The sequence below is a fragment of the Acomys russatus genome, chromosome 10 (assembly GCF_903995435.1).
Source record: "Acomys russatus chromosome 10, mAcoRus1.1, whole genome shotgun sequence".
Lineage (NCBI taxonomy): Eukaryota > Metazoa > Chordata > Mammalia > Rodentia > Muridae > Acomys > Acomys russatus.
The window spans coordinates 74994670-75066758 of record NC_067146.1 but is presented as its reverse complement, the minus strand read 5'-3'; the positions used below and the strand labels follow the sequence as shown (position 1 = coordinate 75066758).

Genomic DNA, 72089 nt, shown 5'->3' with positions numbered 1-72089 from the left:
CCTAGGGGAAAGGAATAGGGTGAAAGAGGGAGAGAGGGAGGAATAGGAGGATACAAGTAATGGGATAACAATTTAGATGTAATCTGAATAAATTAATTTTTAAAAACCCATCTGGAGGCCACGTTGGCGTCCAATGGATGGCTCTTCCATCTCTCCCCAGCTCCAAAATACTAGAACTCTAGTGTCACCTGGACGCCTCAGAATGAATTTGCCATCTCAACATTACTTTTTCCATTTATGCAAACTAGGACTCTTGTTTTTAGAGTCAGTTTTATATATTCCCATCCTCTATTATTTTTACGGATTCTTTTACAATAGGACCTTGGTACGTTTTTATTTGACTGTAATGTATCATACTGTAAGCCTCTGGGCTCTTGGGCATGCTGTCACCCACACTTCAGAAAGCGACTCCAGCATTGCCTGCTCCAGGAAGCAATCCCTGAGGACACAGCTGGGAGAATTACACCTCATCAAGATAGAAACACAGAGCCCCAGTGTGAGCATGGATATGCTGCAGGCATTGCTCCCCACGGACTGCCATTAACAGTGCTGAAGACCTCAGATGGGGACTCAAGACACTGCCTGCCATTTCTTCCTTCCCTTCTTCCTCCACTTGAAAACTGATAGAGGTACATGTGTATACAAACATTTATGCACATGTAGCTTAAATACCACATAGACTAACATACATTTTAAATCATAATGAAACAAACATCTATGACTACTGCCTAGCTTAGCCGGTGGTCCATCAGCAGTGATGGACACCACCTTCTTGTCCATCTCTATGACTCCCTCGACTCTCTCTTCCACCACAGATAGTGTTATCAAGCAGAGCTCTCTAGGAGGAACAGAACTGATAACATATGTATGTATGTATGTATGTATGTATGTATGTATACATGCATGCATATATGTATAAGTGCTTATCCTCTCTCACAATACACATTATAAAAGAGAATTTGCTAGGATGGTTTGTACAACAGAGGCTTGGTGGTCCAACAATAGTCATCTATATATTAGAGAGATTTAAAAACCAGCAGCTTCTCCGTCCATAAAGCTGGATGCCCCAGCAGTCCCAATCTGCACTCATGGCTTAGAAGGTCCCTGGAGAGTCTCCAGCCTTCAGTGCACCACTGGAAGCCTGAGGAAGTTGAAGTCTGACAGCAATGGCGGCAACAGACACAGTTATCAGCGAGAAGCATTGCTTTTTCCTCAGACCCTTTTATATCTGGAACATGCTGGCATGTCCCATCACTCTGGGGAAGGGTCTCCTTAATTAGTCCTCCTGGGAGATACCCTCGTAAGCCTGTCCAGATCCTGTCACATCGACAATTCATCACCACAGGTAACTACTATCCTAATTTTCATGTTATTTAACTTCTTATTCAATCCTATATCTCTTAAGCTGTTGATGATGTTTACCTGCTGTTCAGTTTTGTGTGACTAAAATCCCAGCAAATGCATTCTTCTATACTGTGCTTGCTTCATGAAGATCCACCAATACTGACCTATGGCGCTGCACCCTCTCCATTTTCAGTGCATATATTCTGTTTTAGGAGTATGTTGAAAGGTATTTAGCCAACCCCCTGCTGATGACTATCCTGGGTGAGCCTGCGTTCTTACTATTGTAAGTAACGATGTTAATATGCACTTCCTTATACTCCTTCTAGCATAAGTACTGAGCTTCAGGACTGTTCCACTTTGCTAAAGGACGCTAATTGGTCTCTGAGGCACTTGGGCCAGTTTCTTGTACTTACAACATTGTATGAGAGTTCTCTCTACTTCGTAGCCTCAGCCACACTATGGGGTGTTTACTTCTGCCAATTAAGTATGTATAAACTGATATCCACTTGAGGTTTTTTCAGTTTCTATTTCCCTGTTTGCTAATGAAGATAAGTATTTTTCCTAAGTTTATTGGTCACTTATCTTTCTATGAAGTGTTCATGCTGGTCCTTTTTTCCATTTTTCTTATGCTTTTTTTTTTCTTAAGTGATTTTCTCACTCTCACCCATCAGTAGGAATCATCTTTATATATTTTGGATACTGATTTAAGTGTTACAAAGTGTTTGGATCCATTAAGTGTTACAAAGAAATTCTCTGGAACTCCTAAAAGATCCCTATGCTTTAAGAGCTTTAAGCCCTGCCACCAACTCTCCTGTCTTGATTCAGAGTATTGGGTTCTCAGAATCTGGGAATGGACAGACAGGACCTGTTGGGCCAGTACAGGAGCCCAGATGGCCTGTGACTACTCCATCCATGATACTGATCATTTGAACTAGAATTCTGGGCCTCCAGGCAGAGCCCAGACAATCTGGTATAAAAACAACATCCTCAGAACCACGTGCCAGCAGTACCATTGTCCTTCATAGCTGTCCTCAAGCGTCATGCCAGCAGGTCCCCACTCTACAAGCCAGATTCCTCCACGCTCTTGCTTTAGGACTAGTTACTTCAAGGAAGCTGAAGATCCTGATGACTCACTTCTCGGCAAATAGCTTTCAGCTATTTATACATGGCTTCCCCTGACCAGGTCTGGCCGATCCCTTAGCAGCTGCTTCGGCTCTTTCAAGCTCACACCAACATCAAATAATAATAATAATAATAATAGCAGCAGCTTGGAGTCCACTTGCTTGCCTAGGGAAGGCCAAGCAGTGTACAAGGCTTTATGACATCACACTCAACAGCTCCCTCTAAGTTCTTATCCAATGGGCAGCAAGCCAGGACACTGTTAGCTCTTGGAATACAGAAAGCAGCAAAAAGAACCTACCAACACCTTCTTTAGTGTGTGAGGAGCATGGCCTTGCCAGCCATAGCCTTGTGTTTCCCTCTGCAAACAGAAACATGAAAATCAAGCTCCAAGAGCAAGATGTAAAATGTGTAAAGTTACTTTATTTCAACTTGAAGGAGTGTGTGCTCCTTGCTTCTGTGTTCACGTATACTAACAGAGCAATAGAGAGATTAGCACAGCCCCAGTGCAAAGATGACATACCAGTTTGTGAAGCATTCTATATACTTTAGGCAAATAAATCAATTTTTTTTTTCTTACATACAGAGTATATTGGGGCGGTGGCACAGGGTTCTTAGGCTAGTGAACTCGGAGAGCAGAAGAGAAACTGTTTAGGGAGTAAGGTGGCCAGTAAGAAAGAGAAAAGGGGGTTGGGATGAGGAGGGTCACATATGAGCAAGATACAATAAAACATATGTATAAAAATATCATAATGATGGCTGGAGAGATGGCTCAAAGGTTAAGAGCACTGACTGCTCTTGCAGACATCCTGAGTTCAATTCCCAGCAACCACATGGTGGCTCACAACCATCTATAATGAGGTCTGGTGCCCTTTTCTGGCCTGTAGGCAGAATACTATACAAATAATAAATAAATAAACACTTAAAAATATTATAATGAAATCTAATATTTTGGCTTCTTATTAAAAATATTCACTAAAAATAAAATAAAGGGAGTGGAAAAGAAATAGTTTGTAGATCTAAGAAAGCTCAAGTTACAAATCCAAAGTTAATTCTACAGTCATATTTGAAAACCTGCTTAGTGTCTGTCCACTGCAATTTTAAAAGTCTAGAGGCAGGAAAAACAAAAACAAAAACAAAAAGCCCTTGGCCTCTTGCTTTTGTTAGTGACCTAATAACAAGCTCCTTTCCTAGAGACACATTCACTGTGTCTGCACCAAATCTGTTCTACTGCCCACACTGACTCCCAATGCCCGGGCGAGCACTTTGAGACCTAGGCAAGACCGCCAGAGGCCTGGGTGAGCTCTCTAGGAAGCACAGAAGCTGATTCGGTTGCTGGTTTATGCTTACTTTCCTGGGGAAAGTAGAAAAAGAACGCCAGACTCAATGGCATTTTTTTAAATTACCAATATGGAGACATGCTTGAGTAATAAAGTAACACAGAGGAAGAAAGGACAGTGCCCAGAATCCGCGTAGCCCACCCTCCACAGAGCTGAAAAAGCACCTTTTGGGAAGACACACTGCAGAAGACAGGAGCAAATCAAGCCTGGGTCAAACGCAGGAACATGTCTGCATCATGCCCACTGCCTGCTTAGATGTAAAGCACACGGTGCTTCAGACACAACAGAAGAGCCATCAGAACAGGAAATCCCAAAACTACCCGTGTGACGTCATCAGGGGGAGGCTGCCAGTTGCTCGTTGTGTCTTGTGTTGGAGAACACAAAATTAGCAGCCCTTCAGGCTGAGCATAGAGAAACGGTTCTGTCAGGAAAGGTTGTTAAAGATACCATCTGAGGGACATACGAACAATGGAAGAAGACAACTAAAGGAAAGAAGGAAGGAAAACAGATTGGAAAGGGAACTAAGTGTGAGCTAGAACCACTCCGTGCTAGATAACAGAGAAATGTGGGAACAGAATCACTAAACCCTACTGGTCTCCTACACACTGTTCTGCTCTACATCTCCCCTCTACCAGTGGGACCCAGGCTCGTAGCATCTCCCCAGCAAAGACATAACAATCCTAAACAGACTGGCTGACGCCATGGCTCACTCACCAAATCAACTCCCACCCCTCTCCCAAGTAGTTTCACTAAGCTGCAATCACAGCAGAACAGCCCCTTCCCTCCCCCCTGCCCCACCCCCCACAGCACAAGGAAAAAGGGCCTAGCATGCATTCCACCCCTTAGGATGGGTTCTTGCCTGGTTCTTGCCTTGTTCTCCAGGCAAGTGTCCTTGTATTCTAACTAACACTATAGCATGTTAACAAGCACAGCCGGACAAAAATGGTTCAATGCGTTGAGGAAATGCTACATCAAACTAAACGAAGACAGGACTTGGATGTGGCTCTAATGAATATTCTAGTGATCCAGCAAAACCTTCTCAGCAGGGTAGTCAAACATTCCCACTAGCTGCAGGGAAAACCCACTGTTGTCTATGCATATCTGACTATGCGTTGGGAATTGTCCTCAGCCACAGAGCACTGTCTCTAAACTTTTAAGAGTGTGCCAGCGTAGTGGCAGTGGTGCACAGCTTTAATCCCAGAGCTCAGGAGGCAGGAGCAGGGGGACCTTTGTGAGTTCAAGGCCAGCCTGGTCTCATAGAGCTATTCCCAGAGTGCCAGAGCTATACAGAGAAACCTGTCTCCAAAAAACAAAAAACAACAACAAAAAAAGGTATACCTCAGCTCTGCATACTACAGCAGAAATGGTCATACAAAAACACAGAATCTTACCTCAATTTAGGAGCCATCTGAAGTGCCACCCTCATCCACAGAAATCCATAAGGCAGGCTCACCTCAGTTCCAATCTCCGTTTTGCTGTGCAGTCCTTGGAAAGTCTTGAGGAAATCTTAGTTCAAGGACGATGAGTGTGAGTGGCATCTGTATCACACTCTTCCCAAGCCAAGATTCAGGGATCGTTGTGTACGAGGAGGCAGAGAGATTGCAAGAGCCAGAGGCAGTTGATGATGACAATGAAACAGCATTTACCAGACACAACAGGGAGGCTTCACACATGAAGTCACTGCAGTTGTGACAGCATGCGCAAGACCCATGCAAGCTCAAGCCGGACAAAATGCCCCCACAGAGGGAGAAGGTAGGTGTAAAGTCCCACCCTTAGGTGAGGAGCTATTGGTAATTGATATCTGCTAAGAGAGGGAGAGTTTGGTTTTCTTCAAAAATATGGCCTCCAGTAAGTTGAACATGCTCCAAGGGTGGCCACACACCTGCAAATATATAGCTAGCACTAGTTGGAATTGATGGGCTTACAAAGGAAACAAAATATGAGCACACAAAGTTGAATAGGTATGGATGGGGAATGGATCTGGGAAAGGGGAGCGCATATAATCAAAATACCCTATTTTTCAGACCATAAGACGCACTCCCTCCTCCCCCCCCCAAAAAAGTGGGGGGAGATTAGGGTGCGCCTTATGGTCCGATTGCTGTTTTTACTGTTTTTCTTGTTTTAATACTCTAAAAACTGTGTGCGTCTTATGGTCAGGTGTGTCTTATAGTCCAAAAAAATACAGTACAGCCTATGAAATTCTCAAGGGCCAGAGAGTTGGCTCAGTGGTTACGAGCACTTACTGCCCTTGAAAAGGACCAAAAAACAAAAACAAAAAACAAAAACAAAATAAATAAATACATAAAAGGACCCAAGTTCAGTTCCCAGCACCCACATGTGGCTGCAACTGCCTGCAGCTCCAGGTCCAGAGGATCTGACACCCTCTTCTGACCTTTGCAGGTGCCAGACATGCACGTGATGCCCATATATATAGGCAAAACCCTCATACACATAACACAATAAGATAATTAAATCCTTATAAAAGAAATTCTCAAATAATAATAACATATGTGTAAGGAGCATGATCAACCAAGAGCTGCCACTTGAAAGGTATTCTGTGTTCTGAGGCCATGTTTCCCACAGGCTCCTGCCATGACTGAGTGTGGAATTGTACTACACCATGCCCTTTCCTTGGAGACACAAAGCTCCTTCATTAGTGGATTCTGACTCCACCATGGGCCGATGGCAGCCTCAGAGATGTGTTAGCAGCCTACCATGCCAACGCAAAGGGTGTGTGCACAGTGTTCAGTGTGTGCAGCGCAGGTCTACACAGCTGGGACATCACAGTGTTCTGGTTGATTTTCACCGTATTCTTCCTCTACACTCAGCCTATAGTCATAGGGGACAACTGGGTGCAGCTTCGATGTGAATTCTTGGTGACAACAGAGTTTTTGTAAGTGAGCAAGGCAAAAATTGAAACAGAACAAAAGTGTACCAGAACTTGAGCTGCTGGATAGTGACATGAGTGAATTCTTGGCTCAACCAGTAAGGATTTTCAAACACCGGAAGAATAGTCCTGGGTAGATTTTTGCATTTATTTTAAGGGAGGAGTAGTTTGTTTTGTTTTGTTATTCAAATGTATATAGCCCTTTAAGGTATGAAACGCATGCCAGCAGGAGTATGAGGCAGCTGGTTACAGTGTTGCAAAGAAGAGTGGACAGGAAGTTGAGGCCAAGCTAGTAAACTTGAAGGCCAGGACACCAACACCCGACCCCAACATACAGTGATTCATTTCCCTCTGCTTGGCAATCAACAAAACAATAAATCAGGCCCTGGTCAGAAGAGCTTGCTGTTCTTTATGGTGTAGATGGCCAGATATTCATTGATTTCAAGCTACCAGCACTTAGTAAAAGAAGACACCAAGAAGCATAGGTCCTTTCCCCCGAGACCATAAAGTATTCCTACCAAACAGTGGCAGTGCATCCAGGTGACCATCCCAAGAGCACATGTAGCAATAAGGTTTGTAAAATAATTCGAAAATGTCTTTTAATTTGAATCTGTTTTGTTGCAGGTTAATATAATATAGTTCTTTAACAACGTCTATGCTTAGTAACAGTTTACAGAACTTCTGAAATTTTAATTGTCAGCTTCCATGGACTGATGTAAGCCAGATCTAGCACACCAGGGTTTCTGTCCTCTTGTTCTTGTGACCAGATTCAGACTTTGGATTAATAGCTCACCCTGGCCTCAGTTATCTCCTTCCCACACAGGCATCTCTAATAAAAGCTTGACACGTTTAGGCTCATCCTGACGTCTGCTCCAACTAGCACAAATAAGAGGGGACCGGTCCAAGAAGGCCAGCTGAGGATTTGAGCTGCCTCAGAAACTGCCAGCAGGTAAAGGAGATGCCAGCCTAACTTGCAAGAAGGATATACCCAGCAGCTGGCACAGGGGCGGGAGACTGCTGCAAAAGGACAGTGATGCCACCACTTGCAAGCCACAAGAGGACACGGGCAGGGGAGCTGTGCTGACACTGCACAAACACCACAGACGCAGCGAGGCAACATGCCACTGACAGCAAGGTCTGTGTACAAAACTAGGACAGGACCACAGAGCTAAGGCAACCCAATTCCAGGGCTACCTTGACATGGAGAAAGCACACGTGTGCGTGTGCGTGTGTGTGTGTGTGTGTGTGTGTGTGTGCGTGTGTGTTCTGTCTCGAACTTGTGACTTGTGATCCTGACATCTCAGTCTGCTAAGTGCTAGGAACACAGGTCAGTTCCACCACACCAACCTTTGACCTGTGCTTTTAAAGGAGGATTCAAGACTCCCCCAGAGGAATCCCAGAAATGAGATGATAAGAGGAGGAATTCCAGGCAGAAAGAACAGCACGTGCAGAAGTGCTGTGGCCTGGAAGGACGGGGTGTTTGTACTGGTTTTCTGACTCTTCCTTGGTTTTCGTGATTCTTTTGTCTGTCTTATTGCCTGATATAGCAGGACTCCAACAGTTACTCATTCAAGTCCTGGCTGGTTTTTTAGAAGGTCAGGAATACCCTGAAACAAGGGTGCTGTGAAGCCCCACTAATAAAGAAATTAAGATAAATAAAGAAAAAAGTTAAGGTCATGGGTGGACCTGACTATTTGAATTATGTGTGCAGTCTCAAAGGAATTTGTTAACTGCTGCTGCCAAAGGCGTGTACTCTGAACTAGTCAGTGGAGGTACCTTTCCTCACTTTGAAGCTTTCTCCATGTAAGAACATAAACTAGGGTTCTCTCCCTCCCTCCCTCCCTCCTCGCCCCCGCTCCTCCTACACTCTGGTTTGGTTTTTAGAGACAGGGTTTCTCTCTGTAGCTCTGGCTGTCCTGGGCTCACTTTCTAGACCAGGCTGGCCTCACACTCACAGAGAGATCCTCCTGCCTCTGCTTCCCCGAGTGCTGGGATTACAGGCATGTGCCACCACGCCCAGCTGAAGGTTCTCTAAAGGAACAGAATTTATGGGGTTTATCGGACTGGCGATGGCTCACTAGTTAAGAGCACGCACACACTGCCAGAGGACCTGAGTTAAACTCCTGGCATCCACATCAGGTGGCTCACAACTGTCTATAACGCCAGCTCCAAGAATATCTGAAACCTCTGGTCTCTTCAAGGTATCTACATACAGAGAGACAAATATACAATTAAAAATAATAACTAAAATAGTAAAATAATTAAAAATAAAATAATAAAATATTTTTTAAAAATTTAACAGTGCTCTAGGTAGGCCAACAATGGCTGTTTTCCTATAGAAAACCAACAATCCAGCAGTTGTTTGGTAACTAGATGTCTCAGTCTAGGACTGAAGCCCACGAGGATTCCTAGACAGGTGCTCATCTTCAACAACAGCAGAACCCAAAGAAGCAGGCTCCGACACCAGTGAAGGAGTGCCTCAGCAGGAGGGTAGATGGATTTACTAGGGAAAAGAAGGGCAAAGCAAGCAAAAACCAAAGTTTCCTTCCTCTGTATCCCTATATGGAGGCTGCCACCAGAAGGGCAGCAGATTTAAGGTGGCTCTACCCATGTCAAATGATCCAGTCAAGAAAATCCCTCACACGTGTGCCCAACTGCTTGGGCTCTAGTTGATTCCAGGTATAGTCAAGTTGACAACCAAGTTTAGCCTTCGCAAACATTTCATCAAAATAATAAGTGAAAGGGTTAATAAAAATTCATTTAAGCCAGAAGAGCAACAACAAATAGGAGTCTCAGAAACCAAATAAATAGAAAAATGTGGAAGGAAAGAAAGCATTGGAAACTAAGTTTGCAGAGCTGGGGAGACAGCTCAATAGTTATGAACATGTAATGCTCATGCAAAGGACCTGAGTTCAGATCCCAGCACCCATGTCAGGGTAGCTCCAACTCCAAGAGATCCAGTCCCTTCTGGCCTCTGTGGGCACCTGCCCCACATGCAGAATGCCCATACTCACACACAGGCAACACAGACACATACATACACATAAAAACAAATATTTAAAAACAGAAGGCTAAATTTACCAGAAAGGCATTGCTGACTGAAAACCTACATTCTCAGAACGACAAATAAGAATAAGCAAAATGAACAATTAAGGCACTATATGCCATGTCTTCAAAAAGGAAAAGAATCGAGCCTTTAAAGTTTACCAACAAAGTTAAAAAAAAAAAAAGGTTCCGCTACACAGGCCTGGAGATATACATGAAAACGGGACTCCTGTGTGAAAACAGGAATACTGAGAAAGAACAAAAAAATGGCTTCAAGCTGGGTGAAAAGGATTTTCAAACAAATTCCATATCCTCCCATACATACCATCAGTGAGATGTAAAGTCTTACTTAAGACATACGTGGTCTTTAGATTGTACCTTTAACTAGATCTCATTGGAAGCTCCTGGAGCACGCACAGAGAGAGAAGATAAAACACAGAAGGATGTCGCCAGAAAAGTAGTAAAGAGAGGAACATTCTCACCCGGGAGAACCATACATAGTGTGTTTCAGGGCAGGACATGGGAAGGGTTGGGAGAAAACCTCTCCACTGTGCATGGAAATAACTTCTGACAAACTAGAGTTTGGGGAAGAGAATGGTAACGGGATTTTTATAGATTTGATGAAGCAGTCAAAGAAAATTAGCCAAATTTTGAAAGTTAACCTAGTATGAACCCCAAGAAAAATGGACATCCAAAAAAGAAAAACCACGAGCTAGCAATGATGAAGGGCTGACAGCAGCAGGCAGCTGTTATCCTCAGCAGGTAGCAGTGGCTACTGGTATAAACTAGAGGGGGGTGGGGGAGGCGGGAGCACCCCCACTAGAAGCCATCAGCAGTTCCCCCCCCCCCCCGCCACGCTTGCCACCATCAACCCCCCAAACCTTCCCCTTTCCCCCACCCCTTGCTGCTTGGCACCATCACTGGAAGCTGTTGCCAGTAACTATCAGTTCCGGATTGGAAGGTTGCCCTCAGAGAAAGTCCACAAGGTCACCCATCAGCCAGACACAGGATTCACGCCCCACCTCCATTTTCCCCGGTTGATGTCGAAGCTGGACTTTGATATTCTGGCACCGAAACAGTAGAACATGGATGTCCTGGCACCTTGAAACAGAGGTCTGAGGCAAGGTAAGCTCTCTTTTCAGCGCAGATCCTCTGGCTGGCAAGTGTCCTATCAGGACAGGTGAGAGTATTCTAAGTTGAAGTCTGTGTGTGTGTCTCTAAGGATGGGACAAGGTGAATCTAAAGAGAGAAGATTCTTTATTTATGTTATTAAGGAATTAAGATTAGCACTGGTCAGCTGACTGACTTTCGTCATTTCAAACAGCCAGCTAGCCCCTGGTTTCCAGAATGGAACTTTAGATATAGAAACATGGGAAAAGGTAGGGACAGATATTAAGAACTGCTTTGTTAGCTGTGCGTGGTGGCGCACACCTTTAATCCCAGCAGTCGGGAGGCAGAGGCAGGTGGATCGCTGTGAGTTTGAGGCCAGACTGGTCTACAAAGCGAGTCCAGAACAGCTAAAGCGTCACAGGGAAATCCTGTCTTGAAAAACAAAACAAAAGCCGGGCGTGGTGGCGCATGCCTTTAGTCCCAGCACTTGGGAGGCAGAGGCAGGCGGATCGCTGTGAGTTCAAGGCCAGCTTGGTCTACAAAGTGAGTCCAGGATGGCCAAAGCTACACAGAGAAACCCTGTCTCGAAAAACCAAAAAAAAAATAAAAATTAAAAAAAAAAACAAAACAAAAAAACTGCTTTACGGAGTTAACAGGTTATATCACCAATGAATAAAACAAGCAGCAGCAATCACAGGTGAGTAGCTGTGAAGATTCACGGAGCAGCTATTTGTGGATAAAGGCTGTTTATAGATCAGTCTTGCTGTACTTTCAACTATCTACATTTATACGGTTTCAATAAAACATGTTAGCTAGGCCAAGTATGGTAGTTAGAAACAAACAAGGAATAGTCTTGTCAACTCACAAAGAAATCAGGGACCAAAGCTGCCGCTGCCCAGTGTGGTGATTTGAGCAAGAATGGTCCCCACGGGTCCCCGTGGCTCATATATTTGAATGCTTAGTCATCAGGGAGTGGCACTATTTGGGAGAGATTAACAGGTGTGGCCTCATTGAGGGGAAGGGTGTCACTGGGGGTGAGTTTTGAAGCTTCAAAAGTTTAAACCAGGTCCAGAACTGTTGTCGTCCCCCCCCCCGTCCCGTCCCCCCCCCCCCATTGCCTGTTGATCCTGATGTTTCTGATCTCAGCTCCTTCTCCAGCACCATGTCTGCCTGCAGGCTGCCATGCTTCTCACCATGATGATAAGGGACTAAATCTCTAAACTGTAAGCCACTCCCAATAAACGCTTTTTTATAAGATTTGTCATGACCGTCATGTCTCTTCACAACAAAAGAGCACTGATTAAGATACCCAGCAAGGCAATCTTTTTTGAAATAAAGGGTATAGCAGTACCCAAACCCAGCTAGGAAAGCCAAGCCCAGCTGGCAAGCATATTGGTCAAAAGAGCTTCTGTTTTCTCTTGCCGATATAAATGGCAACTGTGCCTCATCCCATTGGTAGGAGTTCAGCTTCCCAACATGATGCAATTGACTAAACAGTGTAAAGGCAAAGGAGGTGGCTCAGAAAATATGGGCCCTGGCTGACTACCTTTCATAGGAGAAAAGAAAAAATAAAAAAACAAAGCAAAACAAGACAAAAAAAAAAAAACATTTTTCACATGGCCACGTAGGCTGAAGCAGGAAGATTGCTGTGCGACCAGCCTGGGCTATATAAGTAAGTTCTAGGCCAGCTTGAGCTGCAGTGTGAGCTACTCTCAAACAAACAAGCACAGTTTAAATATAGCTATCAGCATGCACATTCAAGAACCCCAGCCACAGCACCAAGCCCTGAGTCATGAAGGCTCCTAAAGACTCCAACCTAAAGCTGCCTCCACACAGAGTCAATCGTTCACTTAATATGTAACCGTACTGCAGCCTAACTTGAAAATATATTACCAGTAACAAATAATCCACTGTGAGGCGACTGTAGCAGCTAAACTTTCAGACAGTCCCGGGCTGGGAAGCTACCCAAGGGAGGCCAAATCAGGCCAGTGGTGATGTAGCTCACAGGGCCCTGTAAGCACTACGCTCCATGCTGCTGGGCGGAGTTTTCAGAACCTCCACCAGCTGCTTGACTCACGGATGTTGGATTTGTGCGAGTAAATGCTGCTAGATTTAATTCATTCAAGGTTTTAGCAGCCCATCAACGTGTAATTTGTGAGTATTCAGTCTATGTACTCACTAGGAGGTTTGACTTTGAAAATGGGTAGAAGAGTTAGTCTCTCTCTCCAGGAGATGGTGCCCGACCACTGTTTCTTACATATACAGATACAATCAGGCTCTGGGTCTAGCAAAAGCTTTTCTACACAGGAGAGAATGTTTTTTTAAAATCATAAATTATTGAGATTAAAAAAGTATTAAATATATTTCTCCCGCCAATGTTGGAGGATATTTTGTGAACTACGTATACACATGCTGATTTCTTGGGGTTTTTTTGTTTTGCTTTGTTTTGTTTTGTCGAGACAGGGTTTCTCTGTGTAGCCTTGGCTGTCCTGGACTCACATTGTAGACCAGGCCGGCCTCAAACTCACAGAGGTCCACCTGCCTCTGCCTCCCAAGTGCTGCCATTCAAAGCGTGTGTCACCACCGCCCAGCATAAATGCTGATTTCTATACCCAGAGATCTGGTTACAGTCTGGGTGTTGCCATTGTCATTTTTATGAAGTGTCCCTTGACTCAATATTCTGTAAAGACTGTTCTCCATCACCTACTGATTGGTCAAATAAGGAGCTGGACAGCCAATAACTGGGCAGGAGAGGATAAGGCGGGACTTTTGATCCCAGTGAGAGGATTTCAAGTGAGGCCTCATGGGGACACAGGTGAAGGAGCAGCCAGGGCAAGACTAAAATGACAGGTAACAGCCACATGGCTGGGAAGTAGGCCAGGCCAGCATAGTCAGGTTAGAATAGCTCAGGATCTGGCCAGCTATAGTGCCCGAAGCTAATAGCAAATATAACAGATCTCACATCTTTATTCAGGAGCTAGGGCAGGCCTAGAAAAAAACCCATATTTTTATACTCTGATCTTGCCAAAAATCCTCCAGGAAAGCATCAACTCTCTTCAATATATTCCTCAGTGTAGATGCTCAGTTGTTGTTTTTTTTTTTTTTAAAGTCCACACTCTTACCACAAGTTGGAAAAGAAGTCAGAACTCTGCACCCAGGGCAGGAAGAGTCTAAAGTGAAGATGCACCTAAGTTTACTCTCCAGCTCGGCATGACCTTGGTGAGGTCGCTCTGCTTCCCAGCAGTTTGGTTCCCTTCTCGTTTGCATCGTATAGAATTCAGGGCTGTTGCTGCTGCTGAGAGTAGTTACAAATGCAACCTAACACAAAACCCTACTCTCACTTAAATGCATTGTAAGGTTGGGAGGCGGTGCTGCTTCTAACGTGATCGCAGCATGAAACTGTTGGACCTGCATAGATGGTAAGGCATGCTAAGAGTTTCTGTAGCATCCACAAAATGCCTGAGCAGCATACTCTATCTCTGCTGGATATTGTTATTATTAAACTCTTCAGATGGCTTGGTAGGTAAAGCGCCTCCCACATAAGCACAAGGACCTGAGTTCAATCCCCAGAACCTATGTAAAAGAGCCAGATACAGTGGTACCTGGTTCTGGAGAAGCAGAAACAGGTAGACCACCCCCTTGCCCCAGAGCTTGCTGGCCAGCCAGCCTAGCTTAATCACATAAGCCCCAGGCCAGGAGAGACTCCATTTCAAAAAGACAAGGTAGGTGGCACCAGAGGAGGAATACTCACGGTGTCCTCTGTCCCCTCTATATGCACGGGCACACCTATGCACACCCAAATGTACCTGACCACTGATAACCCATGGGGGGAGGGGGAGGATGTCCATGGAAAAAAACTTGATCCTTCCTCTCAGCGGCAGTTAATTGCCTGTAGTTCCTCATCTAGGGCTGTGGTGCTGGGAGATTTCTGCCATCCGTGTTAGCATGTCAACTTAGACCAGATCCGTTGAGTCCCACGTTATACTAATGATTATCAACAACTTATAAAGGACCCCAAGCTCAGCTGGTACAACAATGACATTTTCTGTGACCGTGGAAACAAAAGTACAATGTGCTTTTAGGCTTGTACCTGCTGAGACACTTTGAGAAGATTACTCACATTTCTTACATAATGATAACTGTTTCTACCCCGTTTCCTTTCATAATAATCAAAACCAGCTAGAAGTACAGCTGTAAAATATTTCTGAGTGCCACACCATTTTGATGGACATTGACAGATTAAAATTCATAACAAATACACCCGCCAAGGATTGCAAAAGTACACTTCCAGACAATTTTTCAGAGCGATGAATTCAACCCATTCTTGCCACCATAGCAACCACAGGACTCACCCTTATTATTTTCATCATAGCATTTCCAAATATTTTTTCCTCACAGTATAAGCCACAGACAAAACTGAAGTGCTGTTTACCACAGAGCGGAGGAAATAAACTAGCAATTTCAAGGTTGCTCCTGGGTAGCAAAGGCACCTGAGGCATTATGAGTCATATACTAAAGTCTTCATAACATTGAAAGAAAGATTTACCTAAAAACTTGGGGTCTTGAGAAATGGCTGGATGGTTAAGAATATTTATTGTTCTTTCAGAGAACCTAAGTTTATAGTTCCCAGCATGGATGTATATGGATGTATAACCCTAGCCCCATGGGATCTCTTCTGGCCTCCATGGGCACTTGCACACATGTGGCACACACATACACATGTATATATACATTTAAAAAATTATTATTTTTTGGTTCTTTGGAACAGGGCTTCTCTATGTAGCCTTGTCTGTCCTAGACTCACTCTGTAGACCACACTGGCCTCAAACTCACAGAGATCCACCTAACTCTGCCTCCCTGAGTACTGGGATTGCAGGCGTGTGCCACCTTACCCGGCTGGATGAAAATAAGTCCAAAACAAACAAAAAAACAAAAAACAAAAACCCTTTGGGCTGTTGCTGCATAACCCTGAGGGCCTGAGTTCAGCAGCCCAGCGCCTGCGTGAAAGTGAGGCACGTCGGTAACACAGCGTTAGGGAGACTGAGCCAGGCGGATTCTGGAAGTGCACTGTCCAGCCAGCTTAGCTAAATGAATGAGTTAGTCTCAGACACTAAAATGGAGGGCTGCAGCGATGGCTCGGTACATAAAGCACTTGTCTCACAGCGTGAGTTCGGATCTCCAGAACCCTCACAAAAGCCAGGCAGGCCTGAGGTTGCCTGTAATCCCTGCACTAGGAAAGGCTAATACTAGGAAATCCCTGAAACAAGCTGGCTGGCTAAACGACAGAATGGGCCAGCTCCAGCTTAGGAAGAAACCCTGCCTCAATTAATAAAGTGGACAGAGATTATGGAAGACTCTTGACATCAACCTCAGGCCTACAGACACACACACACACACACACACACACACACACACACACACACGCACACACACGCACACACACACACACACACACACGCACACACACACACACACACACACACGCACACACACGAACATATTATGCACATACATACATCACATACATGTGCAGAAAAATAGGAAAAGAATAAGTTGGAGAGTGATTGAAGAAGGCACCCAACATTGACCTTTGGCCTCTAAATGCGTAAGTTTGTGCACCCAAACACACAGGTATACACACACCCACAGGAATATGTGCATATGCCACACACGAGCACTCAAGAAGAAAAGGCCTAGCTCCTATCTATAATCCTAGTACACAGAAGGCCAAGGCAGGAGGATTGCCATGAATTCTAAGCCAGCCTGAACTACATGCTAAGTTCCAGTCCACAATGAGCAACACTCGTAAAACAAAACAAATACATAAATCATTTCAAACAAACAAACAAAAAACCACCTACCCAGCTGCTTTGTCCCTTTTCTTTTCGGCGGGAAGGGGGGCGGGGGCGGGTGTTGAGACAGGGTTTCTCTGTGTAGCCTTGGCTGTCCTGGACTTACTTTGTAGACCAGGCTGGCCTCGAACTCACAGCAATCCGCCAGCCTCTGCCTCCCAAGTGCTGGGTGCGCCACCACGCCTGGCTGCTTTGTCCCTTTTTGATTGGTAAAAGCAAGGAGTGCATACATCTTATCAATTACATAACTAAGAAAATCTAAAAGTATTTGTTTAATATTTATCTTTGGAAGAATGAATACAAACAATTACATTTAAACTTAAACCATTATATGCTGTCAATGATGGGTCAGAATTCTATTCTCTGCTTCCAAATTCCCTGCTAAAGAGCCAATGCTAAAGAAACTCTTCCTACAGAACAAAACACACTGTTTTCTGTGCATGTAACCAGCCTGCTCAGCCTCACCACCTTTTCATAGGAAATAGTGGCACCATGTAATTCCCACTCACGAGGTTCAGGACTGGAGTCCCATACAGTCCATGGCGCTCTCCCATTCACCCCCCAACACTTCAGTTACCTCAAGGTTTTGGCTTGCAGTAGGCTCAGCAATATGACCCCACTCCCACTGTGTTAGGCAGGCAGTTCTCTTGAGGGCCGGAACCAATAGAATGTGGACATATTATAAAAGGGAATTTATCAGATTGGTTTCCATGATAGCCATCTGCACACTAGAGAGACAGAGAACTTAGTTACTGTTCAGCCCATGAAGCTGGGTGCCTTAGCAATCCTGGTCTGGTGCTGGAGGCCTGGAAGTTCCTTGGGAAACCGTTGGTATTGAGTTGACATAGTAAGGCTGACGTCTACAGTCAGTGGAGGGTGGCAGTGACAGATGCATGCACTTAGGAAACAGCCAAGGCAGTGTGTTTTCCTCAGACCTGGCCTTTAGTTGAAAGGTACCATCTAAGGTACCAGACTTAGAAGCCAGGTCTTTCCCCTCCATTAATCCTTTCTGGAAACACCTTCACAGACCTGTCTCTGTGTGTCTCCTAAGTGAGTCTAACCCTCATCAAGACCAACCATCCCGCCCATGTTCTCAGCCTCCACATCAAGCCTCCTGCTTTGACCCCAGTTCCCTTCCTGCAGTTTCAGGACCCAAGCCATCACCAAGGGCCCTTACCTTTCTCTTTGAATTCTACAGCTCCCCACTCCTAATCTCCTCAGCTCAGCATTGCAGTCACTCTTAATACTACTGAAAGCTCTAGGGATCAAAGAACGCCTGGCATAAGCATGCTGAAAGCCTCTGGTTCCAGCACAGTATAGCCAACAAAATCCCATCAATGATTGGATAACCCCGTAACTACCCTCTTCAATATGATAGCCATGATCATGTGTGGCTACTGAGTGCTCATACTGTGGCTACCATGACTGAGGCAATAAATTCTCTCTCTTTTTTTTTTTTTCATTTTGATAAATTTAAGTTTAGGGTGTCATGGTGGACAGCACAGTTCTAGATCTATTCATGAAACTCCTCACAGAATCTTTCTTCACCTGCCTTCCAATGTATTCTCCCCCTACTGGGACCTTGGGTCCACATCCTGAGGTTCTCACCCCTCTTTATTCATAACACTGACCTGTAGGTAAGACTGTGGGGGGCATTTTCTTGATTAAGGGTTGATGTGGGATAACCCAGCCCACTGTGGGTAATGCTACTTCTGGGTTTTGTAAGAGAGAGCCGGCTGAGCACGCTGCGAGGAGTAAGCCAGATGAGTATTGTACCTCCATGGCCTCTGTATCAGTCACTGCCTCTCAAATCCTGCCCTGGCTTCCTTCGTGATGAACTGTAAGCTGGAATAAACCCACCCTTCTTTCGCAAGTTGCTTTTGGCCATGGCATTAATAACAGCAGTAAAAAGCAGACTGTAACAGCAAACTGGTACTCTCAGTCCGCCAATTTCACCAACACACAGCAGCACAGTAGCAGTGCGTTCTGACTCAGCCTTTCCCAGTGAAAAGTCAACGGCCCCCACCGAGTTCCTTCTTCAAACACGTTTCTAACTTCATAAGTTATATTTTAAAAGTTCTCATAGAAACATAAAACGACAGCTGAGACTAAAGTCTCCTGATAACCTCTCCAATTACCAACCCCGCTCAACCCTGTGCATAGCACATAAATGTAATCTATCATTTCTGCTCTTAGCTGCAAACACAGCTGTCCTGTGAGGATACGGCCCTCTCTCTCTCTCTCTCTCTCAGCTATGAGCCACTTTCTCTTCTACAGCCCTACTCAGGGCACTCAGAAGTAAATCAATTGTCTTCCCTCTTTTCCATGAAAAATTCCAGATAATTCTTTATTTTTCTCCCATCCAAAAAAAAAAAAAAAAAAAAAAAAAGTTGGTCGGGTGGTGGTGGCGCACTCCTTTAATCCCAGCACTTGGGAGGCAGAGGCAGGCGGATCACTGTGAGTTCGAGGCCAGCCTGGTCTACAAAGTGAGTCCAGGACAGCCAGGGCTGCAGAGAAACCTTGTCTCAAAAAAAAACCAAAAAAAAAAAAAAAAGTTATCAGTATATGTAGGAACCCCAAGTGAGTGAAGTCCTGAAAAAAAAGTGGGTTGTTGACATAGATACAGCCATGTCAAGGACTCCAGCCCCAGACCCACGGGAAAATGGCAAAGCCTCCTTTTTGGTCCATGTGTGGATATTGACAGTGTCCACAGAAAATGTCCCACCATGGCTTCCCCCTGTAGGTGTTTACAACCCAAAGATCACTCTCCTACAGAGACTGCTGCTATCAAGATTCATTAAACCCGCCTCCTTGACCAGATGGAGATCATAAACCTGCCTCCTTGTTTCTCTGTCCACCTCTCTGTTCAATTGTATGCAAAAAACCTCCGCCTCTCCATTCAACTGTATACAATTACCTGCCACTCTGTTCAACTGTATACAATTACCCACCACTCTGTTCAACTGTATGTACTACCCCCGCCTCTCTGTTCAACAGTTCGTAACACACTGTGCTTCTGCCATGGTGCAGTTTGCCATCAGAGATCCCAGTCCACTCAATCACAACTTCTCATACATTCATGTGTCTGTCCATCTCTCCCTCATTTGCTCACCTCCCCCGTCAGATCCAAGTCCCAGGAAGCCATGCAAAGACTTGGCAAAAATGGAGGTTCCTCAAAAAATAAAAACAGAACTTCTACACAATCTGGCCGTATCACCCCAACTATTTACCCGCAAATTTTGGAGCCAAAGACTTCAAGCCAACATATCACAGCCATACTGCCACATCAGCATCTACAGCAGCACTGTCCACAGTGGCTAAATTATGCCATGAAACTTAGCATCCAGAATGAAGGAATGAATGGGGAAGTGTGGTTTATGCACACCGTGGGATGTTTTTAGCCATAAGGAAAAATGAAGCGATGCCATTTGCAGGAAAATAAATAAAACTGGAGATCATCACACTAAGCAAATTAAGCCAGCCTTGGGAAGACAAATATATGCCTCCATTTGTGAGCCCTAGATTGTATAGAGACGTAAAATCAAATGTAAAAATGTCAGGAAAATAGAAGTGAAACTTCCTAGTGGAACAAAGTGTGTGGAGGTGGGAGGCAGGAAGAGGAGGGTAACAAGGTGTGAGGGATTCTGTTGAAATGCTGTGTGCTTGCATGGAAACAGCCACACATAACACCCTGCAATAACTGTTTCTAGTTATCATCATTCTCTTGGTCCTGTCATCCTCCAACCTTGAGGTCACGCCCCTTAGCTTAGTCTTTGGCTTCTTGCTGTTTTCCTTAGTGACAAATACTGGTGACATTATATGTAGTCTAATCTCCAGTTTCTTGGCCTTTTCTCTTTCAGTGGTTTTCTCTACCGGAATCCCTTACACAACTCAGGCACTCACATCTACTGTCACACCCAGCTCTTGTCATTACTATGAACTGAAACCCTGATATCACCACTTTTCATAACAAGCATCAGTACACATAAAACCTTCAGGCATGAAGAGAACCAATTTCCTTTATTCTCAGCAGATAATTAGATAAATAAAATTACACACACACACACACACACACACACACACACACACACACGTCTTAGTTTGGGTTACTATTGCTATGATGAAACACCATGACCAAAAACAAGTTAGGGAGGAAAGGGTTTATTTGGCTTACACTTCCATATCCATCACTAAAGGAAGTCAGGACAGGAACTCAAACAGGCCAAGAACCTGGCAACAGAAGCTGCTGCTTACAGGCTTGCTTAGCCTGTTCTCTTATAGAACTTAAGACTACCAGGCCAGAGTGGCACCATCCACAGGTGGGCTGGCCCCTCCCACATCAGTCACTAGTTAAGAAAATGCTCTACATACAGGCTAGCCCGCAGCTCAATCTTTTTGTTTGTTTGATTGATTGATTGTTTTTGTTTTTCGAGACACGGTTTATCTGTGTAGCCCTGACTCTCGTGGACTCACTTTGTTGACTATGCTGGCCTCAAACTCACAGAGATCCACCCCTGCCTCTGCCTCCCTGAGTGCTAGGATTAAAGGGGTGTGCCACCACACCTGGCTCACAGCCCAATCTTATAAAGGCATTTTCTCAATTGGGGTTCCCTTCTCTCAGATGACTCTAGCCTGTGTCAAGTTGACATAAAATTATTGAGCACAACTGACTTCCTGTCAACTTGACACACAACATTTTTAAAGAAATAAATAGCCTTTCCTTTTGTTGGTTCATCTCCACGGTCTAAGGTTAGTAACTATCACAAATGTAAAACATACTATAAATTTTAAAATCCCACAGTCTTTATAGAGTCAAACACTTTAAGAGTTAACTTTCTTTTAAAACCCAAAATCTCTTTTAAAAATTCAGAGCCTTTCAACTGTGGGTCCTATAAAATAAAAAAGACGTTAAATATTTTACTAAATCAAGAGGGAAAAACCAGGACACAGCCACAATCTGAACAAAGCAAAACCACACTCCAACAGCGTAAACAATCCAATGCTTAATACCTGGGATTCACTCAGTGGTTCTGAGCTCTTCCAAGAAGCTTGGGTCACTCCTCCAGCTCCACCCTCTGCAGCATGGGCAGCTTGTCTTCTAAGCTCAGGCAGGCTCCACTCCACTGCTGTAGCTGTTCTCAGCACTCATCCCATGATACAGCCATCGCCAAAACGCTGGGGTCATTTATTATCACTGGACTGCACTGTTACAAACAGCCTCTCTGTGACCCCTTCATGCCTTCAAAACCAGTACCACCTGGGAGCCTCTTACACATGACCAAGCTTGGCTGCCAGCACACGAGGTTCAACCTTGGCCACCTCGGAACATAGCTTGCATGTGCTGATTAAGGAAACATTTCCCCAGAGATTTCACCTCAGTAATGCCAGCCTCTTCTTAATCACAGCTGATTCCTCAGTCCCAGCTGACCAGCATCCATTGTCCCAGCAAAACAAAGGTTTCACTTTAGTGGTTCTGGCTTCTTGTTATACACAGCTGCTTCTTCAGCCCCGGCTGACCAGACACCACAGATTCGTCACACAAAAAGGCCTAGTAGAGTCTTCGCTTCCCTCGGAAACTTCACATACCAGGCCTCCACTGTCTGAACTATTTTCAGCATTCTTATCTTCCAAACTCTGACAAGACAGCCCACTGAGTTCTCAACACTCAATGACTCTTCTAGACCAAAGTTCCAAAGTCCTTCAAAAGTCCTCCCAATAATGGCATGGCCAGGTCTGCCACAGCAATCCCTGGCTCTCCTGGCAACAATTTGTCTTAGTTTGGGTTACTCTTGCTATGGTGAAACACCAGAATCAAAACCAAGTTGGAGAGGAAAGGGTTTATTTGTCTTGTTTCTATAACCTGAGTTCATCACCAAAGGCAGTTAAGACAGGATCTCAAAGAGGGCAGGGACCTGAAGGCAGGAGCTGATGTAGAGGCCATGGAGGGGTGCTGCTTACTGGCTTGCTCCCGTGGGTTGTGCAGCCTGCTTTCCCACAGAACCCAGGACCACCAGCCCAGGGGGTGGTGCTACCCACAGTAGCTTGGGCCCTCCCACATCAATTACTAATTAAGAAACTACTCTACAGACTTGCCCACAGCCCAGTCTTATGGAGGCATTTTCTCAATTAGAGTTCCCTCCTCTCAGATGACTCTATCCTGTGTCAAGATGACATAAAATTAGCTAGCACAATAGTAGAATACTGTTCAGCCTTTAAAACAAAGGCTAAGGGCTGGCCTGGTAGCCCAGTGGTTGTATGCTTAAAACAACAAATAAAATAACAAGTTTCATCTTGGTCTGAACTCAGGGGTTCAGAGCTACTTCACTGCACTGCTCTGGTGTCTCTGGTCTGTGCGCTGGTCCGGCCTGTTCGCTGAGCCTTTTCCCAGTCCACCTGCACTCAAGCCCAGTCTCAATCTGCAGCTCCTCTCTTCTCTTTGCCTGCCTGTCTCTCACGTGCAAAGGGCGGTCTCTTCCTCCAATTGAGGGTTGATTAGAAACACAAGGTAGAGTCCCCTTCCTAAATTCCAGGCCCAGGATGGCTCCACCCAGTCTATCTCAAGGTTAATCTCAGGGAGAATCCGTGGTGTGTCCAAGGGCAAAGCCCGCCAAGATTGTTTTCACCTGTGACAAAGCTTACAATCCTTCCCACACTGCTCCATGGACGGGCCATCTGGAATTGTATTTAAACAATGCCTTTGAAGTGTGCAGCATGGAATCCCTATCTGTGACAATAGCACCGGCATAAAACAAGAATAAGAAGTAACAAGGGAAACACCTACACATGTGTGTCAAAATAATAAGTAATGAATATAAGAAGCATGTCACATGGTTCCGACTTAGAAGAACTGAGGGAACTGGGCCGTCATAACAAGAACATTTCCCAGAAGGCAAAGGGAGCAGGTAAAGAGACTCAAACTATAAAAGAGGAGGCAGTGCTGCTGAGGACAGAAACTGGAAGAGTGGCGTCCATGTTAGTCAGACTCTGTCACAGATACCTGAGAGAACAACTTTGGGGATGGGTGGGTGCTTACTTCTTTTGGCTCACAGTTCAGGAGGTTTCTATCTGGCTCTGTTGGTTCTGGGCTACGGGGAGGTGGAATACTGTGACAGTAGGGCATGTGGTAGAAAAGGCTGCTTGATCATGGCAGCCAGGAAGCAGAGAGAACCAGGTCTACGGCACAATCTAGTCCCCAAAAACAAGTGCCCAGGCCCTGACATTTCTAGACCTCCCAAAATAGAACCACCTGTATGGGAACAAATATTCAACACATTAGCATCTTAATAATGGGAGGGCCAGCAGAAGAAACGACACAAAATAAAATATGGAAAAAAAAAAAAGAAGTATTTCCAGAAATAGTAAGAAATTGGGGGAACCACTCGATTCATCAAGTGAACGATATCAGCATTCAACAGCAAAACAAACTTATATCATGTACACGCTGCCAGCTCTAACAAAGAGAGAGGGAACCTGAGCTGCATTCGAGAGGCTGGGCCCTTCCTGATCAACCGCCTGTGGTTTTAAGGCAGATCTTACACCATGTGTTTGCATCACAGCCTCTGGGTTTTCATTTAAATTGTTTCCAGGACAATAATTTGAAACACATGAGTGTTTTATCTCTAGAATTTTCCATGTTTTTGAACCACAGCTGACCATGGGTGACTGACTGAGGCTGCCAGAAGTGAAACCCAGGACACAGGGAGCCACTGTAGCCCACTCCAGACGTTCTAACCTTCCTGTTGACTAAAGGGGAGAGAAGGCGAGCTGGAGCTCAGAAGATACAGTCACTAAAGAGCTAAGGCTCAGTAACAGGACCATGAAGCCCTCTCACCCCTTACCACACAGACCCTCAGCAGCTCAGCAGCTTGGTTCCTGTGTAAAGGTTACTGCTAAAAGGATCACAAGCCACAAACTCGATTTGTTTCTAGAAAGAAGAAGAGAAGAGAAGAGAAGAGAAAAAGAAAAAAGAGAAAAACCCAAGGCAACAAGAGAGGCCCAAAGATACCATCTGAGGACTTTAGCCACTCTATAGCTAAGGCTACAACAAGCACAGCCCAACTTCCAGGCAGAGTTTCTTAACATCTCATACACCCTGTACTAACGCCCTGTTTAGTTTGACTCCTTTTGCCCAGTACAACATATCTGCTCATCACCGAAACAAATTTGTCACTGGTGACAAGGAATGTTAACCCACAGGAAACAGAACACGAAGGACAAAGTAGACTGACAGGCCTACTCAGAACAGCTGAGACTGTGTAAGCCTCAGGCTAAAAACTGAGAATATCACGCACACATTGCCCTTGTGAAAGGGATCTCCCGGGGGTCTGTGTGCAGAGGCCTCATGACATAACGATGGGTTCTAACTAGGCCGTGGAGGACATGTCTCTAATCCCTGCACTCACTCAGGACACAGAGGCAGGCAGATATCTGAGTGAGGCCAGCCCGGTCTGTAGAGTGAGTTCGGGCTGTACAGAGAAACCCTGTCTCAAAGACAAAACAATAACAAAAATCAAACAAAACCAAACATTTCTGGTGGTTATGGAGGCAGCTGTCTCTGTTTGAAGCCTAATTCTACTAGCTGTGGGAACTTGAGCAGCTGTTTAATCAGTTTCTGCTTTTCTGTCATGGGAAGTTAAAGAATTGCCTGAGCATTTTGAAAAGCATATGCCTATAGCAGGCTACCAAGAAGAGACTTGATACCCTATGAGCATATACAGGGGGAAGAAGTCCCCCTCAGGCACAGTCATAGGGGAGGGGAGTAAGGGGAAAATGGGAGGGAGGGAAGAATGGGAGGATACAAGGGATGGGATAACCATTGAGATGTAACAAGAATAAATTAATAAAAATAAAGAAAGAATAATACCCAACACCTACATAAATCCTGCTTACACAGTATCATTTAAAGTGAGCGTGAACTGTGACATTTTTCCCACTGCCGAATTCACAGATGGGGCCAAACAGGAAAGATGGTCAAATTCTACAGCAAGTTGTGGGTAGAACTGACTCCAAATGTCAAAGTCTAACGGTTTTGAATCTGACTCTGGTGGCTAGAGAGATGGGCCAGAGGTTAAGAGCGCCCACTACTGCTACAGGAGGCCTGCATTTGGTTCTTAGCACCCACACCAGGACCAGACAGCTCACATCCACCCGTAACATCAGTTTCCTGGGACCCAGTGCCCTCTTGTCTGTGGTGGACATACATGCATCCAGACATGCAGACATTGAATTAAATAATCTTTCTTAAAGCTTTTATTTATCTGTTTATTATTGAATCTGATTGTTCCCCTCCAGCTGTTTCTTCAGAGCCTGTTTTTGCTTCATGATTTAGGAACGATTTGTGAAATGTGCTACGGTAAAATAACATTCTCTTCCTTTAGAGTCTGTGATTTAAATCACTAAGCTTCTTCAAAGGTGGAAATAATACAGAAGATGTCATGATAACATACAATATTTTTTCAAAGGCAAAACAGTCCCAAATTGCTAATGTTACCAGTAAAAAGCAACCATTATTTATATAAAACTTTTAAAACTATGAACACTTACATATACTCTAGTACTTTCTAACGACCCTCTACTCTTATCACCTGGCTTCCCTTGCAATTAGAAAGACAAGTTTTTGGGCTCCTTTCCTCGGTTACTGGTGTTTTGTTGTTTGAAAAATCTGTCTTGGGTGCAGTCACTGAAAGGCTTTCTCAGCTATTAATTTTTAGCTATGTATTTTCAGTCATAAATGTAATGTGTGGTCACTGTATGCACTGGAAATGTAGCACGGGCTTGAATAGCGCTCCACCGCCTCCACACTGCCATGAAGACGCAGGCCTGCCCGCTCAGGTGTTCGCACTTCTCCACTCTGACGGCTCAGCTGCGGTTTTTCTGCAAGAAAAACAGAATTTCATCTACACAGTTCTTCTCCATTAGAGCGGCAAGTGCTGGGAAAGTCACACACAGTATTTTCCCAAGGCTAACCCTTACACTTCTCAAGTGCCCTGTCTCAAAAGGAGCCATCAAAGATGGCTTTCCCAAAAGCTAGAAATGCGGTCACACGTAGAGACTGAACAACGGTCTATGCTGATGATAAAAGGCTTAGGTAAAGGGTGGTACTGACTACTCATGCAATGTGTTTTCCTAGATGGGATTCTGGGAAAGAAAAAGAACATTATGAAATCTGACTAAAAATAAAAATAAGACCGTATGTGGCATACACCCCTTAAATCTTACCACGCTGGAGGCAAAGGCAGAGGCATGAATTCAGGCCATCCAGGGCTTACATAGGGATGCCCTGTCAAAACAAAACAAGAGCAAAAAGGGGGTAAGGAAACGGCTCAAAACTGGGGCTAGAAAAAATGGTTCATCCATTAAAAGCATGTATTGCTGTCCTGTGGACTTATATTTGGTTCCCAACACCCACATTCGGTATCTCACAACCACCGAACTCCAGCTCCAGAGTCTGACGCCTCATTTCCACGTACCCTTCCCCCACCCCACCTCACCCCACTACAAACACACATATGCACATTTGAAAAATATAAAAAATAAAGAAATTATTTTAAATAAAAAGCAAAAAGAGAAAAAAAATCTGAGAAAGTATTGTTACTATTTAGGGGTCTTGATTGGGTTTGTTTTCTCTGGCGATAAAAGTCAGGAACTAGTGTCAGGCACGAGATGGGTAGCAACAGGGATCTGCGGAGCTCCGAGTCCTTCACCACAGCCTTCAGTTAATAACAGTGTGTCTATGTCACTAATTATGGCGCGTAGACCTGCACTGATGTAGGGATGAGAGGAGTGGGGAGTGGGCACGGGGCATGATGTCCTGGGCTATGCTTGCGTCGGTCCCATAAGTGGCAAACAAAAAGGCTTTCTTAATGGAAACTAATAACTTAATTAGTTGTGCTTACACAAGAATTTTACAGATACTATCCATACAGTTCTTGAGAGATGGTGGTAAGCTGTTTGTAAACCTAACTTCAAAATTCATATACTGAGGAACAAAGTTGAATATTTAAATTATCTTGAGGCCTTTCAAAAACCCATTCAGTCAGTAGTGTAATTATCAAATGGATCAAAATGTTTCTCCCCTACAATTCATTTTTCCTTTGCCTCCTCCAGAGAAAGGGGGGCACGGAAGCCTGCTGCTACCCGGCACCTGCTTCATTATAAAATCAGAAATCTGGTAAACAGACTAACTCTGTCTTAGATGATGAGATGCCTGTCATCATAATCAGACATTAAAAGTGAGTTACCAAAGATAAGCACTTAAGCCCTAAATTCTTACCAACACTGTGTCTCTTAAGGCTCTGTGTTGTTCCACTTAAGAAAAGGCGGGGGGGGGAAATGTGTACTACTACTTGGGAGCAGAATAACATTTTTAAAAACTGCCACGTTTCATTCTCTGAACTCTGCGTACACTTTCTTTGTTAAGACTGGATGCCCACGGCCCTGGGAAAAACAGACACTCAGCAGGCTTTCCCCCACTTTGTAGTTCCGAGGTGCACTTTCAGGCTTTCAAATTGGAGTCACCTCCAGTGATTACCAGGCTGGGGCTCGATGATAGCTTGCATTTATGATTATTGATGTGCCTTTTTATAGATTCACTTTTATGTTGAACTACTTATTTTATATGCATTGATGAGCATAACTGTAATTAGTTGTCTAGTTTGGTAAATGAGTATCTGGGATAATTTACGAGCGTCTCTAATTTCTTGTGCAGGCTTGACATTTTGATATTGACTTGATCAGTTTGCATATCTTACTGAATGTGTCTTGATAACTCACATTCACAATGAAGAATGTAGCCACAGAAATTTATAAACACACAGGTATGCCTTGAGTTGGTTCATTCAATATTTATTTCCTTCAAAATCTAATAAGCTTCCACTGCAAAAAAGAAAAAACAATCTGGAAAGGAATTTCTAAAAATATATTTTTTGTATTCATCAAGTCAACTGCATTAAAATTATGTTAGAAATCTAATGAACCTTTCTACTCAATTTGAAAGCTCAACAAATTTTATATAAAAACAACTGCTTTTGTCCCTCATTAATTTTCCAATAATCTCTTGTTCGACCAAACCATCTTTCATCATTGACCATTACTAGAAAATTAATTCAATTCCCTCAGACTTTTAAACTCTAATTATGAAGGCAGGGCATCTGCTTGTCACATTTCAGACACCTAAAGAAATGTCTTATGTTAAAAATTCACAGCACACTTGGAGACAAGAATTTATTAGGGAAAAAAAAAGTCTTAACTGAATGGAGAACCCGTCAAATCAGAAAGAAGCTTAATAAAGACCAGATATCAAACCTCCACTCATTCCCACAATGGGGTTCTAAAAGCAATGTACGTTATGCTTTAGAATCACCCCAATTAGCAGCAGAAAAAAAGTGTTGGTAGTATTTATGTCCCAGTACCATTCTGTCTGGCTACCACAGGAAGCCTAGATAGATAAGATAAAAATTCCCAAGCACTTCTAGTGGTGACCACCTGGGGGCAGTCCTCTAACAAAGACACACGTACTGAGTCTTAGGAAAGATCACACACACACGAAATCCTTCTGTCCAAAAATGACACAAAGATCTGAGAAGATGCGAATGAAGCAACCAGTTTCTTCTCTTTGGTCCTCGGGCTGACATTGATTTTTCAGGCTCCTCCCTTACTCCATTTTAGGCAATTATTTGTCTGAAAAGGGGTGGGGCAGCCAGTTGTCTCTGAGGTGCCTGTACCCCTAGTTACCAAGCCCTTGGCACTTGCTACTTACTGTAATCACCTATTCCAGGTTAAAAATTCAGAGCACTAAAAAATACACTGGTAGCTGAGTGGTGGTGGTGCATGCCTTTAATCCCAGCACTTGGAAGGCAGAGGCAGGAGGATTGCTGTGAGTTTGAGGCCACCCTGGTATACAAAGCCAGTCCAGGACAGCCAAGGCTACACAGAGAAACTGTGTCTTGAGAGACCAAAAAGAAAAAGAAAAAGAAAGAAAGCCTATAGTCAAACTCCACAGGGTGTCATTTCAAAGCTGGGGTCAAGCTATGCCTTTAAGAGGACACTCCAATGTTCTCCCCCCCCCCTTTTTTATTAATTTATTCAGATTACAACTCAGCTGTTCTCCCATCACTCGTATCCTTCTGTTCCTCCTAGCCTCCCACCCCTACCCTATGACCCTCCCTTAGGTCCATGTCTGAGAGGGATCTTCTCCCCCACTTTATGGTCGCAGGCTAACAAGTCTTATCTTGGTAGTTGCCTATTCTTTCTTTGAGTGCCACCAAGGCTCTCCTCCAAGGGGAGGTCATCAAATATGGGGCACCAGAGCTCATGATCTAGCCAATGGACAGGACATCCTCCACAGTTATGCAGAGAGCAGGGACTAACTCTGACATAAGCTCTGGTGCCCCACTCCAATGTTCTTAAGGTCAGAAACTGGACCTGGTTCATAAATAGGTTCACTGAAGATAGATGAAGCTATCTTGTTAACCCAACTCAGGAATGATTTTTGAAAAGTTGTAAGAGGAAATCCCACATCTTACCAGGGAAGGAGAGGGGAGAAAATAAAGGCCTCATGGAACGGATAAGAACACACATGGATTTCTATAGGAAGGCAGGGCCACAGAAGGACCAAGATTAAATGCCTGGAAAGAGGAACTATCAAAGAATAGGGCAGTGCTGATCTGTGTTAGCTTTGGTACACCTAGGGTTACAGTGGACCCCTCGGTGGGAGGCACGTTTTGAAAGACCTCTCACCAATAAGTGGGCATTGTGTGAGCCTTTGGATAGGGGTGGCAAGACTTATGCCTGAAAGCCACACTACACATACCATACAGAAGCCACTGCTGTGTGTTTCAAAGGTGGAGAGGTTGTCTAATACCATCAACTTGCCACCGTGTGACTGCCTGGGAACCCAGCATGAGTCTCTGCTGCTACTAAGCACTTATTGTGGCTACATTAGCCTTAGTGAGAGAAATGGAATTCATCTGGCCTCTGTCTCCCACCCACCATAGTAATCCCACTCAGCGGTCCACTGCACAAATAATGGGATGGCAAGGGCAGGCGTCTGACACTTGGAAGATGAGTCGGATTATCTCATGGGTCCTTTGGAGCCTCCTTTAGAGTGTTGACTCTCAACAGAGAATAAAAGTCCCACACTTTGCATTGCTCCCATAGGCCCACTCCCATGCCTTATTCCCAGACCTCTTTGCAAGTGACTTTCCTTGGGGTTCTGACAAGACAGACTCAAGAATATACTAGGGATTCAAACCTCCATTTTTTTTTTTTTTCTGTCTAGCTCTGTACACTTTTTTCTCCAAGCAGCAACCCCCAAACAGTGCCAGGTGTGTTCAAGCCAAGACTGACTCTTTCCCACTTAGTAAAGTCCTCAGGCCATCTGGCCCAGGTGGTATGGGTGATATGCTAGGCCATAACCATGCTAGGCAATCACAATGGCAGGAATGTGTAGCTGGTATTTGCTACTTTGTGGGTTCTTCTTTCTTCCACCCTTCCCCTCCCCTTTTCTTCCACCCTTTCAGCCCCCCTGAACACTAGATAGGAGAGAGAAAGGGATAGAGGGGAAAGAGGGCAGTGTTTTCATTAGACACTTCCTGCTGATTAGGGGTGTCAAGTTCCTTGAGGCAAATTCGATCTTCACCATCAAGATATCTAATTTCTTCTTCTCATTTCTCTGCTCGTGACTACTTAACGAACTTTGACCAACAGCAACCAACGGCATCCAACAGCCAGCCAGCAACCAACCTACGGGTGCTCTAGCATTTATATACCCGCTGAAAAGTCCCCAGAATTCAAAATGGCACACAGTTGCAGAAACTATCTGCTGGAGCATGAGGCAAATCATAGTCAGCTTTCTGTGAAACAGCCCCATATGCCTACACCTGGGATTAAAATGAAAATATATTCCCATAACATTTCTGGGTGTTTTGGTTTTTTGGGGTTTTGGGAGGGGTTGTTTTTTTTTGTTTTGTTTTGTTTTGTTAAGAAACCAAAATTCTCACTGCAGGAATGTATCTACTCTCATTGGCCAGATCTATGTCACGTGTCACATGCACACCTGTGAAGTCGTGGGCAGAGCGTTTCTCTTTCTGGTCCGGACTGTGTAGGGAATCCTATAGCATAGACAAGAAGTTCAGGCATTGTCTCCAGACAGGGCATGCACATTAGGGAAAACAAAGATAATAAATAAGTAAATATAAATAAATAAATAAATAAATAAATGTCTGCTGCTGCCACTACCACTGAGGATAACAGAAAAGAATCAGATATGGACTTTAGAACTAGTTCCAAGCATGACTGCCTTCATGGCGTCTTGAGTGCCTTTTCACCCATGAGATCAGAGACACAGTATTTTCTCAGAGCTCTCTTCCAAGTCAGAAACTAATTCCCCTACCATCTTCCCAGAATTAGAGATGGTGGGAACATCCACTCTCTTTGGGAAAAACTCAGTCCCTGCCAACAGTGTGGCCAGCCATACAGTTCCAACAGGCCATTCCTCTCAAACCACAGCTCCACACGTGTTAGATTTCCCCACATCTGGCTTAGCTCATCTGAAATAACACCACCATGGGGCACCAGCATCTCAGGCTACACAGGGCTTTACCGAGCTGCTTTATTGAGCCAAGTCTCATCCTTTCTCCTTGGATGCAGATGAGGTCCCTCGTGTATTCTCAGAAACAGGGCCACTCCTTACTTGGAAAAAAAAAAGCCACGTTGCTCTAAGACCAAATAACGGTTGATTATTTAGTTGAAGTACTGAATATCAAAGAGCTCAAGGAAGGCTAGGTATCAATTTTTAATTACAATACAAATACTCTAGGTGCAGCTGCTGCTGCTCCAGTAGAGACAGACATAGCGTTGAGGGTAGAAGCAGAAAGTCTGTAGTCAGCATAATGGTTCCTTAGCCAGAACGGGCATAAAGGAGAGAGGAGGAAGAGGCTCTCTGAAGATGGGTGTGGGTGAGAAAAGATGGACCACAACAGGTGCCCAGCTGCCCCTTGGAGGAACCCACCCTGGAGGCCTGAAGGCAGCTGTCATCAGCCCTAGGAGGCTTACAGGGCCAGAGTCCAGGCTAAAAGCTGAGCTGCCTCTCTCTGGCCATCTAATCCCATAGAGGGCTTTAGCCTTAAGGCTGCAGAGCCCATGGATCTGTCTACCATGCCCAGTGCAGTCCACACAAAGGAAAGGGCCAATAGCTCTCCCGGCTTTACCTGTACAGCTGGGTGTTTTTAAGTCAGGTATTCACGTCTTACTTCTGAAATTATTCCCCAGGCTTCTACATTCATCAGGACAAGCATAAATGCTTTTTCAAAGCGCAAGAAAAAAGAAAAAAAAAAGTCAAAGGCATGTATAGTTGACGATAAAAGGGTTTCAAGTGAGAAAAACTAAAGAGTTGTTTTTAAGCATGTCTTATTTTTACTTTATTTTTAGTAGCTCAGTTACAGTACTCTGCCTTTGTCTGCGTAAATGCTTAAAGCACAGCAGATCTCAAAGGTATGAGCATCTTGACATTCAAACCAGCTTTAGCCCTTCCCACCACGACCGAGCCGAGGCCGTGCACCTTTCATAAAGGTTCAGGGTTGCTGAAGTAGCAGTCTGCAGAGTCCTCAGCACTGTGCTTACCATATGGATTTTGGACACCATGCAATTCTGGCAGCTGGCTATAGTGTTCAGTATTAACAGCCACCAACCGGAAGTGTGGCTTTTCTCTTTTACCCTACCATATCAGATAACAAGACTCTTTCTGTTTAAATAAATATATATATATATATATACAGTTTTAAATAGCTGCATCCTGACCTTTCTCACAAGGAGAAAGCACTTTCCCCCTGCCTCGGCTCCTCCCGGCCGTCTTGGTGTCTGCCCTCACTTTCATCCTTTTGCTGTGCACAGGGAACCGTCACTTCCTGGTAGAGGTGATGTTTCCACCCTGCCCCCACCCACATCTCAGTCCCTTGCATTTTGTAGCGAAAGGACCTAGGGAGACCCCAAACATGCTCCTTAAATAAAACCACTTACTCCCGTGTCTGTTCCAGGATGACTCAGATCTGATTAACTCGGGATTGAAAGTGCACTCTCTTAGCATCCTTCCTCATTGTTCCGGTATATTTAAATTTTGCCAACAGAGGCCGTGGCCTGCTGAGAGCCTCTCACACTGAACGTGGGGCCATCTGTCACACACAGAATTGACACCACCAGGCATTTTAAATGACAGACTAAGGAGAATCCCTCTCTTTGTTCATAGATTTGAAGATAAAGTCCTCTAAAAAGACTCCGTGGCCGAACCAAATTCGAGACTAATAAATACTGTCCCCAGATGAGACCGTGTGTCACAACAATTAGAACAACCTCATAGAAATTGCCCATGGAGCGAGGGGTGGAATATCTCTGAGTTCAGAATCACGAACAGAAAAGAAACCCAGAACTTTTTGTTCCGGAGGCAGGCATGTCGTTTTTCCCTAAGCAGTGCCTCTCTCAACTATGCACATCCCCATACTGACAACAGCTGTGTATGGCCTCTGAATCCAGCTTGAGTTACAAAAACTACAGTTGACCTTATACACAGTGTACTGTTTGCCCTCGGGGTGTCCAGCTGGCTCCTTGGCCCAATCCAGGCTTTCTTGCCTAGAAGTAAGTTTCCACCCTGAGAATTCTGTTTCACTCTCATCTAGCCTTGACCCAAATGGCAGGGTGTCCCCAACTTGATGTTTAAGTCTGTCTGAGAAGCAGCTGAAGACGTGAAATTCCAAAGTTTGCCCATTTCTTCGTTGCCTAGCAACACAGAAGCTGAAGGCTGCAGGTTCAAGTTTCCCATCCACAGTGGCTCCTCCTCCTCTCAGCATCAAGCAGCCGTCATATCCCCACCACCCACGGAAGCATTTACAGGAAAAATGAGGGAGGACTCCAGAGTAGCACTGAGCTGATTAAACTTTCCTCAGTCCTAGACAAAATCATCTATGGGACATTGAGGGGACAGGTGACCGCAGTTCACTTCTGTATGCTTCTGCACACAGCAACAGGACACATGTTAATCAGATGTCAGAAACAGCCTTGGGTACCCCACAGCTCCCTACATGCCTCTGTAAGGCAGCTTCAACAGCAGCCCTGTCTTCTTCTCTTTTTTTTTAATATTTTATTAATTTATTCATAGTACATCTCAATTGTTAGCCCATCCCTTATATCCTCCCATTCCTCCCTCCCTCCCGCATTCCCCCTACTCCCCTCCCGTATGTCTGTGACTGAGGGGGTCCTCCTCCCCCTGTATATGCTCATAGGGTATCAAGTCTCTTCTTGGTAGCCTGCTATCCTTCCTCTGAGTGCCACCAGGCCTCCCCATCAAGGGGATGTGGTCAAATATGGGGCACCAGAGTTTGTGTGAAAGTCAGTCCCCACTCTCCACTCAATGGTGGAGAATGTCCTGTCCATTGCCTAGATCTGGGTAGGGGTTCAAAGTTTACTTCCCATATTGTCCTTGGCTAGTGTCATAGTTTGAGCAGGACCCCTGGGCCCAGATCCGCCCGTCATAATGTTCTTCTTGTATGTTTCTAGGACCTCTGGATCCTTGTATTTCCCCATTCTCCCATGCTTCTCTCACCTAAAGTCCCAATAGGATGTCCTCCCCTCTGACCCACTTTCCTGGTAAGTGAAGACTTTCATGGGACATGCCCCTTGGGCTAGTGTCTAGATATAAGTGAGTATATACTCTTTCTGTTTCTGGGTGAACTCACACATTATGATCATTTCTAGTTCAATCCATTTGTCCACAAATTTCGGGAATTCCTTGTTTTTAATAGCTGAGTAGTATTCCATAGTGTAAATGTACCACAGTTTCTTTATCCATTCTTCTACTGAGGGACACTTAGGTTGTTTCCATGTTCTGGCTATTGTGAATAATAATAGAAATGCAAATCAAAATGACACTAAGATTCCATCTTACACCCATCAGAATGGCTAAAATCAAAAATTCAAGTGACACCACATGCTGGTGAGGATGTGGAGAAAGAGGAACACTCTTTCATTGCTGGTGGGAATGCAAACTAGTACAACCACTTTGGAAATCTATCTGGCGCTTTCTCAGAAAAATGGGAATAGAGCTTCCTCAAGACCCAGCTATTCCACTCCTTGGAATACACCCAGAAGATGCTCCAGCACACAACAGGGACATATGCTCAGCTCTGTCTTCTTAATGGGGCTGCATCTTTCTAGACACCTTTGTGATGATGGCCTGCTTGCCTTAGCCCACAAAGTCTCAGATTCTGACCATTTTAAGTACTTCTGAGGGAGTAGGTCACACAGAATGATCATCTCACCAAGGAATAGCAGCTCAAAAAATAACTTATGGAAAAGAGATTTTTTTTTTTTTTTTTGATGGATGGGCTAAGTCCATTCCCAAGTGTGAGTAAAGCTGCCAGTCTTGGGGGTGAATCTCTGTTAATGCCTCGTAATTATAACATAAATCGATGAAGACAATCACCCAACTCAACTACTTCAAAATGTACAACTCATGGGGTTTATGGTGCCAGTCTCTTTCACCTGATCTGAATGAGATTTTTTTTCTTTTTTTTTTTTGACATCTAGTAAACATCCAGCCACATTTTCTCCCAGCCTCCCACCACCACCACCACACCCCCACCCCCCACCCCCAGAAAGCCTGTGGCAATGATTTAAGATGATAATTCTGACTTCACAGGCTTTAGATGATTTCTTCTAGGTGTTAATCAGTTGTGGCCATATGGTAAGGGTGAGGTAATTCACTTTTGCTTCACAATGGATGCCTTAATTGCATTTGCCGTACTAATATCAGTCCCTCTGTTTATTTGAGTTCCTAGGAGCTGCAGGCAATGCGGAGGACAAACCCCAGCTGAAATCAATAGGATTCCATCCCGGATGGACCAGAGCAGGTGGGGATAATGAGCGGGCTGAGGGGCGCCGCTGCTCATTACTCTGCTGCCTGGCCCCTCTCACCTCCAGTTTGCTCCAGGCACTTTATACTTAGCTGTGACCTCACTGGCAGGCATGCCAATCTGGTGGTCAGCAGTGAGAGTCCTTCCTGGCTCTGAATCCCGATGCTGCCTCTGGGGATAAGTGCATGTGACTTGGTTTTGCTGATTGCTGTTGAGTTGCTGCTCCCCTCGTCAGCATCCAGGAAAGGTAATTGACTTTCCAAGATGCACCAGGGTGCTCACAAGCCTCTGCCCCAGAAATATTCAGACTATGACTGGAAATGGGAGGCCCTCCTGCTTGGCAGCAAAAGGTGTCCAGCAACCTTTGCCTGGGTGGGAGGGCACTGATGTTAGGTTGCATCCCAGGGCAGTGGGGTGAAGTTAATATATCACACACCACAGGAAGACAAGGTAAATAAAGAATCTTAAAACAGACCAACTGCCATTTTAATCCATCAGTGTCTTTGGGGAATCTATTCACTTACTCACTGTGTTTTTGACTGTCTAGTGTGTGTCAGAGAACTGGGCTTAAGGACATTTGAAAGCAGAGGGGAACAGATGGAAAGAGGTCCATAACTCAGTAGAGACCGGTATTCTCCTTTGAGAGATGAGTCCTTGTCAGAGGCCTCTTCAATATGCTTGTGCTCAACCCAAGTCCCACTGACTTGGAATTTTCCAGCCCAGAAATAGTATAGTCAGGGAACTAAAGAGACAGCTCAGTCAGTAAAATGCTTGCCAAGCAAGCACAAGGACCTGAGTTCTATCCCCAACACTTAACCTAAAAAGCCATGTGTGGTAGCATACACTGGTAATCTCTGCTCCGTGAAGGCAGAGACCCCTGGAGCTCCCTGGCCAACCACCTACCCCAATCAGAGAGCCACAGACCCCTGTAAGAAACTGTCTCTACAACCAAGGTGGATGGCTGCTGGAGAATGACAGCCAAGTTTGACCTCTGGTCTTTATGTTGTGAGGTATCAGCCAGAGACGACCACTCTGACGCTGGTTCAAGCCAATGAAAGTCTTTATTAGCTGGCCAACAGTTACACTGGGTATTCATAACCTGCGTGCCATCTCAAACTTTTCTCATGATGAGGCTCTAAGCAGAAAAATCACATCCTGGATTGACACACCTCAGGTAGCAAGAACAGGAGGCAAGAAGCAAGCTTAATGAATTCAGAGACTTTCCCCGGGGCTTTGCTAGATAAAGTCTTTGTTCTCGTAGGCAATATAGGTGGGTGTTGCTGTCTAGGTAATGGATTTCAAGGCCTGAGTGGTACTTCCATCATGGTGTCAGATGTGCTAAGGTCTGAAGGCCTGTTACATCTACACATACGTGCAGTCCTACAAACATCTGAACCCACGTACACATGTGCGTATAGACATGTGAACGCATACACAAAAATTGTCTATTTCTATCCACAAAGTAATCTTGTTCTTCACTCCTCTCTTTGTATCGCCGTAGGCATGGCTCTCAGACTAGGAAGACATCCATAGGTAGCCTTCATCTGGTCATCTTTTGCTAGTGTAGGCTCTATGCTTGTTCCTTATGTCCAGCCTGGTTCCTCATTCCCTCCTATTAAGATCCCAGATCTTCAACTCATTGCTCATCTTTGACCTCAGACACCCCCTCAGCCCTCAAGTGTTACCCAGCCTAACTACCCATCCTTCCTCCCAGGAGTCATCTTTGTCTCTAATCTCCAATGTGTATTTTCCCTGGGATCACATAATTCCACATTATTAGTTAGCAAGAAGGTATGATCTGCCTGCTGACAAGATCTCAGCTGCAGACCAGCTATCATCCACTCTCTGGGTCAGGGCAGCCTGCTCATCTTGAAAAGACTAAAAAGGAAACACCTCCTATACAGGAGAAATTTATATATGGATAGCAATGATAATTCATGATATATCTGTGTCATATATGGTACCAATGATAATTCATGGCACATCTGTGTGACACATGGGTACCTACAATAATTCATGACACATCTGTGTTTAAAAGGAAGTGAGAAAAGATTACCACTGTCCAACCCCACCTTCTAAAGGTAGACAGGTAGAACATGTGCTGGTGTGACTCACATTAAGTGACTTTAGCCAGTGCTGCAGTATAGACTAATCTTCACAGTCCTCAATTCTAAGTGGCACTGTGAGTTCTCTGATCTAGAACATTCTGGGCTTTTTAAACGTAGAGAGTACATTGCCTTTGTAATAAAAAATTTAAGTTATTTTTATTTAAAATGTTAACTAAAAACCAAAGTATTCCCTCTCTAGCTCAATGTCTAATACACTGGCCATGAAACAAGAGGAAAAGAAAGATGGCATTACAATGACTGGAGTCTCTCACTTTATTTTATTTATTTATTTTACTTGTTTATTTTTATTTTGTGTGAGTTGATGTTTTATCAGGTCCCCTGGAACTGGAGTTACAGAGAGTTGTGACCTGCCATGTGGGTGCTTGGAAATGAACCCAAGTTCTCTGGAAGAGCAGCTAGTGTTCTTAGCTGCTGAGCCATCTCTCCAGCCCCCTTGTCCCTCATTTTATAACAACCCCCTGTCACAGGAACGAGTCCATTCCTACTTGCTGCACACCTGCACTCATCAACTTATGAGGATGAGGTCCCCATAACCTTACTATCTTCCACAGCGCCCTACCTCATAGAGCAGCAGTTCTCAACCTGTCACAGGTGTCTCCTAAAACCATCAGAAAACACAGATATGTACATTACAATTCATAACAGTACCAAATTACAGTTGCAAAGTAGCAACAAAAATAATTTTATCGTGGAGGTCACAACAACATGAGGAACTGATTTAAGAGTCACAGCATTAGGAAGGGTGAGAACTTGCTGGGCGTCGTGGCTCACGCCTTTAATCCCAGCACTCGGGAGGCAGAGGCATGCAGAGTGCTGTGAGTTCGAGGCCAGCCTGGTCTACAAAGCGAGTCCATAGAGACCCTGTCTCAAAAAAAAAAGAAAAAAGAAAAAGAAAAAGAAGAAGAGGAAGAAAAAGAAGAAGAAGAAGAAGAAGAAGAAGAAGAAGAAGAAGAGTGAGAACCACTGTCTTGGAAGCTTTAGGATCCACGAACCTTGAGGGAGCAAGCAAACCATAACCTGTCATAGCAGTCAGGGTACCACGCATGACTGCTGAAGATCATTCATTTCAAATCATGCATGGCGCTTGTGTAACATTATGGTTCAGGACCCTAAAATAACCAGAGCAGCCTCCTTCCCGGTCATATCTACTTATGTGAGATAACCAGGAGCTACTGGAAAGCATTCCCACCTGTATACTGTTTCACCCCAGGACAAAGCATGCAGGACTCTGAGGAACAGTAAGTCCCAACCACAGAGCAATACGCACCAAGTCTGCAGCAGCTGATAAGTGTGCATCATATCTCTTCCATTTGTTCCCTTTGCTTATTTTGTTTCTTTGTTTTTCACAGGGTCTCTCTGTGTAGCCTTGGCTGTCCTGGACTTGCTTTGTAGACAAGGCTGGCCTCGAACTCACAGCAAGCCACCTGCCTCTGCCTCCCAAGTGCTAGGATTAAAGGCGTGCACCACCACGCCCAGGTTTGTTTTTGTTATTTTTTTAACATCGACCATTGATGATTTAACTTAGCCTTAAAGCTGATTCAATATTATGTTTTGAAAGGCTGTTTCAGCCTAACCCAGATCTTTTTTTTTTTTTTTACCTTATCACAAATCGCCAAGGATAGTGGAAAAAATTTTATTAATGGCAAAGTTATAACAAGTCATATGCAATTTGAATTTATTTCCAAAGAGGTTTTATTAAATTCAGGTTTTTATGTTTTAAAACGTGTACATTTCAGATCCCCTGGAGGTGGAGTCACAGGTGATTATGAACTATCTGATGTGAGTGCTAAAAATCGAACTTGTCCTCTGCAAGAGCAGTATGTGATTTAACCATTGAGCCATCTCTCCAGCCCCTGTAACACCTAACATTTCTGACTGGCCAAGCCTGGCACCTCCCACCTGTAATCCCAGCACTCAGGAACCTAGGGAAAGAGAATCATTGTGAGTCTACAGCCATCCTGAGCTACAGAATGAGTTCCAGGTCATCCTAGACTAGAGTTAATCCCTACCTCAAAACAACACAAAACAAAACAAAATTACAGCATTAGGATTCTTATTCCATAGCTGAAAAATTGGGGAAAGTGATTTATCTACCAAAAAATGTGGAATATATATATATATATTCACGTATGTATGTATGTATGTATACACACACATACACACACGTGTGCATGTGCGCATACACATATTAGTTAGGGTAGAGCTACTATTGCTGTGATGAAACACCATGACCAAAGAAACTTGGGGAGAAGAAGGGATTATTCGTCCTAACCGTTCCATATCATCATTCATCACTGAAAGAAGTCAGGACAGAAATTCAAACAGGGCAAGAGCCTGGAGACCACAAAGGAGTGCTGCTTACTGGCTTGCTCTAGAACCACTTCTGGTACCTAAGTCTGTATTTCTCAGGGCTCTCTAGAGTGGCTTACAGACTGCGGTCCAGCTAGCCCAACAACAGAAAGTTCAAGAATCCACAAAGCTGGATGTCTGGGCTGGTCTTCTATATATGCTGTCATCTTGAAGAAGTGGCCTTGCCAGCCAGAGTGAGGGAAAGCAGGCAAAGAGAGAGCTAGCATCCTTCCTCTGTGTTCTTTATATAGGCTGTTAGCAGAAGGTATGGCTTAGATTAACGATGGATCTTCCCACCACAAAAGATCCAGATCGAAAGTGGGTCTTCCTTTAGTGGGAGTTCTGGTTTCTTTAAAAACTCAGTTATGTTATGTAAACATGTTTTTGTTTTAACCCCAGATCTGGGATATGGGGGCTGCTCCAGTTTGTTCACAGAAACAGACTATTTGCCTCGTGTGGGCTCTGAGAGGGGCATGATCTTTGCCAGCTGCAGATAGTTTAATTCTGGGGACTCTGAGAGAGAATAAATGGCAGAGCCCAGAGAGGGACAGGGGACGCTCCAAGGAAGAAAGCTGTCACTTCTGTCCCCTGCTGCTCCTGGGTGCTCGTTGCCCATTGACAAGAAGAACAAGTTGGAGACATCCTGAAGTGAAGACTGGACTTGTCCCAAGGAACCCAATGACCCTAAACAGCAGGAAGTATCCAGAGAGAACTATGTCCCCTCTCCCTACTAACCTTTCTTTTTCCTACCTGGTGTTGGGGTGTTGGAAGAGATTCGGGAGGAGGAGGAAGGGAGAGATATAAGAACCCAAATAAATAAAAACATATGTAAGATCTTCCCACTTCAAATGATTTAATAAAGAAAAAAAAATCCCTCACAAGGTTTTAGTTCATTCCAGATGTAGTCAAGTTGACAACCAAGAATAGCCATCAAGATATATTAATTAATACATTTTATTTTTGGAACCATCTTAGGTTCATATCAAATCTGGACAGGAAGTATTGAGTTCCAGTCACTTCCTGCTCCCAGGCAAGTGTTGCTTGCCCACTTACCTCATCTTTTCCTGGATGGTACATTTGACCCAAGCAGCGAGCCAACACTGGCATGCCGTTGTTCCTCAGGGACCACAGAGCACCGCCATGGGCTTTACTCCTGGTGTTCATGGCCTATGGCCTTGGACAAATGCCTAACGGCATGTGCTAACGGTTACCGTACATGCAGAATGATTTCCCCAACCTAAAACTCCTCCATGCCCCACATATTCAGACCTTCCCCTCCTCCCTCTCCTCTACTGCTATTTATTTTTTTCTGACTCCATCCATGTTTTGCTTTTTTCAAACTGAAATGGGGCGTGTACAACATGATTGATTTTATGGGTCAACTTGACTGGATTAAGCACAATGGAGAGGACTTAGATGTTTTAGGTGTGTCTGTGGGTGTTTCCTAGGAGGTTGTCACATAAGTCTGTGGACTGAGTGGAGGCTCCATCCAACCAGTGAGGGGCCACACGGCACAGGAGGGTAAGAGCTCTCTTCTAAAGCTTGCACACACTCTTCTTATCCTACCCTGGGACGTTTTTACCCTTCTGTCATTTCATTTCTTCAGGCTGGGTACAGAAGCACACTCCTGTAATCCCAGCACTCAGGGAGGCAGAGGCAGGAGGATCTCTAGGAGTTCAAGGCCAGCCTGGTCTACAAAGCAAGCAGTTCAGGACAGCCAAGGCTAATCAAAGAAACCCTATCTCAAAAAAAAAAAAAAAAAAAAAAAAAAAAAACCAACAACAAAAAAAGAAAACAAAAGCCAGACCGAACCAAAACCAAACCAAACAAAGCCCTACAAGCTATCTGGCCTTTGGACCCCAAGACTCGCACCAGCAGCTCCTTGGTGTCTCAGCCACCAGCCTCTGAAATGAGAATTACAGCATTGGCTTCCCTGGATCTGAGGCCTCAGACACTGCCAGCATCCTGGGGTTTCGAGGGTGTAGGCGGCCTGCCATAGGATTTCTCAGCCTTCATAATGGCGTGTGTGTGTGTGTGTGTGTGTGTGTGTGTGTGTGTGTGTGTGTGTGTGTGTCTTTTCCTCCACTATCCTGTTGGTCCTTCCCTCTGGAGAACGCAGACACATGCATTTGAGATCACACAAGCCTCTTCAGATTGGCTTCTTCTACTTGTAGCATGCAGTGAAATCTCGCCTAGGTCTTTCCGTGGCTTGATAGTTCATCTCTTCTTAGCACAGAACAATATTCCATAGTAAGAAGTAGAGTTCATCTACCCACACACCCCAGCCACCTCCTAAAGGATGTCACAGTGGAACACATTTGGACAATAAGGGATAAATTATATCAATTTGCAGGGTTTTATGTGGGCTGACATTCCCAACTCATTTGGGTAAATATCGAAAGCAAGTTTGTCAGATCATATGGTAATAAAATATTTTTATCAAAAATTAAAGATGAAATGTTTTCTAAGTATTTTAAAATGTTTCAGTTGAAAGGGCGTTAAGAATAACAAGTGGCCTCAGCACCCGCAACCCTGCACATTTGCACAGCATTTCCCAATCTCACTTCCTCCCTGAAAGCAATAGTTAGCCTGAATTTGTTCCCGTCCTTTACACATCTTACTTTTATTGCTTACACATTCCTAAACAATATTGTATTTTTGTGTGTTTGTAACTTCACATAAGCAGTATTATCCGCACAGTCTTTTCTAGCCTACAGTCTGTCTCTCCCTACTCCTGGTACTAAGTTATAAAATGCACCCTTCGGTCTAGGGAGGCAGCTCAGACGGTAAAGTACTTGCTGTGTAAACACAAGGGCCCGAGTCTGATCCCTGGTACCCATGTCAAAAACCAGGCACCACGCTAGACCTGTAATCCAAGCACCGCTGAGTCTGAAACAGGTGACTTAATGTCCAGTTTGCCTTGCCTAGTCAGCTGAGGCCTCCAGCATCCATGAAACTACCCAAGCGTGACTCCTGAGATGCAGAGGGTTATGGGAAAACAGGAAAGGCTTACTCTGTGAGGGCAAGGACAGGCCTAGAAGGGACTTTGAAACCCAGAGTGTAGACACTTTCCTTTTTTTTTTTTTTTTTTTTTTTTTTTTTTTTTTGACTAGTTGCTCCAAAAGCTCTTTATCACATATATTCTACATTAGAAAAGAACAAAAATATATGACATGTGAATTCTATTTCAAGAAACCTAAAGTTGGCACTGAAGAGATGGTTCAGTGCTTAAGAACACTGGCTGCTCTTCCAGAGGACCCCGTTGGGTTCCCAGCACCCCCACATAGCAAACAGCTCATAGCTGTCTGTACCTCCAGTTTTAGAGGATCCAATGCCCTCTTCTGGCCTCTGCAGGCACAGCACACATGATATACATACATGTAAGCAAACAAATCTTTATTTAAATACCTTTTTAAAAAGAAGAAAGAACGCTAAAGTTTAGACCCATGTTTCTCAATATTAGATTTTTTTTTTTTTTTCACAATCTGGATACTGTTTAAAACACCCTGTGGCCAGAAAGTGGAGCGTTCGTATGTATACAGCTAAACATTTGGTAGTTCTGCTAGCCCCTGTATCACCTTGAGAAACATAGAAACAATGAGGTTGATGTAAGAGATAGTCAAAACCTAGTTTTTCTCAACCCTCCCAAGGTCTTAGTTGGAAAGGCCCATGTTAAAAAAAAAAAAGATGGAGTCACGGGACAAAATCCAAAGGTTAGGTGACAAAGTAAGAGAAAGCTAAGTAAGTAAGTGGTCAACAAAAAGGAGTGAGGTGTCATTCCTGGTGCATGCAGGTCCCTTGGGTATCATCTCTGGGCCCATGAGGGTCTGTAGGTGCCTTCATCCAGCTGTGCCCTCCTGAGTAGCAGGTCCCCTGTGTCCTTGTCAGTCTGTGTCCTGCTTTGGAGCAAGTTCCGGGAGGACAGCGTGCTCCTGTGCTGTTTCCTCACTACCCTCAGCTCAGCGTCCTTCAGAATGTGCCCACACCCAAGTCTGAAGGGAACAGTCATTTTCACCTGGGTGTATATTTACTGGGTTGCTTTTTTAAAGATACAGACAAAAGAGCTCCTTAGGAGATCAGTTTTATGAAACTTCAAATCAATCTTTCCTGCCTGATTTTTTTAAACAAGAAACATGCATTCTCCAACTGACCTGACCGCTGTGGCCTGCCGACAAACACAACCAGAGAAACCTGCAAGGCCTTTCCACTTAGGAACTACTGGTAATTTTTTTTTCCCCTGTCTGTTGCCAGATAAATGCCCACAGGGTTTGGATGTGGTTCACTGACTACACTCCAGCAATCCTCCCTCATCTGCCGTCCTATTCCTGCACTTTCTTTCTTTCTTTCTTTCTTTCTTTCCTTCTTTCTTTTCAAGACAGGGTTTCTGTGTGTAGCCTTGGCCATCCTGGACTCACTTTCTAGACCAGGCTGGCCTCGAATTCACAGCGATCCACCTACCTCTGCCTCCCGAGTGCTGGGATTAAAGGCGTGCGCCACCACGCCCGGCTCCTGCACGCTTTCTTATCCCTTTCCCTTCTTCTCTAGCTCCTAGCCTCTTCATTCTCTCCATTTCCACAGAAACTGTTGTGAGTGACTCTTTTTTTTTTTTTTTTTTTTTTTTTTTCTGTTCTTCAGGCCCTGCTTTTACTTCTGATGTGTGTGTGCTACAATTTCTCGCCTGCTCAAACTCAGGTAAAAAGCTTTCTGTTCATTGCTCTTTGGTGAGAGAGAAAAGGGAGATGACAAAATCAAACTAAGTTAGCTAAGAATTCCTGGCACTAGCTAGCCCAGCCCTTTCTCTACTGAAGGGCACCCAATAATCACTCCTACTCATGGCCTTTCATTTACACAAGAACTGGTTCTCAAAAAAAAAAAAAAAAAAAAAAAAAAAGAACTGGTTCTCACTTCCAACCTAAATTGCAAAAGAAAAAGCAATGCCAGAGAAGGAGCTAGTCTGTTTACTACACGAGCAGCAGGGGCAGGGCCTTCTGAGACTTGTGGATAGATGAGCCCCTTTGGTAAACATGACTTTGCTTTAACAAATTGATGCTGATCCATCCGGGAGTCTGAGTGTAAGACTTGTTTCACCTTAAGGAGATGAAAAAAGAAAAAGTTAGAGCCAATGTAACTAGCCACATGAGTAGAATCCCAGACATTATAGAGTGTGGTCCCGGGCTCCCGAGTCCTGGCTTCTAGGGAAAGAAAACCTAGTGTTTCGGCCTTGACAGGTCTCTCTGTCATAATCCATCTCCACATTCTTAAGACCCAGAGCAAATGTGAGCCCCAGAGAGCCCCGCCCACTTCCTTGGCTTTAGCTCGCCTCAGACTGGAGCAGGAGAAATAGTCCTACAGCTTGACAGACTTCAGCTCTAAGCAATCTCTGCCTCTCCTCAAGGCCACAGCTCCTCTTGGGCAGCCCTTCCCCATAGCCAGTTCCCAGGATTCCCCTGCTCTCTCCCCCATGGAAGCAGCTCCCAAACGCATCACTTCCTGCTTCCCCTCTCACTGTTGACACCTTTACATACACATCCCCTGACCAAACTCCTTCCCTCTCAGACCATCCCAGCATCTCCCTTCCTTCCTGGACCAGTGGATGACTGACAGAGACTCTGGTATCAACTGAAGTTAGCCCAGGACTTCTTTCCAGTCTCTCTTACTAGTTCTTGGACATAAATATCTTCCTGACTTAAGAATTATGTTCATAACAAACTTCCCATGTGGGCCTGTGGTTTTCTTTTCCAATGCCTCCATCTGCTTTGGGTATCAATGTAAATGCTCCTCTCAAAGAATGATGGAGTGTCCGTTTGTTTGTTTGTTTGTTTGCTTTTTGTTTTTCAAGACAGGGTTTCTCTGTGTAGCCTTGGCTGTCCTAGACTCACTTTGTAGACCAGGCTGGCCTCGAACTCACAGCAATCCGCCTGCCTCTGCCTCCCAGCTGCTGGGATTAAAGGCGTGCGCCACCACGCCCGGCTGAAGAGTCTTCTCTTTAATTTTTTATTTTTAGAAGCCTTTTGGGATGGAGTAAACATTATTTCTTCCTTAAATAGTTGGCATAATTCATAAGCAAGTAATAAAAAAAATTTTCCCATCAGATTTATAAGCTATAACTCTTCCACCTGTACCCTGAAAAGCTAGGTAAAGGGCGTGGAGAGGTGGCTCTGCTCTTCCAGAGGGCATGGGTTCAAGTCCCAGCACCTCCAGGGTGGCTAGCAACTGTCTGTTACTCCGGTTCCAAGGAGACCCCTCTACTCTCATCTAACCTGCACAAGCACTGCACACACACAGTACACATACAGGCAAAACACCACACTCACATAAAACAATTATTTTTTTTTTAAGCTAGATTTTGTCAGGTCCAAAGGAAACTCCAATTCCCCAAGCTCCAAAAGGCAGTCCAAGTACCCAGAAACGAGCCCAACCTGGGCTACAGGAAGATTTCTGGCAGTTTGGTAAAAGCCAGCATTCCTCAGGAACTTGTAAAACCAGTTCCCATCTGCCAAAAAGAGTCATTTCCCTAGACGTATGGCTACCCATGATGCCTGTTATCAAAGTGCATGCTGGCCTCCAGGCTCCTTCAGAGTCACAGTCCATGCTAGCATCTTAGCCTGTCTCACCTCCTCCCCCACCTTACACTCCCTCCAGCTGCTCACTCTTCCTATAACCTGGCCATTCTCACCATCCTGTTCTCTATCCCCTGCTATTCTCCCTCTGGCTCACAGGCAGCCCTGGCCATGTCTAATCTGCCGGCCGTGTGACCAGCGTGTGCGCGCTCTCTCTCTCTCTCTCTCTCTCTCTCTCTCTCTCTCTCTCTCTCTCTCTGTGCTCTGGACTCTTCTAGATGTCTCTGGCTGCTTTCTCTCTCATCATGGAGTGGGGCCAGGTCGGCAGCTTATTTACTGCACCCCTCACGTATAGGAAGATAGTACAAAATGTTAGGAAAGAGTTGCACAGCGACTTTTCTTCAAAGATGAGCCCAGTTCCACATAAGCCCAAGAGTCAGAACTGGCAGAACTCTAGCTGCTTAGGATATAGAAGAGTGGAAAGACACAGACAACAGGGGAGAGGATTGGCACAGCAAGTCTCGGAAAGAATGATGCCCTGGCCTTTGCTCTGTACGTCCCCAGTAATGAGTGAGTTTATCTCTTAACCACACTGTAGTTTACCTACACAGTTTGCCAATCTGGTATGTCTACCTTAACAATTCATTAAGGCAGGTTGTGGGACTTACTCCATCCTGTGCATTTGATTGCTCTCAATCAATCCTTCCACATTTTCCTAAAGGTCCTCTTAGAAATGGTATGTGTAGGCTAGAGAGATGGCTCAGTGGTTAAGAGCACTCACTACTCTTGCAGAGGGCCTGAGTTCGGTCCCCAGCACCCACATGACAGCTCACATGACAGCCTAGCCTGTCTGTAGCTCTAGTCACATAGTCTCCCTCTTCTGACATCACCACACATGTGGTACACAGACATAAACGCAGGCAAAACATACATACATGTTTTAAAATTTTAATGGCCTATAGTTAAGGATTATCCCACATTCTTATGTTCAATTTTGTGGCAAATCTAACCCTTCTTTTAAAAAGTAAAGGCAGTGTTTTAAAAGCATGGGTCTGCAACTAGACTCCATAAAACAGAGAAGATTTGAAAAACTCAGATCGGCACCGAAAGCGTCCAGCAGGCTTTCCTCCTGCTCTGTCTGGTCCTGCCCGCCCTTTCTTCAGCTGAGGCTGCTGAAGCCAGAAACAGTGGCAGCTGGTTGATCTGGCCATGGAAAGAAGGCTGGGTTATAGGTATGAGGGGGCCCAATGGCCAGTAGCAGCCTCTGGGAACAGAGGGGACAAAGCATGAAAAGCCGCTTCCCCAAGGTTGGCAGAAGGCAGACTAAGGTTTTAGACTAGAAACTCACCGTTTTGTGACATGTGAGAAATGAATTGTCATGTATTTTGGAAAGACATGCTCTTTCTGATGTCTTAGACCTACAGGGGTCTCCATGGACAGCTACAGAAAAGGGTCAGAGAGCCAAAAAGTGGAGGCAGCAGGGAGCTGCTGTCCTGAAAGAACAGTGGAGTGGGAGCAGGCAGGACTCAGATGTGCTCTAGGTGCGCACAGTGCCATGGTACTTTGTGCTCTGTCAGCAGCACAGGCACCTACAGTTCCTCATCATCAGGACCAGACCAAACCTTGGAGTGAGGATGGTAAATGCAAGGTGATGATATCAACAGAGGAAACTCAGCAGTCCCTAGTTGGCCTGGTCTGTTGTCAATTAAACACCATGACCAAAAGCAACTTGTAGGGGAAAGGGTTTGTTTCATCTTATGTTTCCAGGAAACGACTTATCACTAAGAAACCAGAGGAAAAGCCTAGAGGCAGGACCTGAAGCAAAGACCATGGGGGATGCTGCTTACTGGTTCATTTGCTAATTCGTGTGTCTCTCTCCTCCTCTCCCTCTATCTCCTCTCTCTCTCTCTCTCTCTCTCTCTCTCTCTCTCTCTCTCTCTCTCTCTCTCTCTCCCCCCTCTCTCTCTCATGCTCAGCAATACTTAACTTTTTATTGATTTTTTTTTTTAGAATTTCACATCATGCCCCCCTATCCCACTCATTCCTCTGTCCCTTCATATCTGCCCTCTGCCCTTACAACCTCCCCAATCCCCCAAAAAATGAACCTCAATTGATGTTCCTTCTTCCGAGTTAATGTCAAGTTGAAAATAAAAAGTAACCAATACATTGAACCATGTGTCTGGAGCCACCAATACAAGTTTAGTATGTTCATGCCTTCCTCCAAAATTCTTCTGAAACCATGGAAATTACTAATGCAAAGTTATCAGATAGCCCACTCTAGAAAATCAATAAAAGCACTATGGTTCCCTTTATTAAGTGAGCAGCCTCGTCATTTTTGGTCAATGCCAGCTCACTTCAGCCTTGCTTGTTCATAATATGAGGCTTGTTCTGATTTCTGCTGTTTCTGTGTCCTATGATGTCATCATCTGGTATGAGAGGCATCTCTCTAGAGCTGGCTAGGATTAAATAAATGGCTGCCGCAAAGACACAGAAAAGACCTGAGGCCTGCCCAGCTCCATGAGACCCATTGTCAAAGAGGAAACTCCTCTAACACTGTGGGCTTAATGCTGGTAGGAAGGGTGGGACACTCTGTCTCAAAGTTCGTCCTGCTTAAGACTTTCATTGGCCCTGGATAAACAAGAGGGTCATGTCTAAACAGTAACTCACAGGTAAAAGAAAGGAAAATCATGGTGTTATCACGAGATAGAGCAAGAACAACTGTAAGGAGAAGATGAGTTTAAGGACCTTGATGACATGCAACATGTGTGACTTGGACATAATCCAGGCAGAAGAACCTGAGGTACCTGGCTCCTCCTGTGAGGAGGAAGCTTGTGCCTTTTACAAAAAGGAAAATGAAGAGAGGCAACTGGTTTTCAGGAGGAAAGATGCAACCCCTTTGTAACATGTTGGTCAGTAACACTTGGAGCCTACTGGTTTCTCCCACCCAACTCACATCATGCAGAATACATGGCTTCTGCCTTTTCTCTTGGTTTGGGTTTTTCTGAGAGAGGGTTCTTAAAATCATGATCCTCGTGAAGGTGTGGCTCATCTAAGTGCCGCTTTTTGAAGGGTTAACAGCAATACGTATGTCCTGGAGAAAGGAGGCTTTCTAACCATAAGTGACCTCTGTAATTTGCATGGCAGCTCCTCAGCTACAAAGTGATGCATTGAACAGCACATCTGACTGTGGGTGAATGCAGTCTTTCCTGGACCGTGGCATTCCGAAGCATGATTACATATTGCTAAACCACCCTCCACACAGCCCAGTGGCAGGATACAGGCCACAGGGCCAACATTCAGAGAAACCCATTATCCAACTGGGACTAAATGACAGGTAAAGAGAGGAGTAGAAGAGTGGACCCCAGTCCCAGGCACATGCTTCACAGCTGTTCCATGTACAGTCCCTGACACTCGCTGAGTGTGGAATGGGCTCCACAATGGGTGGCAATGTTTCGAAAGGCTGTAAAGCCTTTTAAAGATTCAGGTATGCCTAACCATTTGACATGGTGACACTATATCATCCCTATAAAGTCCACTCTCATGAACTGAACTATATGATGAAGGGTTTTGGGGGGTGGGGGATGGAGGGTTAGTTTTTGTTTGTTTGTTTGTTTTTTGTTTTGGTTTGTTTTTGGGTTTTTTTGTTTTGTTTTGTTTTTGTTTTTGTTTGGTTTGGTTTTTTGGTTTTTTGAGACAGGGTCTCTCTGTGTAGCCTTGGCTGTCCTGGACTCACTTTCTAGACCAGGCTGGCCTCGAATTCACAGTAACCTGCCTGCCTCTGCCTCCCGAGTGCTGGGATTATAGGCGTGCTCCACCCAGCCCAGCTGCTTTTTTTTTTTTTTTTTTTTGAAAAAAATGTCATGTTTTAAGTAGTCTGTGATGTGTGTGTGTGTGTGTGTGTGTGTGTGTGTGTGTGTAGCCGCAGGTTGAATGTACCTGTTAGCAAGTGGATCACTGGAGGCTAGCCTCGAAATGTGACCATTCTGGCCACACTCTGCTTCTTGGTTACAGGCTCAGTGTGAGCAGCCACCTCCAGCTCCTGCAATCACACTTTCCCCGACGACGTGATGGACTGTGTCCCTTCTGAAACCATAAGGCAAAATAAAGCAAACCCTTCCTCTTGTCTAGTATGTGGATACAGCAGTTGAGAAAAGTAACTACTACACTCCCAGTAACTGCAGATCTTGCCACAGATGACTGTCTAAGAAGATCAGCCCATACAGCCAACAATCTCCTACCCCAGGCTGGGAAGGGTAACAGATGTTTGTATGTGCATAGAAAGTGCAAGGAAGGGACCTACTCACTCCTAGGAACCAATAACTGCTTCTGGGAGGGGATCTGGCAGCCAAAATGAGAGAAAGAGAGAGCTTTTCCCGCTTTCATCCTATTAGGATTATTAACGTAAGTATGTATCCCTTCTTCAATTAAAGAAAACAAAAAAAGTAATAGATATGTTAATGATGTTGATTGAGACAATCATTTAAGCCATGAGTACATATTTCAAAATGTCTCATTGCATAATGGAAATATCTACAGTTTTGTCCTTACAGTTCTGGGATTCCAATCCAGGTTTATCCATCCATGTGATAGGCACTCTACTGCTGATCTGCAACTCCCAACCCAACACACCTTTTATTTGGCAACTACCCTTTGGTAAAACTGAAAAGAAAGGTGAATAAGAAAAAATTTTATAAAAACTCACAATTTTAAAAGATCCCTAAACAATGCAATTAGAACAGAATCCCTACATGTGCCAGTATCTCTTAGACACTCATAGCAATGAGGTAGGTTCTGAGAAATGTGTGATGGGTGACTTCATCTTTGTGCGAACACCATAGAGAGTTTTGCACATCCTAGAAGCCCTAGGTCCATCACTCCAAGCAGCCTCTAGAGGCAATGAAGAGATCAGTAAACAAGACAGCTGAAGCTACTGTTGGTGCCACACAGCATATTGTTTGACAGTAAACTTTTCTTTATAAGTAGATGCATGCTCTGACATAACAATACAAGCACAGTCGTTTATTGTCACTACAAGTGTCATATAGTACGCCTGGTTGCAAATGCTATGCCTTTCTATGACTGACAGCATCACCACAGAGTCATGTGCTGGACTATGCTGCTATATCAGCTATGATGTCACAAGACGACAGGAGACGTTCAGCTCCATTACAGTCTTATGGGACTACCATGACATATGCAGTCTAGCATTTGCCAAAAATGTCCTTGTGCAGCACATGACGGCATGCGCTCACAAGACTTAAAAACAGCAGCTCCAATGCTTTTATATGCATGTTTGTGGTAGTGTGATACACTCTAAGGAGAAAATGACACACATGCCCGTCCACCGGTAAACAAGATGTGGTGTGGCCCTGTAAGAGACTGGCAGATGTAAATGCAAACCTCGAGGATGTTACTCTAAGCAAAAGCTAAACTAGTTACCTTTCTCTTTGCTCTGACAAAATATCTGGTGTAATGCAACTTAAGGAAGGGAAGGGTTTGTTTGTGGCCCACGATCTGAGTCCATCATGGCGGTGAAGTCCTGGCGGCCCGACCTTTAGACAGCTGGTCATATGCGCAGTTCGGAAGCAGAGAGTAGGGGGATGCTTGTGCTCGGCTTACTTTCTCTTACTCAGTTCAGGACCTCAGCTCATGGATAAAGCCTTCAGGGAACCTAAACTAGATGATAATGGCTCACAGGAATGTGCTGAGCCTAACCTAGTCTAGGATAATCTCTCACAGCCTTGCCCTGAGCCTAACCTAGTCTAGGTAATCTCTCACAGCCATGCCTTGAGCCTAACCTAGTCTAGGTAATCTCTCACAGCCATGCCCTGAGCCTAACCTAGTCTAGGTCATCTCTGGTAGGCATGCTCTGAGGCTAACCTAGTCTAGGTAATCTCTGGTGCACATGCCCTGAGCCTTGTCTCCTGGTTGATTTCAGACCCTGTCTAGCTGACAACATCAACCACCACAGATGCTTACTTTTAAAAACCCTTGCATTATATGATTCCATTTGTATGACATACATGGGGTGGGTAAATCCATACATAGAATACAGTTGGTGGTTATCGGGGTGGGGGGGGAGGCTAAAAGAGAAAAGAAGTAGGGGAGCAACTGCCCTTTGGGCATGAGACTTCTTTTTAGAGTACAGAAAAAGTTCAGAGTTAAACAGTACGTAGTTGTATGACCCGATGACTATATCAAATGCCACCAGAGTGTTCAGTTGAAAATAATTTGTTTTGCCTGTAATCCCAACATTTGGGAGGCTGAGGCAGGAGGATCAGGAATTCAAAGTCATCTTCATTATCCTTGGCTACCTAGTTATGGCTCTGTTCCCGGAAAGGCCACTGGGCACCAAGCCGTAAGAGTACACTTTTCCACTGGAAGATCCGAGTGACAAAAGCATGGTGTCCCAACTCCATTTCCCTCAGGGGCTTCAGGCTCCAGACAGGGGAGGGTGGAACATAGAACAAGATCTGTGCCACAAGATTATGGGTCCAGGCGAGGTGCGGTAGAAAAAGATTTCCCCCCAGCAAAGTGTCTAGTTCAACAGCCACTTTAGCAGCAAAGGGTTCCGATAATCACCTGGCCCTGATCAGATTACAGCTTGAAAGCAGGTTCTGGAGCTGAAGTTTGGGGTGACCATGAAGGTCCTGCCGGCAACATTCTGTCTGGCAGTCAAGTGCCGGGGTCCAGTGATGAATTCTTCAGGGAGAAAGGGGGCCCTTCTTTCCCCAGTGCTACAGCTCAGAATAAAAGCCCTAGATGGTGCACCCTTTATTTTATGTGAAACAGGGACTTAAAACCCTTGGGCAGTGGGAGGGGCTTTGAGGATGAATGCACCTCATTGGCTGAGACTCGGATGGAAGCAGTGCTCTATTTGCATGGGGAACGATAACAGGTGACAAGTTTATGTGACTGACCACCTGAAACCACCTTGGGGCTGTGTCACATGCTTCTGAGGCAGGCACGGAAACACAAAGAGACAGCTTTGCCCCACACCTGTTTCTCAGGATGAGATTTCAAATCTCAAGTTTGAGATTTCCAGGATTTGAAGATGCTCTATCTCGGCAGTTCCATGCCAGTTCCCCTGAAGGCCCATACCCAGTGACTTTGAGGCCAGCCTGGGCTATATGAAATATATTGTCCTAAAAAAAAAGAAGTTAGACCTTCATGCGGTCCTTTGGCCTCCACATTTGGACCCACACACGTACACTAATACATAAATGTATTTTTGTAAGTTAAAGAAAATGAAGATTTTTGCAGTGCCATATGAAGATGCCAACTGTTGGCAAGAGATTGCAAGCCAAGCCACATAAGAAGGAGGTTTACAGAAGTTGGAAATGGCAGAGAAACAGAATCTGTCATAAAGCCTCCAGATGGGATATAACCTTATGAGAATTCCCCAGCAAGGGAAGTCTGAATGTTCACAGTACAAAGAAGGACCCTGAAAATGGACTTGTCCAAGTTTGCTCTTCAAAAATATGCCCCCCCCCACACACACACACACACTGGCAACTGCGTATTTGCTGCTCGGGGTCTTCTTTTCCCCTCAGGGTGTTCAGACACCATCATACACCAGGCTGGGCTGGAAGGAAAGAAGCTTAGTAAGGGCAAATGGGTTACGCAGCATCAGCCGGCACTGAATGAGGAAGAAACACGGTTTTCAGTGAAACAGCTCTTTTTATTGGGGTGTGTGTGTGTGTGTGTGTGTGTGTGTGTGTGTGTGTGTGTGTGTCAGGGCTGTGTAAACCTGGGGGTGTGAATAAGAATGTTCTAGGTGAATGTTCGTCATTGGCTGGGGCCGAGGTGCTTCATTTGCCTGAAGAGGAATCCCAGGTGACACTTGGATATGTCCTTATAAGGAGAGAGGACGTTTAACCTGAAACCTGGCCACCAGGCTATGTAACTACCTCAAGGGTGGCAGAGGTGAGGGGTCACACAAGCTATGTGTGCTGCAATATGCAGGCCCAGAGCATAGAGGGAGCAGTCCTATTCCTGTCGGTCTCAGGATGAGGTTTTTGGGGTTTAGACATGTGTCAAACCTCACCCTTGCTTTGGACCAGCTCCCCAGGTCACACACTTTCCAGCTCCACACATAGTAAGATGAACTCAATTTGACACTAATCCTCCTAAGACTTGCCCAGGAAGCCATCTTGATTGGAACTATTTTGGGTATGTTTGGTTGTTTGCTTGCTTTGTTTTGTTTCCTCATGGCTATGATGTCAATTTTTCCCCCTTCCTTAGAAGCATGTTCAGTGCACAGAGCAATGCCTAGTTTCTGGTTAAGGGTGTATACTGCTCTTGCAAAGAACCTGTGCTAGGTGGCTTAGACCACCTTCAACTCCAAATTCAGTGGATCCAATGCCTCTGACCTCCAAGGGCCCTAGTGTTCACCTGTACAGATCCTGCCCCGCCCCCATACCACACACATACCATAACTAAAAATAAACTATCTTTTTAAGTTCCCTGGAACCGGTATGATGTCTCAGCACTCACATGGCAGCTCATAAGTGTCTGTAACTCCAGTTCCAAAGGATCCAACACCTTCTTCTGTGCACGCATGTGGTACACAGACATGCAGGAAAAACATGCATGTGGTGGTGGTGGTGGTGATGATGGTGGTGATGGTGGTGATGTTCCCCAACTGCAAGGCTTCACCTATAGACATGTATTTCTACATGGTTCCAGAGGCTGGAAGTCCAAGATCAGTGTATCCACAGGGCTGGCTCTTTCTGGAGCCTCTCTCCTTGCCTTATAGATAGCCATCTTCTCATCTGTCTTTACAGAGTCTTCCCTCTGTGGGTGTCTATGTTATGTCCCAATCACCTCTTCCCAGAAGGACATCAGTCACCCCGGACTTGGCTCCACCTCAGTGAACTCATTTTAACTTAATTACCTCTTTATAGACTCTTGCTCAGACCACAGTCGAAATCTGAGGTACTAGGGATAAAGCCTTCAGCATATGAACTTAGGGGAGACACAGCTTAGCCCTAACAATGAGAATGTTGTATTGTTAACTCACCTGCAGTGTATGTTCATGTAATAACACGTCACCGACAATACTATTTTCAGTACTGTTCTGAGAACAGGTGCCCTGGCATGGCAGGCAGTGAGGCAGCTGGGGCCTTACAGAGGAAAGAACACACTCCATTTTCATTGCATATACATATGAATTTGCTTTGAGATTTTTTGCTACTATGTCTCTGACACATCTGCTTTCTCTATAAAGTAGCAAGCAAAGTCACCTGCTGAAAGGGAGGCATCGTTCTTGTTAGGAGAGCCAGGACCTTGCTAAGAAGATTATAGCCAGCCATTTCTACATTCATGGATGCTTCCCTCATGGATGCTTGTCTGATCTCTGAAATCCAACCTGTTTTGTTCAAACACAACAATTGCTCAGGAGACCAGGGACAAGGCAATCACAAGTTCAAGACCAGCTACTTAGCAGCAAGATGGTGCCTCTAAACAAAGCAAAACCATACCCTTGATGACCCTCCGGATCTTGGACAACTGAACAACTGGCTCCCTCTGTCAGATGGGATTGAGAGCTTGTGTCTTGGAAGCTCAGGAAGCGGGTATAACATAATAACCACAAAAAGGGTCTCAGAACTTCCTAAGTTGGTATACATGCAGCTACTGTCAACCTTTGAGCCTGGTCCAGCAGCTGGGATTGTAGTTCAGTGGTAGAGCATGTACTTAGCATGAGTAAAGCCCTGGGTTCAATTCTCAGCATCAAAAAAGAATAAATAAGAACTGCTGCCCAGCCACGGACAGACCCTATGAGCCAGCACAATGTACAACACAACTGTTAGGCTTCTGAACATACTCAGCACTCAAATTTGGCTTTTTGCTTCTGTTTTGAAACAGGGCCTCACTACATATCCCTGGCTGGCCTGGAACTCCCTCTGTAGACCAGGATAGCCTCCAACTCACAGAAGTCAGGATTAAATATGTGCCACCATCCTGGGGTTCAGATTCGGTTCTTCATCTCTCCTGCTACCTTCACTTTACTGCTTGCTCAGCCTCCATCTTTTGTAGCTGCTTCTTGGACCTGAGTTCTCATCCTTGACTGGTGTTAAGGCTTAATGTTCTCCATTATTCCCTTAGTAGTCTTCTTCAAACCTGGCTTCAGCGATCTGGCTGAACCATTTTAGCCAAGTACACCAGAACCCCACTGGGTAACATCTCTGAAACTTACTCCAGCCTCAATAGATATCAAACAATAGCAAACAAAAGATAGTTAGACTAAAACTATTGAGTTAAATAGTAGGGATGACAATTGTATATGGTTTTGGGGAGGTACGCACGTGTGCACATGTACATGGGCTCTTATACACATAGGCAAAGGCCAGAGAAATGTCAGGTATCTTTCCCTATTGCTCTTCATCTCATTTTTTAAAGACAGGGTCTCTCAGCGACTGCAAACCAGCCATTTCAACTAAGCTGTTTAGCCAGTGAGCTCCCAGGAGCAAATGCTCCTTCCCCAAATGCTGGGTAACAGACAAACATTCCAAAGTAGAAAGAGAAGAAAGAGAGAAACAGAGGAAAGAAGGGAAGAGAGAAGGAGAATCATGGAGGGAAGGAGGGAAAGACAGTAAAAGTAGTGAGAGAAAACTGGAAAATTCTTTATAGTAGGTAAGGGCATCTTGACCATGATGGCTAATCTTCTTGTCGACTTGGATGGATTCGAGACCACTGAGGAGACATTGTTCTGGGTGTGTCTTTGAGAGCATTTCCAGAGAGATTTAACTGAGCGGGAACATAGGCAGCACCATCCCTCAGGCTGGGAGTCCCAGACTGAATAGAAAGGAAGAAGCCAGTTGGGCACCAGCGTTTGTCTCTTTCTGCTTCCTGACTGTGGATACATTTGTGACCAGCTGCCTCTCGCCACCCTAGCTAAAGCCTCTCTCATCACCACACCTTCCTCAAGTCATGATCCTCAAAACATTTTTCCTTTTTTATGTTGCTTTTGTTGAATATTTTGCCAAAAGAATAAGAAAAGTAGTTCACACACACACACACACTGATAAAAAAAAAATTAAGCAACATTAAATAAAACATTTGTAGATTTGTCTTTGCTGTAATTTGTATCTGGAATGTTCTGTAAAGGCCTATGTATTGAAGGCTTGGTACTAAGCTTGGTGCTATTGGGAGATGGTGGAACCATTAAGAGGTGAGGCCTAGTGGCAGGATTTAGGTCTTTGCAAATATACCCCTGAAGGGACTTTCAGAACAATGGTTTCTTTTTATTAAAGGCATGTGTCTACCTACATCAATTTATATGTGCCACCTAAGGGCAATGCCCTTGGAAGCCTACACACACATGTGAACACACACACACACACACACACACACACGTCTATAAGCCAATAAAGAGCTGGCAAAGTATAGGTAGAAATGACTCAAAATACTCAAAATGCTCTTGGCTATGAGACCATCTACTAGAGTATGGTCAACTATATAGGAGATAACAGTGATTGGGAAACCATGCCCAGGGCCTATGCAAGCTCAAGATGAAAGGATTAGCTAGCCTGACTCTATCTTAGACCTGTCCTCCATCTTAGCACATAGGCCTTTAGTTCTGGGAAAAACTGTAAAAACCACCAGGACAGAGGGACCACTCAACAGCCAAGGACAGATGGATGCTCCCAATCCCAAAACAGATTACTGTTGCTTCCCATATCCTGCTGACTCCACACATTACTGACTCCCTGGTCCTCACCACATCCTGCCGACTCCAGCCTTGTTAAAAATAATGAGTCCATCTGGCACTGACCAGTCTAGATAAGATTATCCCCCACCCCCAAACACACACACCTTCCCGCTTATGGTTTTTGATTTAAGAAGACTGTAACAGTCTTGCTCTGGGTTGTAGTTCCAACTCCAGAGCTTGGAGCTGTGTCCCTGGCTGCCAGTAAGTGCTGACTGGAAAATAAACTTTTTGTTCCACTATAGGGTGTCCTTGGTATTTCGTTTGCATGACTCCAGACCCACCAAAGCCAGACAAAAACCCCAGCGTGGAGGGGAGATGTGGACACGGAGTCTTACCCCTAACTGAGAAGCTGTCGGCAGTTAATAGTTGGTGGGAGATACATAAAAATATAGACATGACACCAGGTTAGAGGTGGCCAAGTGTGGCCCCGTGGGGTCGGGGCTGCCGGGGCAGCTCTCGGTATCTTGTCGCGCAGGTCTGCTCAGGGTGTCGTACACGCTTGTGCACCTGCACAGTGGCTGGCAGGTAGACCAGGCCATCCTTTCAGAGGAGGACCGCGTGGTCGTTATTCATTTCGGACATGATTGGGACCCCACTTGTTGATGAACGAGGTTCTGTACAACCTCGTAGAAAAGAAACAAACACGTCGTGATTGATTTGGGCACTGGCAACAACAAGCAGCTCAGCTGGGACACGGAGGACAAGCAAGAGGAAGAGGACATCGTAAAGATCATGGTGGCCGCCAAGGCCAGGATCTGGTGGTGTCTCCCAGGGACTACTCCACAAAGTACAGATACTGAGCACTGTCCTCACGGGCCGTGCACAGAACACTCAGAGCCTCTTCCATGTAAAATACTCAAATCTTCATAGCCCTTGAAAGAGCCTGCAGCGAAATATGGCTGTAGGGCTGGAGGATCCTTGAGCTGAGGGTTCCGGGCCCTTAACTAGCTGAAGCAAATAAACATAGTGAAGGAACAGTTTGTTTGCTTTTTTTTTTATTTAAAACAAAATAAGATAAAAAAAAATAAATAAAAATTAATATATATATATAGACATGAAAAAGCATTAAAATGTTCACCTCATTTACATAAATGCTAACCGAACCATGCTAAAACATCACTTTCACCTATCAGGTTAACAAGAATAAAAGAATGAGCTAAGATAGTCTGTTAATAAGACTACATCAGAAAACCCCTCATTCACTGTTAGTAGCTGTGCACACTGGTAAAATTTATGAAGGGCAATTTATCAGTAACTATCAAAATTACAATACACGGGCATTTTGACCCATAAGTTTTAGTTCAAAAAATTTATTCCATGGATATTCATTTAGTTGTGAAATGACTGGGAATAAGTCAATTCATCGCAATATTGTTTGTCATCTAAAATTCTAAATATATTCTTTAAAACAGTAGCTAATATAAGAAAAAAATTAAAGAATTACTCTGGGGCTGTAGAGATGGCTCAGTAGGTAAAGTGTGCACTGTGTGAGCACGCAGTCTGGGTCCCCAGAACCTATATGGCATCAGTGTAGGAGCGAGGGTCTGGTGCTGTGTTCTGAAATCCCACCACTCGCAGGGTGACATGGGAGATGGAAGCTGGAGAATCACCACAGCCTGCAGGCCCTTTCTCCCTACCAGGGCCAGATCCCTAAGGAAAGTAGACTCTCCTTCTCCCAGAAGCTATCAATGCTAATATCTCCTCAGACTGGGGTGGGATCCTATTTGGCTTGAACTTATACAGGTCTTGTGAACGCTGTCTTAAGCGCTGAGTTCATATGCGGCAGACTATGCAACAGTGGATGGTCCCATGTCGGAGAAAGAGTACATAACCAGTGCGGATTGGCCTGGATGGGTTTTTAAAATAAAATAAAGAGGATACAAGGTTGAGTGGGTATGAAAGGAGAGGGCAGGAATCTGGGAGGAGTTGGATGAATATTCAAAATATACAGTATGAAATTTTAAGAAATCCTGTTTCAAACAAGGTGGAAGATGAAGGCTGACACCAGAAGTTGTCCTCTGACCATCATAGGCATGTTCTAGCACGTGTGTGTGTGTGTGTGTGTGTGTGTGTGTGTGTGTGTAAAACGCACAAAGATTTTATTTCATTAAAGTAAGAAGATTTACCCTCTTAACAAAACTATTAAGTATGCTGTAGTTAATTGTTTTCTATAGGAAGGTGTTATGTTTAAAATAATGAAAAAACAAAAAACAAAACAAAAAAACACCAAAACCCAAAAGAAAGACTCCAGGAATGAAACTTCAAAAGTGTGCAACATTATAGCTCCGGCCCTCCATGTGGGTCTGCAGAACTGTTAATTCCTCACAAAGCTGGGCTGGGGCCAAAATGGCCCCATCTCTGCCCACTGCCTTGGCAGGTAATCTGGTTCCCATGCAGAGCCTGGTCCTTGCAGTGCATATGGAGCCAGGGCTATATTGACAAGTGGGCTTCAGGGAAAACAGAGCCACTCGGAAGAAAGATAAAATCAATGAGAAAGAATGCTCACTCTGTCCAGACAGGTTCTTTTTAAGTCAAACATATAAGAGTTGATCAAAAAGACTTCTTATAAAAAAAAATCACATAAACCAAAATATTTATAGCTGGTGTATTGCATCAGAGTGGTTGTAAGAAAATATCAGAACGAAAACATTTTGTAGGCTGTTTGCCTGTAAAAACTAGTTGTTTTAATCTTGTAAAGATGAAAAACAGCTTTAAAAAAATAGTCTATTTTTTTAAAACAACCTTCATTCCCTAAATAGCTTATTTTTTAGTTTGCAATTCATTTGAAAACTTTATTTAAATGTAAATTGGGTGGGTGGAGGTGGTGAGGTAAATTGATATACGGAGATCAAATGTCACTGAGAAAAACCCCCGGCCTGTATATTCAGAGCACTTAAGAATGCTCATTTGTCTCTTGTGCTTGGTACTGGAGAAAGAAGTGGCTGGGAGTTGGCAAAAATAACAAAAGGGAAACTGTAAAACCGCCTGTCTGAAATCTGTTCTTTCTCCGTGGTTATTTGGGCCAGGCCAACTTCTTCGTGCCAGTGCGTCTCACATCAGCCACCCTGAGCACGAGAAATCGGCACATCTGATCCTGTTCCAGCCAGCTCATGTTGTCTGTCAGGCTGGGTGTGCTGCAGCTTTGTCTGAATGAGGGGAGGGATTACAGTACCAATGGGAGGGAGGGTGACAATTCCATACCCTTTCAACTAATAAGTGATGAAAATAGGGTTTTTTTAAATCTGATTTTTTTTTTTCAAAAGAGTCACTAAACAAGCCTGAAAGAAGCCTCCCTGTGTGGATAGCTGGTTTTATTTTGTGAAACATGGTCCCTGAAGGCTTTCTAAGAAATCACTGGCCTCAAATCACATTATTGACAAGCTAGAAATTTGCTTTGGTTGTTTAAAAGATGGCTCCTTTCCAATGATCTAGAGCCAGAATTGAGTAATTTATGCAAATATCTGCAGACACTATTTATTAAAATACTGTGGGACAAGCAGTACGGCAAGCATAGCAGTGTCCCGAGCGGCATGACAAACAAGTACCAGACTTAACAGTGCGAGCACCGCGCTTCTATACAGGCTTTTCCAAATTGTAAAATGGTCACCTCTTTGAACAGGAAGTTGAAAAACAAAAAACAAAAAACAAAACCAAAAATCACTAAAAGCAAAGCAGATCTTAATTACTAACAGACAACCATTTTTTTCTTATTTCTAGAGCAGTTCATTCAATGTTGGCAAAAGGAGCATTTTACAATAAAAGCCAACAAACGTATCACAGCAGTGCCTGTGTAGAGTTAAAATACTCATTCGTACAATACAGTACACCTGTCTATTCCCTGCTATGATGCCAGCATCCCCTCAGGCGAACTGCACTGGGCTAGTCTCTCCTCAGAAGAACTCAGTTCCTTCACATCCTGTCAGGCAGGAAGCAGCGCCAAAGGCAGGTTGAACCGAGGTCAGTTGCTTGAAGATGCCAAAGCCAGGCAAAAAGTCAGAAAAGCGGATTCAAGCATGGGTGGAGGTCTGAAAAGGAATAGCCAGATACATCAAGTTCAAGCCGGGACAAACTCCCAAAGCAGAGATGATTTAGGAGTCAATCTAAGAACAAATTCGGCAGGGAATTCCTGAATGGACACTTTTAAGGTGGCGGTGAAGGCAATTCCTGGCTGTCAACTTGACAACATCTGGAGTTAACTGGAATCCGGAAACAGAGGGCACACCCGTTAGGGAGTTTTTGCTTGGTCTGAATCCACTTCTCGTCCAGACTTTTGAGGTGGCAAGACTCTTACTTCTTGATCCGGATGCTGAGGCAGGAAGACCCACCTCTGATCTGGGCCACACTTCGTGCTGGGAGCCTGTAGGAAGACATGGAAGGCGGGAGCTTTTGCTCTTTGCCTGCTCGTTCTCGTTCTTGCCTGGCTAGTGAGTCCACTCCTTCACTGGCCTTCCAGCCTACTTCTTTGGAACTTCACCATAAACTGAAGACCAATTGTGGCATCCAGCTTTGTGGAGCGAAAAACTTCTGGATTCTTGGACTTGGCGGTCATAGGCAGCCATTGTCGCGTTAGCTGGATCACAGCCTGTGAGCCTTTCTAACAAATCCCCTTTTTATATTTACAGAGAGATTCATTCTGTAAGTTGTTTCTCTAAAACAAACAAACAAACAAACAAACAAACCCTGACTAAAAGCTGGGCACGGTGGCGCTCGCCTTTAATCCCAGCACTTGGGAGGCAGAGGCAGGCAGAGCACTGTGAGTTCGAATCCAGCCTGGTCTACAAAGCGAGTCTAGGACAGCCTCTCAAAAAACAAAACAAAACCAAAACCCTGACTACACGCCTTTAATCCCAGCACTCGGGAAGCAGAGGCAGGTGGATCGCTGTCAGTTCGAGGCCAGCCTGGTCTAGAAAGTGAGTCCAGGACAGCCATGGCTACACAGAGAGACCCTGTCTCGAAATGCCCCCCCCCCCCAAAAAAAACCTGACTACTACGGTAGCTAAGAAACATATGGAGCAGGTGCGGCTGTATCTGCACAGACATTCTGCGACACTCAGGACCTTTTCTGCAACGGGGTTCCTGCTGGCTTTAAAGAAATAGGATTTTGAAAATATTAGCAAAAGGCCCAAGAGCAGCTAATCCAAGGTGGAGACCTGGCCATGCACCGATAGGTGCTGTCACTACTGTCCTCAAAAGAAAGAGCTGCAAGAAATGCACTTGCTAAAGAACGCCTTCAATGGTGTTTAAGCAGCAAATTCAGGGCGATTATAACTATAGAGCTCTTGAAACACAAAGTAAATGTGATGTAACACTCAAGTCCCAGGTCACTCTCTCAGCACATCTCCTGAGGGCTGGGGAGGTAGCACAGCCAGCAGAGTACTCATCTACATGCACAAAGCCATGGGTTCAATCCCCTGAACCATAGAAAACTGGGCACGGTGGTTCACACCTGTAGTGTCATCACTGAAGGCAGGAATATCAGAAGTTTAAGGTCATCTATGGGTACACATTGAGTTAAAATATAGTAAAATATAAAAATTATATGTATGGCCCGTCTGACATTGGCATCTTTGCTAAGGGTCACATTGAACTAACCCTGCTCTGGGGCAGGCTTTAGGAGTCAACACCATGGCTGAAGACACCAAGACTAAAATAAAAAACTACAAAACTGCTGGCCTTGACAAGCCGCTTCCCAGAACCAGAACCAGACCAAGAACTGCTGGCAGAACTACCTGGACTTCCACCACTGCGAGGAGACATCGACCACTCAGGGGGTGATGGCTCCATGTGTGAGTGATACTGGCACGTGTACAAGTCCCGCCACCCTGTATCATGGGTCTCAGCCTGGGTTGACTGCAGAGCAGAAGGCACCGTTTCCTGGGAAGATCTGACCTGGCTCCAGCCACCTCTCCTGTTCTCTGTCCCTATCCTGAATCATGACACAACTACTCATAGAAATTCACTGGAAAAGTTTTGAAAAATGTATGTATGTACATATGCGTGTATGTATATATGTGTGTACATATTTGTATATGTGTGTATGTATTTCTGTGCACGTATATGTGCATATGTATTCATGTGTATATATGATGTGTATATGCATGTATGTGTGTATATATACTCATGTGTGTATATGTATGTGTGTATGCATGTATATATGTATGTGTATTTATGTGTATATTATGTGTGTGTGTGTGTGTGTGTGTGTGTGTGTGTGTGTGTGTGTGTGTATTATTGAGTCAGGTGTAGTGGTGCATACCTGAATATTATCACTCAGATGCCAGAGACAAGAAGATTGAAAGGTTTTAGTACAGCTTTGGCTATAGAACAGGATCCTGTCTTTTAAAAAACAAAATATAGGGGGCTGGAGAGATGGCTCAGTGGTTAAGAGCACTGCCTGCTCTTCCAAAGGACCCGGGTTCAATTCCCAGCACCCACATGGCAGCTCACAACTGGCTGTAACTCCAAGATGTGACACCCTCACACCAATGCACATAAATTAAAAATTAAATAAAATACTTATTTAAAAAATATATATATATAGCCAGGTGGCAGCGGTGGCGGCGGTAGCAGCACACGCCTTTAGTCCCAGCACTCAGGAGGCAGAAGCATGGGGATTTCTGTGAGCTTGAGGCCAGTCTGATCTACAGGATGAGTTCCAGGACAGCCTGGCCTACACAAAAAAAACTTGTCTTGAAAAGCCAAATAGATAGATGATTGATTGATTGATAGATAGATAGATAGATAGATAGATAGATAGATAGATAAAGAAATTAAAAATTAAAAACCCCCGAACCTAGAACCAAGTAATGGACACCTGTAGCCAGGCACTGTGCTGAAAGACGGGGATAAAAAGTTAAACAAAACACAAACAAAAAAATTTTTTTTAAAGTTAAACCAAGTGAGTATGGAGAGAGGGTTCAGCAGCCAAGAACACTGGACGCTCTTGCAGAGGACCTTGGCTTGGTTCCCAGCACATACATGGTGACTCACAACCATCTGCAACTCCAGTTCCAAGGAATCCAGTGCCCTCTTCAGACCTCCATAGGCACCAGGACACTCACATGGCATACATGCAGGCAAAACACCCATACATATAAAATAAAATATAAAAGTTACAGAGAAATAATAAAGTAAATTAAATACAGTCTATGTTATTACAGAACTCACAAGAAAAAATAATAATAATCCTGTTTCACTGTATTATGGACACTGAATGGAGAAAGCATAGTGTGTAAAGATAAGATGGTGGAAAACCGTCAAAGGAGATGAACTCTAGGCCAAGAACTGAGGCTCCAAAATATCCCCACCTGCAAGGAGGAAAAGCAATAGTATAGTTTTAAAACAATAATAAGGCACAAAGTACTGATTTACCACCAAGTACCTTCAAAGCATGGTTCTAAAGAACACACACATATGCTTTACATCAAAGTGGTTAGGGCGCCTTTTATTTGCTTGTGGTGGTGCTGGGGTTGAATCTAGACTTTCACGCCATGGATTCACATACCCAGCTACTTCATTCCATCCCACAAACTGGTTCCGAAGGCCTAAGCACAGCATGATGAGGTGTACTTCAGGAGCAAGCTCCCTCTGACAGCGGCCTCTGTTGTAGTGTCCTTTCTCCTATGCCCTGAGGAAATTAACTTAAGGGAGAAAGGGCTTAATTTAGCTGATAGTCCAAGATATAGTCTGTTATGATAAAGAAGTCACAGTAGCAGGGTGATTTGAGGATCTGGTCACATCACATCCACAGTTAGAATGGCAAATGTATGTGTCGGCTCAAGTTCCCTCAGTGCACTCTTACACAAGGATCTAAGGGGTCTTACCCACTGAAGTATAGTCTTGGAACACAAAGCAGAACCAAAGGGCCCGCTTCTTAACAAAGATGCTATCAGTGGATGCACATCACCTCATCAAAGAGCCATTTCCTTGAGGGGCAGTGGAGGGCCATTCAAGATGTGCCTGAGATCTCCATGGGGATCACCATGAGGAATCAATCACCTAGGGGTCAAGGAATGAGAATAGGAGTCGCCCAGTTACTGTCACCTCCAGTCACTCAATAGGGGAACACGTGCTCCCATCTCCACAAATGTACAGGTCCCTATTTCAGAGGTGGAAGCACTTCCACCTAAGAACACAATGGGTTCCTTGGAGCTCTAGGCACTAAGAGGCCAATATTATGCCAGTATCGAGTACCCCAAGAATCTCCAGGAGGGTTGCGACCCAGCTCGAGTCATAGTAAAAGATGCTTCATGCTATTACATTGGTTTTGCCTCCTGGAAATTCTTGGGGCACTCGATACCAGCATAACATCCAACAGATAAGGGAAGTGGTAAGCCTCATCATCAGGGGGAAATTGTCTCTAATTATCAGTAGGAAGTAAGTAGGTAGGTCTGGTGCTAAACATATGTGGCCTATGTGTGGCAGTCAGACAACTTACTGGTAAAACCTTGATACTCTGGAGCCATTTTAGAAATGACTGGACAAGAAGAGTGGACACTGGCTAAGATTAAAGTATCTAGAAGCGTGTATTCTTCAGGTGACTGGGTTCAAATTACTGAATTAGTGAAGCAGGAATGCTAACCAGAGGAAAAGATTCCGGCATCAATAGCACAGAGTGAACTAGGCTACCAGAAATAACATTAAGACCAGTTATACTAGCGGGATGCTTTCTTATTCACCTCTCCCAAACGCCACCAACCAGGTCCTACAAACTCCCTCTAAGAAGTAGCTGGAATTGAGTGGTTTAAAGGAAAAACTGTAATAGATACTGTGCTATTCTTCCTAGTTCTCTCTTCGAGATAAATGTATCTGCGGGCAGCTACTGGAAAAACCAGCTGCAGAGGGCTTCCAGCCATGCTCCTCTATGGAAATCACTATCAGTCACAGGAAACTGTTCTCTTTAAAACCTAAAAACTCATCATCCCAATAAACTAAAAGAGCCCTCCCTCCTTTTAACTGTATTTCTGAATGGACTCCTCAAAATTGTCAAGGAAGTGAGAACACTAACTATGCTGGGGTATGCCGGGAGGTGTGGTGACTGTAGGCCAAGGCTTGAACTGAAAAGCCACATGGGCTTGTTGTTAGTTTTATTTATTTTTATTATTTTTTTAAAGTTATAGTTATAGGTGTGGGTGTTTTGCTTACATGTATGTTTGCACACTATGTGTGTGCAGTGCCTTGAGCAGCCAGAAGAGGGCAGTTGTGTGCTACTGTGTGTGTGTGTGTGTGTGTGTGTGTGTGTGTGTGAATTTCCAATCCCTATCCTCTGGAAGAAGAGTGACTACTCCACTTGTTTGTAGTTTTCTGAGACAGAGTTTCTCTGTGTCGCCTTAGCTGTCCTAGACTCACTTTGTAGACCAGGCTGGCCTTGAACTCACAGAGATCTGCATCCCTCTGCCTTCCTGAGTTCTGGGATTACAAGCTTATGCCATAGAGCCCAACTACAGTGACTGTTCTTAATGGCTGAGCCATCACTCCAGCCCCTTGTTAACTTTTAAATCCACCTTTGCAGCTCACTCCATCTTGGTCTCAAGATATTTGCCCACCTTCCCCTTTCCTTCCTCAAATACAAAGCAGGATTTAAGGATTTAACCTTGATCTTACTTGTTTGATCTTGAACCTCACAGTTTCTGCAGTTCACAAACTTGCAATCTGCATTCTTGCTGTATCTACCAAAGCCTTTCTACTCAAGAGTGTAGTGCAGGGTCCCCCCTCCCTCCCTGGCAGAGGACTTTTGCATGACAGAGATAAGAGGCAGAATATACCATCCAGCTGTGGCAGGGCCTCTCTTCAAAGCCTGTGTGGGCCAGTTCCCACAGGTGCAAGCCCTGAGGCCTTACAATTCCAACACTCACACCCCAGTGTCTAATTAGAACTGACAGTCTCAGAATGGCTTCACAGCTTAGCCAACTCAAGAAAGTCAAACTACTGACGTAGTGCAGGGAACTGTATTCTCCAGCCTCAGGAAGACGACCATTTAAAAGCTAGAGCGCATTCCGTCTTTGGAGTTTGTTACAAGTCCCTTATCTTAGAGTTAAGTAACTTAATTAGCTAGAATCCAGTAAGCTTAATTGGTATAGTAGACACACAAAACAATCACTTATATGATTGCTTAGAGCCCGAATTGAAAGGCTAACTCTCTGTTCCTTTTGAACTTACAATTAATTTGTTGTGTAATATGAGTGTGTTTTGAGTGCACCAAAACACATTAGAGATGGGTAGATAAGTAGTGCAGTTGCAATTAGGTATGCCAGGGGGTGCTATGGCACCAGGTTATGGTTGGCTTTTAACGTTTGGTTCTGGACAAAATTCTGAACGGTGTTAGCCCAGATGTTTCATCACTTCTTGGACCTAATGCTCTAATCATTACTCTCCTTTCCTCTGGATCACACTAGAAAGAAAAAGTGGTATCCACAAAGTCCTTACTAATAAATAGCATAGGCGAACTTGAACAACAAGGGACCTCTTGAGGTTTCTTCTTCTTGTCTTAAAAGACTTGATACGCACGAAACTGCTGTACACAAAGTGGAGACAGAAAACAACATGGCGGGATTTCACACCAATGTCAGCAGCAGCAGAGAACAAACCTAGACCGTGCGGAAAGCCTGATCGTGAAAACATGAGCGAGAAAAGAATCAGAGCTATGGCAGAATTGACCTGCTCTAGGAGAACGCCAGCACTGTGTAGCAGGGGAGAAGTTCCTTTGTTCGCTTGCCTTTCTGTTTTTCCCTCTCCATCTCCAACCTAAGACCACCATCTCTTGCCCTCCTCGTGTCCTGGCTTCCTGACAGATGTGTGTCTTCTCAAAGGAAGGCACAGGTCACAGAATGTCACAGAATGACAGAACAGAAAGGGGACTCCAGAGGCACGGTCCAACCCACCGCCTGAGGGACGGGCATGGTGGCTTGCCTCACATCTGAAATGCTGTTCTAGAATCAAGGACTTTTCATTTTGCCTCTCACAAGAAGGAGCTTTGGAAAGTGAGATAATGCTAAGAAAACTGTGTGCCCTGTCAGGAGAGAAAAGAGATTAAAAAAAAAAAAAAAGAAGTTCACCAAAGAAAGACAAGGGTGAGGGGAAGAAAATAGAGGAAAAGAAAGGAAGAGAGAATACCACAGCTGTAGTGAGACCACTATCATATAAACCTGGGCTAAACAAAGGCTCTGAGGCTCATTTGAGAAATAGAAATTCACCCACAGAAGACGCAAACAATTATGCCCAGAAAAACTCTCTGCATAGTATTTAAAAGTTGGAAATAGACCAGATACGCCTCAGAAGAAGGGAGTAAATAAAGTATAACTTCTCAGACTCTGGAAAGACGGGACAGCAATACCTCAAACTTAGGAACACAGACTTTATGCTGAGTCAGGAAAAACCAGACATTAAAAAAAAGTATACTGGGGGCATGGCTCAGTGCATAAAGAGCTTGCTGTGCAAGCGTAAGGACCTAGGTTCAGGTCCCTATGACTCATGTGAAAGCCTCATGTGGCAGGTTTCTCTGTAAACCCAGAGTTATAGCAGGGCCCAGAGAGAAGCAATCCCAGGAGCTTGCTGGCCAGCTATCCCAGCCAAGCTCCAGGTTAACTAAGAGACCACACATCAGAAAATAAGGTATCAAGCAAGAGAGAAAGGCAGATGTGACCAATGGGAGGGATCAGAATAGCCACCGCCTGGGTCAATGACAGGAGGGAGCTGTTGGGAAGGTAGCAATTACATCACGGGAAGTGTGAGTGGGACTTTTTAGGGGGTGGTGACAGCCAAGGACTTGATGAGGCCTTGAGTTACACCCACGGCTTTGCCTGTCAGAATTAATTAGGAAAATATAGTTACGATCACTTACATGTTATTGTCTCTAAGTTTTAATCCAAAAGGGAGGGAGGGATGGAGAGAGGGAAGGAGGGGGAGGAGGAGGGAGGGAGAGAGACTCAAGAGCCTAAACTAGCTTTGATAGATATTCAAAAAACATAAGATGGAGAGACAATTGACATGAAATGAAGTAAGGACAGGAACTCCCTACCTACCCAGTCTAGGTGATGAGCTTATGGGTGTTCGCTCTAATGTTTCTCTCAACTTTTATGTGTATTTGAAATTTTTCATTAAAAATCATTAAAGAAAAAGTCACTAAAGGGCATGGCATACAGAAAGATGAGCACAGGGGGACATGCAGCTACAAGGGCTCCTTAAAGAGGGTGGAGGGGCCATGGAGGACAGGGAGGGGTGGGACATCAGAAGATCACATGTCTCTGTGCTGCGCTTTGTTGCACACTGTCTCATTATAAATCTTTTACAAACACAGAAGCGTTTTTCCAGAGGAAATGCCAGCCAGTGAGTACAGCCCCCCCTCCCTGTGATTCCTCCCCTCCCCCACACCCCTCCCAATGCTCCCTCCCCTCCTCCACACCCCTCCCAATGCTCCCTCCCCCACACCCCTCCCAGTGCTCCCTCCCCTCCTTTTGTGTTCTTTCCTTCCTTCATTTTTCTGCCTTTCTCACAGATAGCTTAATCTGTGATAGCTCGACCTCATTTTTTTTTTTTAAAGTCGGTTGTCATATTCTTGCACTACTGGCTTCTCCAAATGACACACGAGTTATATCAGACTCTGTTCCAGTCAGATCCCGAGCTCTCAGACCAGTGTGGGATTAACTCAGTGCAGAACGCAACCCAAGGTGACCAGTGTGTAGACTTGACAGGCACAATTACTTTTTTGTGTTTTAGAGCCCTGGAGCACAAGGCTGTCAGTA

The 72089-nt window shown here is 44.6% G+C and overlaps 2 pseudogenes; both read left to right on the top strand.

Moving 5' to 3' along the window:
* The first annotated feature begins 50397 nt into the window (after positions 1-50397).
* On the top strand, positions 50398-60149 carry LOC127194193 (thioredoxin-like protein 4A; annotated as a pseudogene).
* Positions 60150-64974: 4825 nt separating this feature from the next.
* LOC127194192 (cytochrome c oxidase subunit 6B1-like) lies at positions 64975-65323 on the top strand (annotated as a pseudogene).
* Positions 65324-72089: the final 6766 nt, after the last annotated feature.